General features: G+C 42.1%; 1 protein-coding gene across 1 annotated transcript; it reads left to right on the top strand.

Moving 5' to 3' along the window:
- Window positions 1–8,689: 8,689 nt before the first annotated feature.
- CALY (calcyon neuron specific vesicular protein) lies at window positions 8,690–52,481 on the top strand. Its single transcript, XM_075217183.1, has 5 exons — window positions 8,690–8,798; window positions 28,052–28,188; window positions 49,781–49,900; window positions 50,604–50,717; window positions 52,071–52,481. Exons 2-5 carry the CDS (start codon window positions 28,066–28,068, stop codon window positions 52,263–52,265), a joined length of 552 nt encoding a protein of 183 aa, XP_075073284.1. The 5' UTR covers window positions 8,690–8,798; window positions 28,052–28,065; the 3' UTR covers window positions 52,266–52,481.
- The last annotated feature ends 19,608 nt before the right edge of the window (window positions 52,482–72,089 follow it).

Below are 72,089 nucleotides of genomic sequence, written 5' to 3' on the forward strand. Positions count from 1 at the left end.
CGCAGCACAGGAATTCTGAGTAGCAGTAAGCTGCACCATCTATGATGTCAGAAACAACAGAAGTCAGAGGGAATGCTTCCTATCAGGTATAGAGGTCTGATGATCTGACACCCATCAAAGGGAGGAGGGCCCTTATAAAAGGAACTGTCTGCAGATGATCCAATCACTGCGGAGCAGAGGTTTTGAAGGTTGAAAGGGAAAAGCACGCGCAGACCACTAGGCAAGATGGCGTCCGATGATAGAGGAACGCCAGGCTGAACAGCAGATAGCGGTAACCAAGGGAAACCAAAGCACACAGTGAAACTGGTGAGATGCGTGATAGTAACCTGTTTACCAAAACATAGATTTACAAGCATTGCAAAGCTAACAATATTTACACTTGTCTCTGATATCTTACAAATTCAGTGATGTCCTGCATCTTGTTTTTAGACACAGGAAATCTAGTAGCAAAGTCTTAATTAACCCTTCCTGTGTTCAATAGGCCTCACCCATGAAAAGGCCTGATTAACATATGGGCCTTTCTTCAGACAGTTCAGAATACACATTCACACAAAACGTCACAAGCCCCAAACAAGCCATTTTCCCCACATCACAATACACAAAAGGTTTCCATCCACAAAAGCTTATTGTATCAGATATATACCGTAAGAAGTAATACATGTGCATGTGCAATTATATAGATAAGCGCCCTGCGCTATTTCCTTTAAATAAATTTATACCATAAGTTATTTATACGTGATTCAGTCACACTCCTCCCCTTCCCCCTTGTCCATGCGGCAACCAGCGTGCCATGTCCGACGATTTGGCTCCTGGTCTGCAGTCTACTACGGTTACCGAAGGTGACCCAGAGGATCCGGCTCCTCCTACTGAGCCAGTCCATCTGCATTGCTGTGAGCCTTTCCTTGCTTGTGAATTATGTCAGTCATAAATTTGAAGTGCAAGGTTCCAGCGCAACAAATGGCCATTTTCCCCTGAGGTGTATCGTAGCCACTTTAAAGGATTATGATCAGTCACCACAATAAAATGTCGTCAATACAAATAAGGTTGAAGTTTTTTCACTGCCCACACAATGGGCAAATATTTCTTCTCAATCAGTTTTCTGCTCAAATAGGCCACATGTTGCTTCTGCCCATCTGGCTCCACTTGGCTAAGTACTGCTCCCAGTCCATACTGTGACGCGTCAGTTTGCGCAATAAAGTCCTTGTCATAATTAGGCGCCAACAGTACTGGAGCACAAACCAGGGCTTCCTTTAACGACTAAAATGGTAGCTCACAAGCGGGTGTCCAATTAACTACTTTGGGGAGTTTATTCTTAGTGAGATCTGTCAGGGGCTTTGCTAGAGTACTAAAGTCTGGGATAGAACGTCTGTAGTCCCCTGCAGTCGTTAAGAATACCAATACATGTAACTGGGTCGTGAGCTGGGGCCAGGCTCGATTGTTTCTACCTTAGCTGGTTCTGACCTAACCCTTCCTCCCCCCACATGACAACCCAGGTACTGTACCTCTGACATCCACATCTGGCACTTCTCTGCCCTAACAGTCATACATGCCCACCCAATCTTCCCTAACACCAGCCCTATTTGATCCAGATTATCTTCCCAAATCTTACTAAAATTGAAAATGTCCTCTAGGTAACCCTGAACTCTGTCCAACTCATCTACAAAAGTGTTAATACAGGGCACAGGCACGGGACCTACTATATCCACAGGCACTCGCTGGAAAGGTTCCCCAATTATTAGCAAGGACCCGAGGGGAGCACGAACACTGTGCCCGAGACGCTGACATACATCACAGGACTTACAGTAGGCCCGGACGTCATCAGACATTCCAGGCTAGAAAAAGTTCTGTGTCAGACGCTTCAGTGTTTGGTCTCTGTCCTGGTGTCCCGCCATAGGGATTTCATGGGCAACTGACATTAGTTGTGCGCAAAAGCCCCATGGTACCACCAGTTGAACTTGTTCCCAGACTGGTCTATCCCCATCTACCTTCCTAGCTACATGGTACAACAACCCTTTATGCCAGGTCACACTCCCTACCTCGATCGCTGAAAAGCTGCTGCCTGCCTGGCACTTCATGCCTTCCAGTGGGGTATCAGAGACCTGCGCTTCCCTGAACTCTTCCCTGCGGCCCTCACTATTGTCTAAGTCAGGATACACTGCAGGGGGGTCTATGTTGGGATGACTAGGGTCAGTCAAAGTGGGGTTAGTCAAAGGGAGGTCACTGTGGTCAGCTGTACTCACCGCTGGAGCTGGCATACTGCTAGGGACAGGAGCATTACCAGACACCCCCACAAGATCAGCTTGACAAGAGACAACATCCTCTGCGTCGCTAGGGGATGTAGTCTTTCCAGAGGCTGGCTGTTTCCTAAAGAAATAGCAGAGGTGGTCTTCCCTCTGTGCTGGCTGAAGCCGTGTTGCTGGTGATGGCTGTTTTCTAGCAGCTGTGGTCTTTTCCTCTGGGCTGGGCTGTGCAGGTGTAGATCCTGAAGACTGTAGCTTAGCAGCTTGGCTCCAGGTAATAGAGTTGAGAAATGCAGACACAATTCCAGCCCCAACATCATTGCGCAAAATCACATCAGTTGGGAGGCCATCCATAACGGCAACATCTCGCAACTTCTGGCCATCTCCCCAGTCCAGATACACTCTTGCGACAGGCACTTCCTTCTCTAGTCCATCTGCCGCAGTAACTTTGGCAGTGCGATCCTGCAATACTGCAGCAGGATCAATAAGATGGGGACTCACTACAGTGATTGAGGCCCCTGAGTCTCTCAGTTCTACAACCTGCAGGGGTCCCACTCGGATCGGCTGCTGGTTTCTCCACATGTTTTTGGGGGGTCTTTTGGACACACAGGTTACTCTCTCTGCTGAGTCACCTTCAGACACGCCACACTTTGTTGGGCTGGTAGGGGTGGAAACAGTCTCTAATGGCTTTTCTTCGCCAGTTAAGCAAGTCAGCCGGGCCCCAGCACTCGGATTAGTGGCACAAGTCTGGGGTGCTGGGGCTGTGGGACAGTCCATCCTTAAATGACTGGTTTTCCCACAGCTGTAGCACTTCCTCTTCATCCTGGGCTCTGATGTCCGATGGTCTCTGATAATTTATAGGGAAAGGGCGGGGCGGTGGCTGGCGAGTGGTATCCGAAGGATCAAGTACTTGCTTTTGGGGGTTAGTAGAACAGGGTGTCCCCCTTTTTGTACAGTCCTTTGGGGTTGGCTTTTAGCCTCGCACTTCTGCAAGTGTGGCCTCACTGCCAAATACTGATCCGCCAGCTAGGCGGTCACTTGCAGGGTGCCAGGTTTCCGGTCCAGCACCCATTCTGTCACCTACGGTGTGCACCGGCGATGAAACTGTTCTTGGCACATCAAGTCTATTACCTCATCCACGGTCTGGGCACCTGGTCCGCGCACCCACTTCCTGGCAGACTCCCGAAGCAGGTTGGCAAACTCCTCATGGGTGGCGAGGAGGTCCTTTGTAAAGTCCTGGAATTTCAGACGATAGGTCTCTGGAGTAATAGTGTACCGTTTAAGGAGTGCCCTTTTCACTATATCATAGTCCGCACAGTCCTCTGTCGGCACCCCACGGTAGGCCTCCACTGCACGTCCTTGCAGTGTGGGCACCAGATGCTTAACCCATTCCTCTCTTAATACAGTGTGTAGCCTGTTGGTCCTTTCAAATACCTGCAGGTGCTCATCAATATTCCCAACACAGTCCTCAAATTTAGGGCAAGGTAGAGATGACAGTTCTGATCCCCTAGGGGCCACCTCCCCCCTAGGCTGCATGTCTGGTGCCCTGCCCTCTTGGCGCCATATCTCGATGACCTGTACCCGCTCGGCTGCAGATGCGTTTTCCCCTAAGGCTGCCAGCTGGATCTTTAGCCCGGCAGCCCTGCGCTCATCATAGGACAGTGGGGCTGGTTGTGCGGGTGCAGTTTGCTGGGTAGAGGTCGCTGCAGGCTGTTGAGCTGGGATCTCCGGTGTCTGGGGTATCATGCTTTCGGTGTCATTCCCTCAGCGCCTCTCTCATCTCTGCCCTGTTTGGCAAATGGCTGATGTCAATGCCCTTGGCACTGCACAGAGTCTCGAGGTCTGCCCTGGACACGTTGGTGTAATCAGACATCCTATGCGTTATCCTGGCTGCAGTTATTCCTCTCCTGAATAACTTGGCTCTCCTGATTGGTTCATGAAAAGCCGCCTGTGGTTATCACACCTGAAATCTGTGACAGGATGGACAGCCTATGCCAACCTGTCTGTTGTTGCTGGGAACCGGCTGGGCTTACTTTGCCACCGCCCCCTTATGTTATTCCGAATACGCCCCTCCTGTCGCAGTAGGAAGAGCCTGCTGCCACCACTGAGCTCCTTTATGGTGCCCTGAACCACGTTCCTTCTGGGTAACTGTCGCTACTAGTGTACTCCCGTGCTGGTACACTTGGGCTGGTACCCCTGACTGCTTACTATGGATCAGGGTGCTTTGGATGGATCCCCCTTGCCTATCAAAATGACCAGTTGCTGGGTAGCGGCAGAGCGGTGGTACTGGAGAGCTGGGTCAAAATCTCAGAAACAGCCGGAGGACGGATTAGATTTAAGGTCTAATCTCAAGGTCACAGTATTACAGCAATATTGAAGAAGTTGTCAAGCAGGGTCTTGTTTATTGGTCAGGTGCCCTGACAAGAACAGTTCCACTGATTAAAGGTATCAGTGGTCAGGTCAGATGGAACATCAGAATGCTACATTTTAGTGTACAAGACAGTGCTTTTTATACAGATTTGGACACAGGCTATTTTTAGAATCAGGATGCAATGTGTTTACCTAAACATAGATTTACATGCAATGCAAAGTTAATAATATTTACACTAATCTGTGATAGCCTAAAAACTTTGTGATGTCCTGCATCTTGTTTTTAGACACATGAAATCTAGTAGCAAGGTCTTAATTAAACCTTCCTGTCTTCAAGTGGACCCTCACACATCAAAAGGCCTGATTAACATGAGATTAGCATGAGTCCTTTATTCCAACAGTTGCAGAATACACATTCCCAAAGAAAGGTACAACCCCCAAACAAGTCATTTCCCCACATCGCTATACACAAAAGACTTTCTAAACAAAGGTTAATTGTATCAGATATATACATCAGAAACAAGGCATTTCCTTTAGCAAGGTTAAAACAGAAAAAATGAATTTTCTACCCTGGATTCAGAAATAACGGTTTCCTATATCAAAATATATATAATATCAAAAATAAGTGCATTGGCAATTATATAAATAAGCACCCTGCGCTATTTCATTTAAATAAATTTATACCAGAAGGATCTTGCTTACAGAGCTTATCAGCCCCGTTAAATTCATGTTTTCCATTTTTTCCCGTTAAGACACTTGGGGCTAGATTTACTAAACTGTGGGATTGAAAAAGTGGGGATGTTGCCTATAGCAACCAATCAGATGCTAGCTTTCATTAATTTAGTACCTCCTACAAAATGATAGCTAGAATCTGATTGGTTGCTATAGGCAACATCCCCACTTTTTCAAACCCGCAGCTTAGTAAATCTAGCCCTTGGTATTCTGGCTTATTCCTCACTGTATTCTGCATTTACTAGATCAGTGTTGGCAAACCTGTGACACTCCAGGTGTTGTGAAACTACAAGTCCCAACATACCCTTCCAGCAATAAGCTGTTATATATTGGCAAAGCATGCTGGGGCTTGTAGTTTCACAACACCTGGAGTGTCACAGGTTAGCAAACACTGTACTAGATTGTATTGGATGGGTTGCTAATTAGTGATGACGAGAATTCAGACAAGAGGGAGGTAGAAAGGAAAACTATATGATGGCTATTATAGCGACAATGTAGACTTGCACAAAAAGTGGCTGGAAAGATTTCCAAGAGGAGTTAATGCCGGCAGTCTCATTCTCCACACAGCTAACTTCCCAACAGTCAGTTTGCTGCTCATAAGGGGGCGATGCGAGGACCCGACTGCAGGATAAAGTACATCTGTTACTACAAAAGGTAAAATAAAAAGTGTAGGGCTGGTTTTTATAAACACTGTTAACTTTGGCAGCGCTAAAATTAATACTGTTTATAAAACAGACCCCTCCACTTTTTTTTTTTCCTTTTGTATTAACAGTTGTACTTTCTCCTTGCATCGCCCCCTCGCGTCCGTCCGTCTGGCCACATCTATTGGACATACGCATCCCGATGCCAGGCAAAGGGATGCTATTCATAGACCCCTGGTCCTTCCCTTCTATAAATAGAGGTCTCTGGCACAAAGTATTAGTTCTATGCTCCAGTGTTCCTGCATCCTGCATTTGGTCTGATCTCCTGGTTATCGATTTGGCTACTTCTGACTCTGATTTTGGCTGCTTCCTTGGGCTTAGTTCTCTACTCCTGGTATTTGATCCTTGGCTTCCTGACTACTCTTCTGGATTAACCCTTTGTACTTTGTATCCCGCATGGCTAGAACTTGGATCATCTGACTACTCTTATTCATCTGTTATTTCACTGGTAGCTGGTTTGGAAAACTGCAACCTGCGCGTCTCTCGCAGCAAAACCCATACCTCCTTGCAGGGATGCCTGACGAAGACCAGAGGCACGTTACAATCTTTGCCTTCAAGTTCAGCTGTGTCAATACCAGAAAGTAACCATCTTTTATTACCAAGTTCGTGACACAAAGTATTCTAGGTACAGGCTTAAAGACCAATTATAACCCAACCTAAACAAAAACGTGTATATATTATTTTATTCTCTTACAGACATGTACACATATGTATATGTATAGAGCGGAAATGGAACAACAGTGTAAAACAATCAGTGCACAACATAATTAAGTTTTTAGCTTATTTTGATAGGTCACAACAGACCTCAGCAACAGATGTTATGTATGTCCCAGTAATATGAGAACAAAAAATCCCCAGGCTTATTTTTAGTATTACCCATTGAAGATGGTAGAAGTCCTCCTCTGGTGCTCGTGTGAGGACTTGTACCAACTTCAGTGGATAATACTCCACATAAGCTGATTATATTGGACATCAACTGTTCTAAATCATTGGTGCACAAAATGTGGCCTGTAGTGCCACATCCATTGAAATGGTAAAACTGTGCTATTTAAGCTAAAATAAAGCAAGAGAAACATATAAGCCACTGAGTGACACATTCTAGTCAATTTATTTTCATCTACAGCATGCTGTATGATGGGAATTTTATGAAGGCGTACATAAGGTGCAGTGATTAGTCAATTTTGTAGCTACATGGACAAGATGGAAATATCTATTTTGTGGAGTTCTTTCCCTAAACAAGTCTTAGTAGACCTAAATGCCTAACTTAATCTCTCAATATAGGAGGGGTTGCACATACCTTGGACTGTATAATCCAATGTAATCCACTTTGATGAAGGTACTCCAAGAAAAAAACTTCTGCATATAGCAGCTAATTTACAGTAAAAAAAAAAATCTGTTCATAAATTCAAAAATAATCAACTTTTTGGTGGGATTGATATAACCCCTTCTTTAATAGACTGTACAGCCAGGAAAACAGAATATGTAATCCCCAGCCCCCCGAACAACAATGTTTGGGGGTCAGGACTTTGCATTTCCACCCTCTGAGTAGGCCACCACTTTGCTCTTCTGAGAAATGGCAGTGAAGCCCAAACAGGCATCAACGGATCACTGTGTACATCAACTATAGTATAATTAAAGTATAAATAGTACAAAACAATTATATTAATTCAAATCAACTGTGTATGGATCAGTGTTCTGTGATTGTCTTACATGCTGCATTGTCCACTGAGGAAGGGAGTATTTTAATTTCCCAAACCTTTTTATTTATCTTTTGCTATGAACATCTATTTATGTTTGTTAAATAACCACTAGCTGAGTGTACCAAGTGGTACCTGGATCTCAACAGTTTTCCATTCAGTGGTGGGACTGTTTGGGGATTTGCATACAGTCCTTGCACATAGCTATTTGTGCCAGTGTTTTAAAAACCATCAGTGAGATGGTGGTGGGGGACTGTATATTTGCATTGAGAGAAGAGAAGAGTCTCTTAGAACCAGGTACCATTCAATACACTCTGCTGGTGTGTGTATCTAACTAACAAAATAAGTTATTCAGGGACTTGTATTGATGAAATTGAACATCTGGATCCATTATATCTAATTTAGGAGAAAAAACAAATATGGACAGTTCCTTTAAACATGGGCACTCTGACCATAATGATAGCATTTTCTTTCATTACATGCCCAAAGTCATCAATCTGACTAATTCATGTCAAGAGTAAAGGATATTGTCTCAAGGACACATATATAGTAATCAAGTGAAGCATATTGCTGACTAATGTACTTGTACTCATATAAGGAAATCCTAAATAGAACATTTTTAAAAACCATTGCAATGTTCCCTACAGATTGTGAGTCTTGTTCAGTTGTGCTCTCATCACAATTATTATTTTGTACCTGCCATTCTTTGTAATGATCATTCCTCAACTGGGAATCTATTGATTGCTTTATATATCATTGATATAATCCTGCATTTTATTACATAATTAAATAGTAGTATGTTATGTGACTCTGCATATTTGTAGCATAACTAAGACTGCACAACATTAAGTCTCAGAGATGCTTTTACAGGCTTTGCTGTCTTTGTCAGGTTTATAGAAAACATTTTCTCTAAGCCCACCCTTTGGGAGACAGCCTGAGAAAACGTCACCATGGCAACCAGGCTCCGTCAGATTCTGCACAGACACACGCACACACATACATACTGACTGGAGCACCCGATCCTCCACAGCGGCTCTCTCACCATACCGGAGCGAGAGGTAATCATGGGGTCAGGGTGGTATATATTAACCCATTCTCTGCACTTATGTTATGTAATATATTATGTATTTATTTGTTTCCCATAGAAAGAGTATGCATCTATAAATTAAGAAATTCATGGATTGTCTCCTGTGAGTGTGACTTGGCAATTGACCTTTCCTTAGCCCCTTTTTTGCTGGCAGCACTGCAAAACAATATACACATCAATATGTCTGATAACCTATGTGGTAACACAAGAGTTAAGCTATGTCAAATACACTGTTCATTTTTGAACATCTTTATGCTCCCTGTTTCCTTTGTGGAAAGATAATAGTTGCCAGTTAATGAGATTATGCAAAAAAATTACATACATGTCAAATTGACATTACTATTTCACTATATATCATGTACCTAGCATTTAAAAAAAATTTAAACAAAGCTTTTTGAATGGCATCCACCCTCTTTTAGATCTATAGAGTAAAAACTGAGTAAGCTGTGTGTTATATAATGTGATCACATTGCTGTTTGTGTTATGACACTGGATAATTCATAGGAGCACCCATATGTAGTTAGCCAGCTAGCCAGACACAGGGTGATTTTGCATCTTATTTCAATATGTGGGGGTATTGTTCTACATCTGCAGCATTTACATAGGTGCATGTAACATGATGTCATCCCAAATCCTGTGAGCCTTTCCCTGGTACCAGAACAACCATACTGCATTTGTTCATTCCCTGCTGGTCTAAATGCTAAACGTTAACTGATTTTGTAGTAGTGTGATTAGCTGATACACATAAAACAAATATTGTCAACATTATCTGGGAATGAAGATTTAAATGTGTTTTAATGACATGGATAGTAATGTTTATTTTTTTTTACATGTTGAATGAATTTGCCTTGTTGGACCAAAGCTGTCTGATTTCCATCAGCGCCATGGTTACTGTATCTCACCACAAATTCCTCTGTAAGACTGCATCTGTTAAGAGGCAGGCCCCTGATTATCAGCAATGGGTCTCAAACTTGTCCACACACCACACCAACATGGCTTGGCGATTTTACAACATTTGTAAAATCTGTTATATAATGACCTGTGCTTCTGTGAGGAAATCAACAAAACAGGCTAATACCATTGCTGTAAAGCAAAGCTTGCATTTGTGCTATTGCTTAATTAATGAAATACTGCAGGTGTTCTATTACAGCACTAAGGGGCTTATTTATCAAGATGTCGTCATTTCTGGTGATAAAGCTGAGTATTGACTGGATTGGAGAAGTAAGGGTTTACTTACATCTTCACCAGGCTAGTCTCTATGCCTGTGAGCTGGCTTTTAGTTCCACATGTCAAAAACAAAATATTACAGAAAGTGTAAAATAAATCGAGTTTTTTATTTTTCTAAACAAAAATTCACATAAAAAATGTTTTATTGAAATAATAAAGCATCAAATGGTTTTCATCTGCTATCACACTCTTGAGATGACAATGACAGAATAAGTATTGTAATACTTGTTAAACATGCTTAGCAAAAGCAGAAGATAGCCTTTTGTTGTTCATTGCAAAACAGAAAAAATCCTTGTTGCAGGTGAAAATACCTGTTTTCACCGACTTTTTACTCTTTTATTAATCTGCCTCTAAATTGCATACCTCCCAATATGTCTGTCCCCTGCAGCGGAACAGGGTATGTGGCCACTTTGCAAAGGGGGCATGGCCACGCCACAGGCACTCTGTGGCCTTGCCCCGTTTGCCAGATTAAGGCCATTTGGGCCTGGAGCTGAGAGTTATGAAGGGCCTATTGTGAGTCATGTGCTTCTGGAGGGGCAGTGACCAGTGTCATGAGGGTGTGGCCAGCACCATGGAGGGCACACCTAGCGCCTCCGTCCAGCCACTTCCATCTCCCTCCCCAATATCAGTGGGTCCGCAGGTGGGCAAATAAACCAAACAGATTAAACAGAAGAGGTAGCTTTTGCATCTGCTATAAGGGGAGGTGTAAATACGACGATGATGATAATTGTTATAAATGTGGACACATCTATATGTACCTATTCTGTGTATAACAAAGCAGATGTTGGAAGAAACACTAGCATAGAAGAAGAGTGGTGCATGCACAGTGAAGCCACTTCTGCACCTGCGGCATAAAGTGCGTCGGGTTCCAGGAGTTTACTTTTTAAAAGCACAGCCCCAAAAATGACTTTACGTACTTTGTAACACAGCATTCCTCCTCGGAGACCAGCTAAAATCAGTGGTTTGGAAATTTTCACAGGAAGTTTTTATAATTTATAAAGTTGACCAGCTGTTCTGCTATACAAGCTATACAATGTGTTTCTTCTGATTAACTTAGTGTACTGTCTATATAATTAATATTTGTCTAACTTTGTACCTGATCACTTATCTGTTTTTATGTACCTTGTTGCCCTGTTGCTGCAGATCTTGGTTTGTTTAAGCTATGAGTTGTCTGTTTTGCTTATTTTTCTGGATCCGATTTCAATGATTGAATGAATCTAATGTTAAACTGGATTTTAACTTATGGTATACAAAAAAGTATTTTTTGTTTTGGGTTTTGGATCTGGATCTAATTAAAAATTGTGAAAATAGCTAAAACAATGTAATTTTGAGCTGCTTTTGCTCAAATATTACTATTTATAGCATTAACAATCATTTACAGTCTATTTTATAATGATCTCTTCACTGTCCAATTTTTCACAAATTTTGGCCAAAGTATTGCTGCTGACCATCTCCAATGTGTCACATATGCAGCCTAACAGTTACCGACTTGTTGTGTCTTCTTTTTTTAAAATAGAAATGTAATTTATGTAGACAATTTTGATGAGGGTAATGTTAACATTGTCATTTGTCACCTTTAAGGAAGATCACCAGTGACCATGATTCACTTGTTAACATCCTTATTTATTCTTTTGTGGGGGCCCAAACAAATCAAGCACTTCAGCCACAAAAGTGTCAGTCCCTGTAACTGAAGTACTTGTTTTTTTAAACTATATGCAAGTCCTTTTCAACATATGGGTGGGTGGGTGAACCCAAGGACTATTCCATCTTGACTTGCACCATTTAACATTTTGCCTTCTTATGATCTTTTAAATGTCCTCTAATGCCGCTGTTCGTAGTTGAGATATTGTGTCCACTCTCATCTTAATGAAGGATTTTGTAAATCTGCCATCATTGCATAAATTACAATTCTCTAACTCTATCATTTTTCCATCTATACCTGTATTTTTTGTCAGTGCCAAATTCTGTTCTCTTAAGATTTCAGAATGTGGATTTTCAATTGCATTGTCTTGTCAAGACATATGTCTTTGGCAACCAAATCTGCTACAATGTCAGTTATACACTCTTATTTGTATCTGAACTGTCTATTTTATATATTTCTTACACTTCACAAATATAATATATATATATATATTATTTATGCATTCCATATTTATATACATGGGTCTCTGCCGCACGTCTCGGGCAGTCCCCCGGGATTGTGCAAGGTAAGGGTTACAATCTCACCTCCACTGTATTTTCAGGTCACCTACGGGCCCTGTCCCCCTTGAGGCATAGGCACCTTGTGCGCCAAACACCACCAGCCTTCCGGCATCAAACCAAGGAGACCCACCCATTCAGGGTGTCCCGAACCAATCGTACTAGGTCCACTTGAGCTTAGCCAAAATGATGAATTGAGATTGACATTTTAGTTTCAAATTGGACATTGTAACTGGATGTAGATGTACATGGTAACTGGGATATACAGTATATCAGAGTTCCCTTGTTTGATTCACAAGGGCAGCATTGCGGCACAGATCTACCTTACTCGTAGCATATAAGTAAAACAAGGTATTTGAAAGCTCTGCTCTTGGCTACCGATAAATGCTCTGCCCATCGAGAAGTACATAGTAATAGTCTTTGATGCTTTTAGTATGGGTGCAGGCAACCTTTGTCTATTTACTTTTATAAATGTCTAATTCTATTTATTCATAACACTGTCCATCCAATGACCTCTGCCTGTTAATGTAGCTTCTCTGCCTATGATGGATGCCATGTAACGTTCAAAATGTATTGTGTGCATAGTCTTTGAAGTTTTGTAGTATGGGTGGAGGCCACTTACATCTATCATCATCAACATTTATTTGTATATGACAGCAAATTACGTAGCATTTTAAAATTTGTTATCTACTTGTCTAAATATCTGCTGATGCCTCTGTCCATCTAATGACATCTGATTGTTATTGCCTCTTCACTCTCCGTGTTGAATTCTGTTTAACCTTTCAAATTTAGTGTGATGTGTAGCGTGTCAACATTTTTATCTCTTGCACCTTACACTACATACACTAAATTGTTTTTTCTGTTTAATTTGGCTAATTAAATAATTTCTTATCCTTACCCCATACACTGCACCCACCCTACAAGTCCTATTATATGATTCACAAGGGCAGCATTACAGCCCCATCTAACCTAATCATACCATTAACAACCACTTAAGTTAAACAAGGTATTTCAAAGCTCTGCTTTTGGCTAATGATCAATGCTCTGCCCATCGAGAAGTGATATTACTAGTCTGACGTTTTTAGTACGAGTGTAGGCCACCTTTGTCTATCATCATCAACATTTATTTATATAAAGGGCTCACCGTGTATGTTTCGTAAACCTTACATCAACCTTATAATTCTAAACATTTGCATGCAAATAAACACACGGAGACTTGTATAAGTTATTAAAAATTGGCAGAACTTTTATTATGATTTTAATTTTAACTAGACCTATGGTGGCGGAGAAAGGGCACTGCGAAACAACTCTCAAGCTGATAACACTATCACGAGTGTACTGGCGCAAACCGCCGTACATCCACAACCACGGGGAACAAATCCCAACATAACTTTGCACTGAGTTGGCGTCAGAGTGACTGCCCCTTTTAAAACTCACGCTGCCCTCCCTCACCGAGCCGGACAAGGACCCTCCTCACCGAAGGGCCAAAAAGGGAGTTACTGGTGCCTCAACGGGGGGCAGTGACCTACGACAATTACCTGTGCGCCCACAAATCAGCCGCTGAACGCAGTGCCTTCCTACCGCAACATAACCGTAAATACCAGACCAAGGAATGGGTGGGTGGGATCTCGTGCTGTGGAATGAGGCAGAACAGGAAGTACAGCCTACTATATCAATCAAGGTCCCTACCACTGGAGTACACATTGGTCGGGCCAACCCATGTTAACCCCTTCAGGTAAGTGTTCAGCTTACTACAAACCCTGTCGCCCTTTAAGTGCATTCGTCCTATTCAGCCTCATTTGTCATAGTGACAGCAATTTACATAGCACTTTACAATTGGGTGTCTACTTGTCTAAATATCTACTTATGCCTCTGTCCATCTAATGACATCTGATTGTTACTGACTCTTCACTCTCCATGATGCATGCTGTCTAACGATCCAAATTTAGTGTGTGCGTAGCATGTCAACATTTTTTTTTGCTGTTTCATTTTTTTAATGGGCTTACTTCAGTTGGTGGCATGGCAGATGACCCTTTTCTTGCAGCCACTGCAACAAAAAATGTACTCCTTTTTTTTGCCTTGCTTTCCTTAATAACTCAAGCCCATAGTTTTTTTTTGGGTTGTGCAGCTGAGTTGACACTTACACACAACACCCTTTTTTTTTTTCTTGATGTCACTGAATGACCCTTTAAAAATTGACACGCATTGAACAATAGAAAAATTACAATATATAGTGTTGTTTGTGAGGTGTGCAGCTGTGTTGACACTCTCACTGAAAGACCCTTACAAATTGACAAATAATTGACAAAAACCTCAACCTTCTGGCAATAACAGAAACATGGCTCATGCAATCAGACACTGCCTCACCTGCAGCACTTTCACATGGTGGCCTCCATCTCACCCACACCTCCAGACCTGAAGGCAGACAAGGAGGTGGGGTTGGACTACTTCTCTCCCCACAGTGCACATACACAGTTCTACCAAATGTCCCATCACTCACGTTCACATCTTTTGAAGTACATGCTATTCGCATTTTTAATCCATTCTCCCTACGTGTTGCGGTGATCTATCGTCCCCCTGGAGCACACCAACAATTTATTGAGGATTTCTCTGCATGGCTCCCTCACTTCTTATCTTCAGACATCCCCACCATCATCATGGGTGACTTCAACATCCCCATTGATAACCCACCTTCCAAAGCTGCTTCCAAACTACTCTCTCTAACATCCTTACTTGACCTCTCCCAGTGGATTGAATCATCTACTCATAAGGATGGCCACTGCCTTGATCTTGTTTTCTCTAGACTATGCTCAGTTTCTAACTTTATTAATACACCCTTCCCCCTCTCGGATCATCACCTTATCAGCTACACTCTCACCCCCACTGCTCTAACCTCTCTACTGTCTAACTCAACCAAGCCTCCTCATACTCGTAGAAATCTGAATTCTATTAATCTTCAACAATTTTCCACCTCTCTCCAACACCTTCTCTCCCCTATCTCTACATTCTCATCCCCTGAGATGGCAGTACCTCATTTTCACCTAACCTTAGCAACGGCCCTTGATCAAGTGGCTCCAGCGACACTTCATACTACACGTCGACTTCGATGTCAACCGTGGCACACCAAAGCAACACGAAATCTTCAAAAACTGTCCCGTAAAGCAGAACGTCACTGGCGTAAATCTCGAAGCTCTAATGACTTCTTCACATATACTTCTGTCTACCACTCCTATCGAAATGCTCTGGACACTGCAAAACAAACATACTTTCAATCTCTTATCTATGCTCAGGCTTCTAACCCCAAACGCCTTTTCAATACATTTAATCATCTTCTCAATCCTCCCACCCCGAACCCTCCATCTACTATCAGTGCTCAGGATCTTGCTACCTACTTCAAGGACAAGATTGATAAGATCAGACTAGAAATGATATCCTCTTCCTCAACAAGCCATCAGCTCATTTCCTTCCCACTACCCTCTGACACCCTCTCTTCATTTGACCCCACAAATGAAGAGGAAATTTCTACGCTCTTCTTATCTTCCTACTCTACCTCCTGTCCTCTTGATCCTATTCCCTCGCAAATTGGTAGATCCCTGTCTTCTGTGCTCATTTCACCTCTAACTCAAATCTGTAATCTCTCACTCTCTACTGGCATCTTTCCATCACTATACAAGCATGCAGTGATTACTCCTATTCTAAAAAAACAAAACTCCGACCCAAACTCTCTCTCAAATTACCGTCCCATCTCTCAGCTCCCTTGCCCCTCCAAGCTTCTAGAGAGACTTGCCTACACTCGCCTCACACGCTTTCTTTCCGCAAACAACCTGTTGGATCCTCTTCAGTCAGGCTTTCGTTCTCAACACTCCACAGAGACTGCGCTGACCAAGGTTGTTAATGATCTGATCACTGCTAAGACTGAACGCCATTACTCTCTCCTAATTCTCCTTGATCTCTCGGCTGCATTTGACACAGTTGACCACTCTCTTCTCATACAAACGCTGCAATCCCTAGGTCTTCAAGACACAGTTCTATCCTGGTTCTCATCTTACCTCTCTAATCGCTCTTTCACTGTTAATTTCTCTGAAGCCACATCTGCTCCGCTTCCCCTATCAGTTGGAGTACCACAAGGCTCGGTGCTAGGTCCTCTGCTGTTCTCTATCTATACCGCTTCTCTTGGAAATCTAATAAGTTCCTTTGGCTTTCAGTATCATCTCTATGCGGATGATACCCAAATCTATCTATCCTCTCCTGATATCTCGACATCTGTGTTGTCCCGTGTAACTGACTGTCTTTCTGCCATTTCATCTTGGATGTCCTCTCGTCAACTCAAACTTAATCTTTCTAAAACAGAGTTAATAATATTCCCACCCGCCAACAAGAGCATACCTGACATTTCTATCTCTGTTGATAACATGACCATAAATCCCACCCCACAAGCTCGCTGCCTAGGTGTAATCCTTGATTCACGCCTATCCTTTGTTCCCCACATTGACTCTATATCTAAATCATGTTACATACATCTAAAGAACATTTCCAGAATCCGCACATATCTCACACAAGACACTGCTAAAACCTTAATTCATGCACTAATCATCTCCCGCATTGACTATTGCAATTCCCTCCTTACTGGTCTTCCCAAAAACAGACTCAAACCCCTAAAATCTATTTTGCATGCTTCGGCAAGACTGATTTTCCTTGCAAATAGCTATTCCTCTGTTGAATCACTCTGTATGTCTCTACACTGGCTGCCTGTCTTCTACCGAATCCAATATAAAATACTTTTACTAACCTACAAGGCCATCAACAAAGCTGCACCAACATACATCTCCTCTCTTGTCTCAAAATATCTCCCAACTCGGCAACTCCGTTCTGCAAAAGATCTGCGTCTCTCATCCACCCTCATTACATCCTCCCATTCCCGGTTACAGGACTTTTTTCGGGCTGCACCCACTCTATGGAACTCTCTCCCTCGCACAATAAGACTCTCCTCTGTTCTACAAACTTTCAAGCGTTCTCTGAAAACCTACCTATTCAGACAAGCGTATAATATTCCTCAACCACCATCTTAACCTCACTACCTTTAGCCTGTTACACAATTTCACACAAGACAACTACCCCCGGACCAACATTATTGTGTGACAGGATCATTTAGCTTATGAGTCACCCTACCTTTGCAGTCTGGCTGGGCCAAGATGCAAAATGTATACTTAACCTCATGTGTCAATCTCCCATTGTCCCATAGATTGTAAGCTTGCGAGCAGGGCCTTCTCACCTCTTTGTCTGTTTTACCCAGTTTGTTTATTAGTTTATTACATTTGTCCCCAATTGTAAAGCGCTACGGAATATGTTGGCGCTATATAAATAACTGATGATGATGATGATGATGATGATAAGTATTAAAAAATAAAATTTTTTTTTAGAATAGAGAGTTTTTTAGAGGGGTTCTACTGCAGTGACACTCACAGGCAAACAAACTTAATTCAGATGACACTGCCCCACACAAGATTACTTTTACTAGAAATACTTAAAATTTGGAAAGAAATCTATTTCTTTTTTGGATTCTGCTGCTAATTGTCATGTAGCAAAAGCACACTGTTTTTCTCCACTAAATATACAGCTTAGTTCACAATGATATCTAACTCAGTCTATATACTAGTACTATTATATAAGCATAAATGACAACTAGTAGCCACTGCTCCATCTAAACTATCTGACAGATTGAAATTAAAACCAATTGATCAGCAAACTATTCTAGCTGACTGATCTCTATAAAACTGCTTTACAATAATCACAGCTATTATATTGTTTTCTTTGTCCTTCTTTCACCCTGAACGCTATTTTCAGAGCAGAACACTGCAGCTTATATTCTCCCTACACTCTGCCCATGGGCTGGCATGGCGGGGAGCAGGAGGCCTTTATCCCCCGGGCCGGACCCAAAAACACTATTTTGGGCCGGCCCTAACTTCACTTACTCGGTGGCTGGCCCCTTCTCCGGGACAAGCCACCTTCTCATTGGCTGCTTTTGAAAGGCCATCCTCCCTCCCAATAGGCCGGCTTCTGTTGTGACATGGGATGCGCACCACGTGATAGGTGCCGTCCCATGTGAAAGAAGACTGCAGAGCAGAGCACGCGGCGCGCATAGAACAAGGTAAGTGCGGCGGGGGTGTGTGTGTGTGTCGGCAGCATCTTGTATGTATGTGTGTCAGTGTCAGCAGCATCGTGTATGTATGTGTGTCAGTGTCAGCAGCATCGTGTATGTGTGGCAGCAGCATATTGTATGTGTGTGTGTGGCAGCATAATGTATATATATATATGAGTATGGGGCCAGTATATTGTATGTGTGTGGCAGTATATTGTATATATATATATATATATATATATATATATATAAATATATGAGTATGGGGCCAGTATATTGTGTGTGTGTGAGTGAAGGGCCAGTAAATGAATGCAAAGTGTGTGGGGGGGGGGCAGTAAATGAATGTAGTGTGTGGGGGGGGGCAGTAAATGAATGTAGTGGGGAAGGGAGGGAGGGGTCTTAATATAATGTGGGAGGTAGGCTATTAATTTAATTGTGAAGTGCAGGTGGGGGCTAATTATTGGGTGCTATTTTATTTGTGGAGTGATGGTGGGGCAATTTCATTTAATAGTGGGGCCTATGAATTTATAATGGGGTAATTAGACCTTTAATTTAATGCTGGGGTGGTTTGGGAGCTATTTATTAATTGTGGGCTGGTTGTGGAAAATGAGGTCTATTTATTAAATGTGATTATGAATTATTTAATGCCTGTGATTGTTGTGGGAAATGGTAATATTTGTTAAATGTAAATGCTATTTAAATTATTGTTGGGGCTGTTTGGAGGGAGGAAAATAGGTTAATATATTAAATGTGTTTGCTATCTAATGGCAGAGTTGATTGGAGAGAAAGAGATATATTTAGAAAATGTGAATATTATTTTAATGTTGTGGCTGGAGGGAGGCCTAATTATAAAACGTGTGTGCTATTGATTTAACATCGGGACTGGTTGGAGTTTTCTAAATTTCATGTACCCATTTTTTTTCCATATAGGGCCTCCAACATTCTAGGATCCAGACAACCAGCAAATGAGCAAATGTAACCAGCAGCCACAAGTGGTGACAGTGACAAGAACAGGTAGGAGAGAGCAGGACAGTCTGCCAACTGTCCTGAATCTGGCGAGACAGCCCCGAACTTGGGTGACTGTTTCGCTTAGGACAGTTGGGAGGAATGTCCCGCTTCACCGTGTACTGCTCGTGAAGGCAGAACTGTGTGCACCTAACAGTAGTGCACACAGTATTGCCTGTGTATTTGTCTAAAATGATAACCATGTGACATCATACCCAGTCTAAAGTGCCCAGGCCCCCCAGAGTCTTAATTTAGCTCTGGGCCTGGGCATAAAAATATATATGGATTAAGCAACAGCCTCTTTTTATGTAGATAAATATATATTGTACCCAAAACCACCCTCTAAAGGTGGGCCGCTGCTGCGTGCTTGCCCCCCCGGGCTGGAATCTGCCAGCCCTCCCCTGACTCTGCCTGTTCTAAAATGGCACCTGAGAAAACAAGGAAGGGCTATATATTTACAGAAGATATAAACTCTCGCAAGTTTTGCATTAATATTTTCCCGGAAATTAGGTTTTGCCTCGTTTTGAGATCCGAAATTAGAGCGTGAAACCGAGTCATGACTGTGTCACTCGGAACTCCAAATCTTGGATCTGTCGGATCTCTCCGAATCGAAATGCTTATCTCTAGTATTGCCATCTATTGTAATTGTTACTTTTAATTTCATTGTTTGGTATGTTATGTGAAATACTAAGAGTGACAAAGCTGACAACTAAGAAGATCTGTAGGAAAAGGAATTAAGAATTTGATCGATTGCATGCCTAGATAAAAACCAAGCTGGAGTTAGTTACACTTTCATTGAAAGGGGGGAATTCAATTTGACGCGTTACTTGAAAAAGTAACGAGTCCTGCTTACTATTACCGTTATTACGATAATAGTGCGCGTAAATACCAAAGCCGGGTTAATATTACCGTAGTAACGGTAATGCGTTTAACGCGACGGTACTTCGGGGGGAATTGAATTCCCCCCATAAAGTCTCACCCAGGAGAGGAGTATCAGAGATCTTGACTGTGAGACCTGTTACATTGTATTAGCATCTGAAGGCCTGGCAGTGGAGACCTGTTTCAAGAGACTAACTGGGGTTGCATTGATCAGAGGCAAATGCATGAAATCACACAGCTCATGCTCAGAAAACAAGCTAATTCAAATGTGCCTATGTAGACCAGCGTGTCTAACACTTATAACTCGCTATGCCTGGAGAAGCAGAACGGGGAGGGAAGGGGCATTCTAATGCAGGCCAAGTACAGTAAGGGTGTGTTCTCGCAAAAGCAGTTGATGCAGACCAGCAGGTTCATGCATATGCTTCTTTTAGGAGGTGTAACATTTACACTTTCCACAGGACTGTTGCAAATACATACTGATAATTATGATGAACTCCACCATGTACCTTATTGCTTCTGATTGGATGATTGCTGAAGCAGCTTCACAGCTGATAGCACAGCATTCATTGAGTTTAGCTATATTAGATTAATCAGTGCACGCTTGTTTGTGGCAGCTTTTGTATACAGACGGGATTACTTCTGTGGAGTTATGTAAACATTGTTTATTCGGTGTACAAAGATTTGGGAATGCTTGTCTATTGCTAGCAAAGTCAATGTCCGCTATTGTGTTTGCCTTGTAAATTACATGGCAACTGTGTTGCACTAGGCTTGTGCAATTGTGTATGGCCACTCTACAGCGGACACCTCAAAAATTACTTTTAAAGGCCTTTTTTGTTAGTTAATTTTTTTTGTTCCCCCCTCAGATTTTTATGTTTTTCTTCATAACATGTGGCAGCACTACCTGCAGTAGGGATATTGCTTTAAATTATCTTTATTTTTTTGATATTGCTATTATTATTAGTTTTCACAACATTATGCTAATGTTTTTTACTAAATTTTTTTTATTTTAACAGTAGTACTGTTTAACATTTTTACCCTGTCTTATTTTTATGATAAAAAGAACATAGTGGGCAGAATGGCCCAAAGATGTTTTTGCCTCCAACGCAAGCAATTGCAACAACATTATCAGCCCAAAAGCATGTCTACAGATCATGTGGGATGCCAGGTGCATAAAGCCAGGGCCGCCTCCACCCAGGCCCCCCCCCCCCCATGAGCGGGCCCCCCCTCATGAGCGCCCCCCCCCCCCATGAGCAACACATACTTACCTGTGACAGATCACATGATCGCAGGGGGAATGAATCCTCCACCCCTGCGATCGGATCCTGGTGCCTGGCTGTCACGGTGACAGCCAGGCTGAAGACAGAATAGCGGAGACCAGCGGCGGGCCCCAGGTAAGTCTTTGCTGAGCTGTTTTACCGGGCCCCCTGGTGAGCCCGGGCCCGGTACAACAGTACCCCCCGTACCCAGAGCTGTATTAAGGCTTCGGGGGGCCCGGGGCACTTAAGACAGGGGGGCCCCTAAAATCTAAAATTAAGGGCATAGGGACACATCCTGCATTACATCACCTACAGCCCACAGTATGACACTTACAGCTCTCCCAGAGGGCTCGCTTAGGTTGTCTGCATAAGAAAAATCATTGCTTCCACAAACTAAAATACTGTACATTAAAACAATCACCAAAACACCACATTAAAATGGGTATTGACACCACACATTAAAACTAGCAATGATATCACACAATAAAAATACCATTGATAACGTACACTAAAACTAGCTATGATACCGCACGCTAAAACTAGCAATGATACCGCACTTTTAAAATAAAATTTATAATGCACATTAAAACTAGCAATGATACCGCACTTTAAAAATAAAATTTATAATGCACATTAAAACTAGCAATGATACCGCAAATTAAAATACCATTGATAATGCATCATTGGGCATGGCCAGGCCACCCTCCTACAGACAAAAAAAACCTGCATTGTTGTGTACACCATTGAACGGTCACCAAAAATTGGGATTGTCCCACTAGAATCACAACATTTCACAGACGTTGCTGCTCTCTCCTACCTGTTCTTCTCACTTTCACCACCTGTACTGCAGGTTTCTTTAGTGGCTTATCTAGATCCTGGAATGTTAGGGGCCCTATTTGGAAAAAAAATGAGTACATTTAGAAAATGACAGCCACCCCGGCGTTAAATCAGTACCACCCATGATTAATAATTAGGCCTTCCTCCAGCCCCAACATTAAAATAATAGCATTCACATTTAATAAATAAACCTATTTCCCTCCCTACAAACAGCCCCAGCAATAAATTAATAGTATTTACATTTCAGAAATATACCTATTTCCCCCAACCGTCACTGCCATTAAATAATTCATAGGCCCATTTAATAAAGGGACCTCATTCTCCCCAAACTCACCCCCACATTCAGTAGCGCCCAAGCCACCCCATCTTAAATTAATTAATTGTCCCCACTATTGTGCCTCTCTCCCCCCCCTTTTTCCTCATGTTGTGTCTCTCACCCTTTTTTCTTATACCGTGCCTTTCTCTCCCCTTTTTTCTCATGCTGTGCCTCTCACCCTTTTTTCTTACTGTGCCTCTCTTCTCCCCCTTTTTTCCTTACTGTGCCTCTTCTCCCCCTTTTTTCCTTACTGTGCCTCTTCTCCCCCTTTTTCCTTACTGTGCCTCTCTTCTCCCCCTTTTTCCTTACTGTGCCTCTCTTCTCCCCCTTTTTCCTACATGGTGTGCTTTTCTTCTCCCCCTTTTTCCTCCATAGTGTGCCTCTCTTCTCCCCCTTTTTCCTTACTGTGCCTCTCTTCTCCCCCTTTTTCCTCCATACTGTGCCTTTCTGCGTTATTCCCTTTTCTTTTTTTTACTTACCTTTCTTTTAGCTTCTTTCTTCTCTTCTGTCTTCTTGGTCCTCTGCGCGCTGCTCCTCACTGAATGACAGGCGTGCCTTGATGACATCACGCCTGTCATTCAGTGTTAACAGTGCAAAGAGGAGGGAGGAGGAGGGACGCCGGCGCAGCGATCAGGTGAGTATATCTTTTTTTTTTTTTCTGCTTCCCTGCTCCCCCCACCAATGAAGGGAGCCCTGAACCTAAAATAAAATAAATAGTTTTTTATTAAAAAAAGAATGTGACCTTTCCCCGTCAAAAAAGCTAAACTAGCCCTAGTGCTGTCAGCCTAGGCTGGTATTGGCAAAATCATCGATGGCACCCTACATTATTGCCTCCTGAAGAGCCCATGCAGCTCAGAAGTTCTCAACTATTTCCTGAGGAATGGGAGACAAGGCTTAAGAATTGCTGTGCATGTATTGTGCCACACCAGATCATTTGATTGTATCTCTTCCTAACCTAGCTGATATCGGAGAGGCATGCTGGGTTCATCTAATTACTCTCCTTCTACCAACATCAACTCGAAATCCATCACTCCAGTTCTTCTATTGGATTGTGGTGATCCTGTTCAGGCCTGTATGTTCATGAATTCTGGGGGGAGGGGAGGGGCAGAAATTTTATTGCCCCGTCTTTGATTTCTAAATGTGGCATTCCAACTAACAATCTGCATCAACCAGTTTGCATCATGGCCATTAATGGCGGTCAAATTTCTGGTCGCTCTATATTCTGGACAACCATCACTCTCACTTTATAAATTGGAACTCTACACAAAGAATCTATTTAAATTTTTAGGATCCCCAAGGCAATTAATGCTATTGTTTTAGGGCTGTGTCTTCAATACATGTCTCAAGTGACATTCTGTCAGGTTATATCCTAGGGATCCAGGTTGGAACATGACCTTATCTGTGTGGAGTTTGTATGTTCTCCCCATATTTGCGTGGGTTTCCTCCGGGTGCTTCGGTTTCCTCCCACTTTCCAAAAACATACTAGTAGGTTAATTGGCTGCTATCAGAATTGACCCTAGTCTCTCTGTCTGTGGTGTATGTTAGGGAATTTAGACTTTAAGCTCCAATGGGGCAGGGACTGATCTGAATGAGTTCTCTGTACAGCGCTGCGGAATCAGTGGCGCTATATAAATAAATGGTGATGATGATGATGATGATAATGATGGTACCATCAATTTTCCAAAAAGTTAATCATTGTACACCTCTACCCCATTTCAATGAAATTAGATTGTTTTTTTTTACCTCATCAGTATGCTGCCTATTCTGATGTCTTCAATAAAAAAAAACAGGAGTTACTTCCACATAAAGTAAGGGATTGTTTGATTGAACTTTTGAACTTCAGCCTGGAAGGATTCCACACAGTTTGGCTCAAGGTTTTAATCTAAAAACTTTTTCCTTGACAGGTGTCAGTGTCTTTTTCGTTAAAAAGAAAAACGTAAGTCGGCACCCCTGTATGATTACTGGGGCTTGAATAAATTTGCAATTGAGAACACTTATCTTAAACCCTCAATCTCAGAACTCTAACCATAAAACCACCATATTTTCCAAACTAAACTCAGGGCCGTTTACTATCACACTCTGGACCTAGCCTCCCCGGCTATCACTAACTGGACCTGGTGTCTGGCATTCTCTCCCCTGTATTTATGCACAGCCCTCACTCTCACTAGTAGTAATCAGGTACGCCTTAAACTGGACTCACTTTTCTCACTTTTACCCAGTGCCTATGTATTTAGTCTCCTAGATCCAGCACTTGTTACTTCTTTCCTGCTTCCCAGTGATTTCTCAGTGTTTCAGATCTTGCTTTTTGTACTCATCTCTAGTCTTTTGATTCTGTACTTCGCTTACGTTCCAGTGTTCCAGATATCAGCTTCCATGAACCATTTCCTGCTTACGGATTCGGTACCACAGTCCTCTTGGCTACCAGTTTATTACATTGAGGGACAGTACCAAAGTGGAAGTTGCTCAATCAACACTGAGTCCCACACTGAGGGACAGATCAAAGGGCAGCAACCTGCAGATGTTCTTGCAGTGAAACCCAAACCCCATTGCGGGGTCCCTTGTGAATACCGGGGGATTTTTAGACTTAGCGCCTCTGTTCTGCCAGCTCTAACCTCTGTTGGCAACTGGGAATCTGCTGAGCCCAGATCCTACTTCATGACAGCAAACTCTGGCCATGTATTCCGCAAGTCCACCATCTCCAAAGGATCTGCTGCAGAATTTTGTGGATGGGACCAAGAAGCAAGAGGCGAACAAGGATCAGTTGATTCAGTGCTTGCAGGGTCTTTCTCACAGCCTTCAGCATACTTTGGGCAAGCAAGTGCAAATGACTGCACCTTCTCAGCTCCATATCCTTCCAAATATGCTTGGATTCCCAGAACTCACAGAGGCTTTTTAAACCAATGCACCATGCATTTTGATCTAATAACCATGAATTTCTCCTCTGAAAAAGCAAAAGTGGCGGTTATTATCATTTATTTTCCAGTCAAGCCAACTTGACAACTTTCATACCCTAGTTTCTGAGCTACAGTGGAACAATGACGCTTCTGTTGCCACCTGTCACATTCCAGCAGTCACCCGATCCTGGGTGAAATGTGTGAGACAAAGGATTTATCATAAACAATCACCATATCCATTTAAAAATAATTAAAACTCTACCGGTCTATCTCACACTCTACATTTTGCTTTATTAATCATGATATCACAAAGATTTTGGTTTATGAGCTGACACTCTTAGGAAGCCTTCACTTCTTCCTGCTTTATCTAAACTAATCTCTCACAACTTACTTTAATTAGTTATCATAAACTAAATGATCTGTCTTGACCCAAAGTTTTCATAAACCAAGCTAACACCAAGCTAAGTCTGACATGTGAATGTGTAAGAACACAGAGACATGAGTTTACTTTATTATGGAAAATGAATCCACAATGCGTAAGATACAGAACAATTAACAAAAGTGACATACAAAGATATACAATAGTTTCTTATAAAATAACAAGGATTAAATAACAGAAATCTGATCATTCGTACACTCACAAATTAACTCATGGAAATTTGCTGGACTGGCATGTGGACTGAGGCAGGGAAGGAGCAAGTGAGGTCAGAGTTGAGACTCACACTGCACTACTGAAATAATGGAGCACAGAGGTGCTTTCCTGATGAGCAATGTTGTCATATGGGGCTCGGCGCATACCTGCGAGATCCGGCAAGTGCAGACGTGCCATTGCCAGATTATTGAGTCGTCTCTAACCAATGTACACTTGTATTATCCATATATCTAACCTTAGATTCTACATTGTTTGTCTACTACCTGCATCTTTGACCTGGATCCTCATTTCACCAGCGTTCTTGATCACTGCCTGCCGTTTCTACTTGCACACACTGTGACCTTACTGTGTACCAGACCAGGCTATATCTTTGTTTATGGAAACATGCATTTACCTTCATTCTACAGAAGCAGATATGTTTGCCTTACAACTTATAAGCAATTGTGCTCACTACTATATGAACATGGCTATCCTTTTAAAAATTCCAATGCACTATTTGTATATTCTAGTCTTTATTATACATTCTAAGTATACCATTCAACTGTACACAAATAATTAATATTGGCTGTCAGTGCTCACCAGCCATTGGAGTTTATTGCCTCTGCAAAATATTAATTTGTGAGACAGAGATGGGCTCCTGCTGTATTCCAAAGTTTTGGCAACAATATATTTTGTGACTTATTTGCTTTGTGGTAGTATGCTTGGATGAAATTGTGATATTTTCCCTGGACATCTTAGAGTGCATGTACTATCTCAAATCAGAAGACTCCACCTTTACCTCAAGCTGGAGAATTGTTTCTTTGAACAATTTTGCTTGTCCTTTATTCGTTACATAATTTCTGCTTCTGGTTTCCAAATGTACTCTGATGTCCAAGCCATTTATTATAGCAGCACAACATATAAACACAAACAATACTTAAAGTTGCTGTAAGTCATTACTAATTTATATATTTTTACATCAATAGTGATTCATTCTGTTTATCTTATAATTGGCTTATACATTCTACATTGTTGACTGTTTAAAACATGCTATTTAATGTTTATTAAGCCTAAATAGAAAAAAAGAAATGTTTTGCTTTATTGAACCTAGTACAGAGGAATGTTTTTATATTATTGCTCTGTACCAGCTGAGAGCAAACAGAAGGGGCTGTGTCTGCTAGGTTTTTACTCTTAATTCATATTTCCGGTTCTTTCTGGGCCTGGCTATACCCCTGATGATGTCACACATATCCCTTCCCAGGCAACAACGCCCACAAACTATTGTATTGTGAGAGGATTACAAAGACAGTGTCGGGGTGAGTATTACGGTGGAGAGAAGACAAAAAGTGGCAACTTTACTGAGTGGCAAGCTCTGCAAGGGGATTATAGAAACTAAGTAGATTTCTTTAGCAAAACTGATTTATTCATTCATCCCTTAATATTCACATCGGATAACAGAACATAAAAAAATAATGGGTTAGAATCCTGCTAATGATTCTGTTGGACCATGGATTCATGGAAAAAGATTATTCACATACATAAGTAATATATTCACAGTCTGGTAGAGTGCATAATTCATATGACTTGACATATTTTAGTATGGCATATATTTAGACGGAACTTACAGTATTGCTGAATTTTGGTAATTTTGTCATATACAGAAATAATGACCATGGATAAAGATTTGTTTCTTTGTGAAAGAAGCCTTTTCTTAATACTGCATTTTAAATTTTAAACTAAACTCTTTAAAGAATTTTCATACAAAATTTATATTTTTTTCATACAAAATGTTAGTGTATGTCTAAGGGATTTTATCATTACTGTTCTTTTCCTGTCTTTAGCTGTGTCTGGGACCATGGTACAGTTGGGGACTAGCCTGACAGAGAAAGGAGATAATGAGCAAGGACTGGATGAAGACGAGGTACCCTTAATAGCACCTCTGGATGTCAACCAATTGGAGCAACCTTTTCCTGACAAGGTTAGATATACAATGACAGTTGTATATTGTCCTCTCTTATATTTCTAGCCAAATTATTCATTTCCCCTACCAGCTGGTTATTGTCTTCTCCAAGCTCTATTTTAGGTGTGTTTTTTACTGTTTCAGTTCATATCCATTTATAGTTAAAATAAAAGTCCTGCCCACTTGTCTCATTTTCAGTGTTCCAAGAAGAATTACATAGCACTTAATGAAGACAAGGCCATCACGATATTGGGAGCAAACTGCTAGATACAAATCTTCCATAATATGTTCCAGAATAACTTGTTTCTGCCCAGTCTCTGTACATATAAGTCAGCTTGGAGGGTATTTAGTTCTAAAAAGATATATGCTGAATGACCACCGTCAGAGTTACACCATTCCCTTTTAATTGACTGCTCAGTTAATAAGGTAATTATATATCAAACAGCAAGACAAACAAATTGTATGTGCAGGTCATAGGACAAATGTGAGATGCTAAATAAACTTTTGGGGGATCAAGACAAAAATTAAAATGGTACTTACTTTGGATGCACGGTTCATCAGATCCACCAGGGTCCCCGCTGACGATAACAGTCCCGTTTGAAGTCCCTTGAAGTCCAGCCAAAAGGAATGTTTCTGTTTTACAGTTCAATAAGTAGTAATTAGTTGGATGTTTGAAGGTTGTTTCATGCAGGAGTTTATTTAATATCACGATCTTCACACATCATTTTGGCAGGATTCTCATATCATTACTCTGTGCTGTTGCTGTTGAGAGATCCTTTTCCTTCCACTACTGATCCCTTCTCCCTTTACGACACTGCAGTTGTCACATCCAGACCTGCTCTTAATTACACAATCACGCTGCCTCCCAGAACATCAGCACAATAACCTCCTTAAATGTCTGCAGCAAGAATTCCAATGGGCTGGAAGACTCCAGGTTCCTTTACTCTCACCCACTTAAAAACTGGGGACAAAACAGACAAGCAAAATATAATGATGAAAATAATGTGCTCTGACCATTGTTAATTGCACACAGGAGTTATTTTCAAGTATTCAATAAGTGTTCTTGTCAGGATTCCCAATATAAGACCACTGAGAAAGAGCAGTGAACAAAGTGGTTTTTATTAAACATCGGTCAACAGGTTACAGGATTCAATCCAGTAGCGTAAGGCAATTATAGCAAGAGAACTCAGTAACAACAGATGTAGATAATGGCAATATTATAGTTCAAGATTAGGTACTGAGAGGCCGGAGAGACAGGTGAAACCACGGTTATCAGGATACCTGGATAACTCTAGAGGCAAGAAACATCGGAGGAGTCATGGGTGTCAGGACTCAGGAGACACGAGGCACCGGAGGAGTCACGGGTGTCAGGACTTAAAAGACACGAGGCACCGGAGGAGTCACGGGTGTAAGGAGACACGAGGCACCTGAGGAGTCACGGGTGTCGGGACTCAGGAGACACAAGGCATCGGAGGAGTCACAGGTTTCAGGACTAAGGAGACGCGCAAAAACCGTTAATACGGTAGTTTACTTGCTGAATTTCATCTCGCAGCTCAGGGAGCTGCGAGATGAAAATCAGTGAGTAATTACCGTATAAACGGTAATAGTTTTAACGCGCTCGTTTTTCCCGGCGGCCGGAGGAACAATTGAATACGCCCCTTTATTGCAATATTTAATTCCAAAAACAAAGTGGCACCATACAGGGGCAGATTCAATTGGCCGCAATGTTCCTTACTTTTTACTGGTAGTGCGGTAAAAATTAATACTCACTACCATAGTTGCGAGTTGCGATCAAAAATGAATGAACTTTCTGTAAAAAAAAAATCAGCGCGAGGTCTCTCATGGCCATTCCGGAGACACCTTGGGCCTGACTCATTAAGAAAGTTAAGCAACAAATTGAGCAAGCTTTCTTACCTAAGTTTTCTCCTGGACAAAACCATGTTGCAATGCAAGGGCTGCAAATTAGTTATTTTATTTTGCACATAAGAAAAAAAAGCCAGTATTTAACTTACGTGCAAAATAAAATAACTAAATTGCAACCCTTGCATTGCAACATGGTTATGTCCAGGAGAGAACTTAAGTAAAAACAATTATTACTTTCCTTGATGAATAAGGTCCCTTGTGTGGATTTTTTTCTCAATTGAATCTGCCCCAGGGAAAAATGTAACTGTGCACCCTGAAAAAATATCAAATACGTTAATCTGAACAACAGGTCATCAACATCAGGTTGTCTTAAATAGGTGGATGTCACAGTTCAAACCAATGACGATCCCTTAGAGAAAATAAAACGTAGAAAAAGATAAACAAAATTTAAGCCTAAATGCTGTCCATAGATTGTAAGCTTGCGAGCAGGGACTTCTCACCTCTTTGTCTGTTTTACCCAGTTTGTTTATTCGTTTATTGTGTTTGTCCCCAATTGTAAAGCGCTATGGAATTTGTTGGCGCTTGTCACAAACACGCTCCCAGCTACCGTTACTTTGGGGTGTTCGCTGTATGAGGTCACACACGATTTCAGCTCGCAGTCTCTCTCTACCTATTACACAGGTTATAGACCTACGGAATCGCCCCCAACATAGCGCTCTCACACCCCCAGACACTTCAGAGTTGCCATCACCTATTGAAAATGGGCAATAGGACCTCAATACACTGTGCCACCCTGGCACGCAGGCTTCTAGTTATTCACAGACTAGCAGGACCCACACCAGCACACAAAGGGCTACCTCTTCACACCTCCAGACTGTTACACAAATGTAAATGCAAGCACACACAGCTTGTTAATCAAATATATCAACAAATCACAAACTGGCTTTCCAAGGGTTAACTTGGTCAGCTCTCTTCTAATAGGCTAATGGATTTGTTAGAGTATCAAGGATGCAACTCATTAAATTATAAATTTAATATGGAAAAATACAGGGCATACAGATAAAAAAATAATGAATAACAATCAATAGATTTGACATAACAAGCAAACAGTTTAAAATAAACAGGGGTTACATTCAGAATAGCACTTACGTGAGTTGCATAATCTGTGCCATGGTGAATTGGCTAGGAAGATGGACAGCTTATCAATGTGGCTTAATTTCCCCAAAAAGTCTGACCGTTTGTCCTTTCAACACACAGGTTTTTAAGCAAAACGAAATTGGATGGTCTTCACAGGGGCAGCGTTTAATGCTAATTGGGGTAGGGATGTCCCCTGGGTGTCACTATACTTTGCTCACAAAGATTCCCAAAGTCTTGACCTGTGGGTAATTCTTCACAGATATTTAAAGGCATTTTCCTTCATATTTCTATATACCTGTATAAGCATGCACAACAAGCAGCACGGTGGCTAAGTGGTTAGCACTTCTGCCTCACAGCGCTGGGGTCTTGAGTTCAATTCCCGACCATGGCCTTATCTGTGTGGAGTTTGTATGTTCTCCCCGTGTTTGCGTGGGTTTCCTCCAGGTGCTCCGGTTTCCTCCCACACTCCAAAAACATACTGGTAGGTTAATTGGCTGCTATTAAAATTGACCCTAGTCTGTGTGTGTGTGTGTATGTTAGGGAATTTAGACTGTGAGCTCCAATGGGGCAGGGACAGATGTGAGCGAGTTCTCTGTACAGCGTTGCGGAATCAGTGGCGCTATATAAATAAATGGTGATGATGATGAATGCTGCCTTGGGCTGCAAGAATATCCAGCTGTGACCGGCCTCACAGGCTATTCAGGAGTCTAAGAGCTCTTTGAAGCCAGGACAGGTGACATGGTTATCTTCTCACACTGGGATGTGCAAAGCCATTAATTACATTTGCATCAGACTCAATGTCTTCAAACTTTACACTTTAACAGCTCAATTTATCCATGGATTAATATGAGATAACCTATTTACACTGTAGTTATGATTTATCCCTTATAAATAACTGCAAGCTCTCTATGTTCACGACAGCGCTATATAAATAAATGATGATGAGAATGATGAGTTGGATGCATTTCAAGTAGCATATGTTGCAGTTTTACGCCAGGCAGATACACTTGCATTAAACCCGGTCATAAGTATTTTTAACATTTGTTTTGATAGCGAAAAATGCATTCGCTATTAAGTTTGATTTAAATATAAATCTCTCTATAATATAGGAGGTATAATATTCCTTCTTATTTATGAATGAAAGTAGCAAAAAAATCATTCTAAAATATATCTACAGAAATCATATAAAATGAGAATGATAAATGAAGAAAGCACTATCAGCTTCAGAGGTCAATCCGCAGTCAGCAAATCATAAGCAACTAGCTAATGCTGACAACTATCATCATCATCATCAGTGTGTATTTAAACCAGCTCTCAGGAACCTACAAGTGATATGGTTACTTACAGACGCAACTGCATCTCCATGCGGGTCTGCCTCAGTCACAAGTAAGCAAACATGCCCTTACTCAGACTAAATCTGACTATTCCTTCCCTCCACCATTCTGCATCTCCAAGCTCAAGGAGGTGCAAATTGGAGATCTACATATGAAGTAGACATGCACTTTTTTTGTCAATATGCATGTAACGAACACGCTTCCAGCTGCCGTGACTTTGGGTGTTTGCTGAATGAGGTTGCACACGATTCCAGCCCGCAGTCTCTCTCTACCTATCACACAGGTTTTAACTTCAATAGTATTTTTATTAATTTTTTCAGAAATTATGGGGTACAGAAAGTAGAAAGGGATGGGGGGGTAAGGAAAGGACACAAAAATAAAAAGGGGAAGGATTGAAGGGGTACATAGTGGGGAGGAACACCTTAAACAATTCTGCTGTTAAACCACATTGAACACATGAGGGGGGAACCCAATAGGTTCACTTCCAATTCGTAAAAGTTACACTAGTCGAATGGTCACCAGGGGACTACTAATAGTAACATTGGGGAACTTCGCTAAGTGTAGGAGATGCAGGTAGTAAATCAGAGTCTATTCGATTTGGACGCGCTCTCTCTCCGTCCGTAACATACACATGCCAGCTGAACCACTACATTATCGGGGACGAGGTGGCAGTGGAGTAGGGCATCCCCTCTGTATCCATTTCAAAGCTGAATTGCACCTTGGCCACTACTTTCGATATCAAGGGTATCTGTGGTGACTTCCAACCTTGAGCTAAGTAGGCTCTTGCGGCAATCAGAATATGACTAAAGACATATTTAGCATATGATGGAAACTGGGGGGGTAATGTTGCAGTAACGCCACCTCCGGGGTAGGAGAGAGATTTTGTCTAGTAACCTTATTGGCTAACTGGAAGATTTGTACCCAGAATGACTGTATATGGGGACAGTTCCAGAATATATGTATCAAATCCCCCGGAATATTGCATTGCCGCCAGCAAAGTTTCGACTGGGAAGGCCACATTTTATGAAGTCTAGTTGGAGTAAGACACAATCTATTAATTAATTTTATCATCATTTCTGTGTGATTTATACATTTGGACATTCGGAACGAGTTTGTGAAAATGGCTTCCCATTCTTCACTTTCCAACTCTAGTTGAAGGTCAGATTCCCACTGCAATTGTATTTTGGTTTTATTTTCTGATGTAGAGGGGAGGGTATAGCGGTACCAGAAGGTAATGCTGGCTCTATTATCTCCTTTTGTTAATTTAGTGAACAACAAGGGCGGTGGTGTTGTAATGGGTAGACCTAGTCTGGGGAGGGAGTTAAACCAGTGTCTGAGCTGCAGGTATTTATAAAATTCCTGGGAAGGGAGATGAAATCTTTCCTTTATTTGTGTAAAACATAGTAAACTCTGATCGTCTAGTAATTCAGAGAATGAGGTTATTCCGTTTGATACCCATATGCTGAGATTTAAATTGGGAATTAATTTAGCCACTGCAGTTAAAGAGATATTTTTTGTCGGGACCATAGTCATAGAGTTAGCCTTTAACACTTTGTCCCACACCACCAGGGAGTCCCTTTGGTAGTTGGGCTTTTTCAGGGCGCCAATTTTTTGGAATCCAGATCAAATATGCCAATGGGAAATGCGGGTTAAGAGCTTTCTCCAGGTCTACCCATGGTTTTTGGTGCATCGGAAGGGACCAGTCACGAAGCTGAGAAAGTAAGCAGGCCGCATAATATCTGTTCAAGTCTGGTAATGCCAAACCTCCCTGTTGTTTAGGCAAATACATCTGAGAACTGGCTATTCGTGGGGGTTTGTGTTTCCAAACGTATAGTATCATAACCGAATGCAATTTATCTAATAAAGATTTGGGGATACAAACATGAATAGTACGGAATAAATACATCATTTTTGGAAGCAGCATCATCTTAAAGGATGCGATCCTTCCCAACCAAGAGACCTCGCTGCAGACCCAGGATTTACTTAAAGTTGAAAGTTGGAGGGTTAAAGATGTAAAATTAAGATTAATCGTATTTTCCAGTGAAGAAGTGATCTGAATTCCCAAATATTTCAGTGCTGACATCTTCCATGAGTAATGAAAAGATGTTTTAAGGAGTTGCACCTTCTCGTGGGGAATATTTATTGGGAGAGCTTCGGATTAAGTAGCGTTAAGCTTATAGTATGAAGCTCGGCTATATGTATCTAAAATATTATGAAGGGTCGGCAACGAAGTCCCCGGGTCAGTTACAAAAAGCAAAACGTCATCGGCAAATAGACGTTTTATGCAAGGTATTTTTAACAGCGGCACCAGGAAACAAATGCGAGGATCTAATGGCTATGGCAAGAGGTTCTATTGCCAAGACAAATATCAACGGGGATAAGGGACAGCGCTGTCGAGTTCCATTTGTGATTGTGACAGGAATCTGAATCTGACAGGAATCCGTTGCTAAACACTCTAGCCGATGGGTGGGAATATAAAGCCGTAATAGCCCTCAAGAAGTCACCATGGAATCCAAACCGGAGAAGGACCCCCTCCATGTAGCCCCAATGTAGTCTATCAAATGCCTTCTCGGCATCAAGGGAGAGGACTAACAGCTCCGACTGGGTCTCTGAGAACCATTCTATAATATTAAGCACTCTTCTTGTGTTATCCGAGGCCTGCCGCCCCTGGACAAATCCCACCTGGTCTGGATGGATCAAATTCGGGAGAAGTCCATTAAGCCTGTTTGCTATCAGTTTAGCATATATTTTAATGTCAGAATTCAGAAGGGCTATTGGCCTATAGTTGAGACATGATGCTGGATCCTTCCCCGGCTTGGGTATAGCGACGATTCGAGATTCTAACATTTCAGAGGGAAATGACCCATGTGTTGTCCCTGCGTTAAATAGTTGCTCTAATATTGGGAGGAGATCTTCCTGGAACATAACATAAAAGCCATTGATATAACCGTCAGGGCCAGGGGCTTTGTCTCTTGGAAGGTTTTTAATAACTGATTGTATTTCAGCTTGGGACCAGGGGGCAGATAGGGATTTTGCAGTCTCCGGGTCTACTTTTGGGATATGCAAGCTACTTAAAAAACCATCTATGTCTGCCGGAGACGGTTGATGCAATAAGCTATCCTCTTTCAAATTATATAGTTTAGCATAGTACTGAGCAAACATATTGGCTATACTTTTAGGGTTAGATATTTTTTGTCTACTTTCGTCCACTAGATGTTTAATTCTATGTTTGGCTCTTTGACCCCTACACTTTCTCGCCAAAAGCTTCCCCGCTCTGTTCCCTGCAACATAGAATTTTTGCCTAAGATTAGTCAAAGCTTGTTGTGTTTTAGCCAGCAACAGTTTCTGAAGTTGACCTCGGATCAGTGTCAGTTCATTCTTTAGTTCAGTAGAAGGGTGCTGTTTATTTTGGGATTCTAAGGTTTGTAATTTTAATTCTAGCTCAGTTTGGCGATATGCATTAGCTCTTTTTAACCGGGCACCTGTCTGTATCGCGACTCCCCTCAATACTGCTTTCAGAGCACACCAGTAATTAAAAATATTAGTGTCCTCCAGGGCATTATTTTGACAGTATTGCTGGAGAGCATTCTTGAGATCTAATTTAGCTTCCAGCAGTGTCAATAAATATGTTGGCATGCGCCAGGGCCTAGGAGGGTCGTACGGTCGTTCTCTATGCCACGTCCACAACACTGGAGCATGGTCAGACCAAGATAATGGTAGAATTTTAATTTGTTTAGTGGCCTGTAATATCCACTTATCAGTTAAGATAAGGTCTATACGGGAGTATGAATTGTGGACTGAGGAAAAATATGTGTAGTCCCTGCCACTCGGTTCCGAAGTTCTCCAGACATCGTATAGGTCGAACTCTGCTAACAACTTAGAAAAGGCTAATGAAGGTCCTGGTACAGTGGGAAGAGTAGAATTATAAGGAGAAGATGGAAATGGGGATGACCTATCTAGCCTAGGGTCTGCTACAATATTAAAGTCCCCCATAACTATCAATTTACCCTCTTTGTGTTTCTCTATTTCCCGGAACACTCTTCTTAAAAAAGGAATCTGACGTGAGTTTGGAGCGTAAAGTGAAACCAGGGTCACTGGTTTGTTTTCTAATAGACCAACTAGAATCAAGTATCTACCCGCTTTATCTGCTACGGTAGTCTTATTCACATAAGTAACTCTACTGCTAAATAGCAAGGCTACTCCATTACGTTTTAATGGGCCATTTGCCGTGAAACAAGTCGGATAATGGTTATCTCGAAGAGTGGGGGGAGCTGCAGCCCTAAAATGTGTTTCCTGCAGAGATACTATGTAGGCATACAGCTTGTGAAATGAAGTTAGGGCTAGTCTCCTTTTATTTGGAGAATTCAAACCCCTAACATTTTGCGTAAGAAATTTAACCATTTAGAAAATGACTTGTGTCTATTAAGTTATTCTGTAAGTAATCTATTGCCCTGTGGTCATTCTTAAAGCGGGGTACCCTGTAGCATTGTATATTGGAGTAGGGAGAATGGGCCTCATGTGAGACATCGGTACCCAAAACAAGAGTATTAGAAGTGGCGACTTTAGTATGTAATGGAGTGTTCCTAATTAAGGGGGAAATAATAAAGGGAACAGGAAACATAGGGAAAAAAAAGGGAAAAAAACCTGAAATAACCCAAAACATCGGGTTAGAGTATTTGCTGGTAGGGAAAGGAAAAAACCAGCAAAATAAGTAACTTGGGGCGGGTCAGGCCAATTATGGCACTCCTCATCCCTGTCAACCCGACAAACCCCTGCAATTTTAAAGGAACTGAAATTCAACCGTATCAGATGGAATAAAGCCAGGGCGTAAAGATATATATCGATCAAAACAACATACCGGCAAAACATTAACACAGTACAAAAATAGTACCTTAACCGTTAAACGTAACCTATATATGAATAAGTATCCGACTCTTTTGCATCCAGGGGCAGAACACGGTGTCCTCCAGCGACATCCAGCACCTGCAGTAAGTAACGTAACCAGATAAAAAGACACATAACACATACCTTAATGAAAACAACAAGATACTTTTTAAGCATGAGTGCTTAGATGACTCCTGATGGCCCCTGGCGAGTCGTCCCCCGGAAACTGTAGGTCATACTTGAGTAGCCATACAATCTGTGTCTCGGAGATCATGTTGATATAGGGCCTCCCGAATATTTTACTCAAATGTAGAAAGATCAGGACCATTAAGGCCCATTAGAATACTCATTTCGACCAGTCCTGTCTCACACGGGAACTAGGAACTGAAGCAGGCTCCTGAACAGGGACATTCCAGGTTTTTAATAACTCTACCTTCTTCAACCGAAGAGATAATGTGAGTGGAATTATTCCTCCTAATGATTAATTTGACAGGGAATCCCCATCTATATATGATGTCTTGGTCTCTTAGAGCTTTAGTGATTGCTTGAAAGGATCTCCGTTTAGAAATCGTAGCCATAGAGAAGTCTTGAAATATCTGAAGATTCTGAAGGAATTCAGCTTTATCTTCCGATCTGGCCGCTCTCAAGATACGTTCTTTAGTTTGAAAGAAGTGGATTCTCATAAGTGTATCTTTAGGTAGGTCATCCGAAACGGATCTTGGTCTGGGAAGCCTATGTATGTGGTCAACCATCAAATCCTGTTCAGTCGCATCAGGCAATAGTTTACGGAAAAGATCCAATACATAGGGGAGTAGTTCAGCTGAGGTAATGGAATCTGGAATACCCCGAATCTTAATGTTATTCCGTCTGGATCTATCCTCCATATCCGCAAATTTGTCCCGAAATTCTGCTTTCAAGGTTTCATGTTCCGTTATGAGATTATTGTGTGAGGCCGCCAGTTCCTCCATTTTGTCTTCAATGTGGCCAGTACGACCACCCAACTCAGCAACTTCCCTCTTTATCTCCCTGATCGACGATCTCATTTCTGATAATATTTCAGATTTAAACGTGGAGAACAGGTTCTGTATAGCCTTGATCGTGATAGGACCATCAGAATCCGGGTTGTCAGTAGGGACCACACCGTGAGCCGCCTGTCACTCACCGGACTGTGAGTGCTTCTTCCCGGACATTTAGGAACCGTGGTCGTCCTCCATCCTGAGGGACTGCGCATGCGCAGCCCTTTCTATACCTCCAGTGTATGTTCCTTTAACTTAATTGGCAGATCAGGCAACCTCCCTATATTAAGCACCTGTGGTCATCACCACATTGCCTGATCTTGGAGTCTCATTCCCCATGAGTCTCTGAAGGTGTTCCTGTGTTTCCTTGTTTATTCAGCCCTGCTGATTCCTGTGGTTTCCAAACCACTTCTACCTCTGTGGTTTCCAAACCACTTCTGCTACTGTGGTTCCCATACCACTTCTACCATCTACTGTATCATTGTGACTGTGAGCTGATTCCTATCCGCTGCCTCCGTGCACTACAGTCTTCTAATCACTTCAACTCTACCATGTATCATTGGGACTGTTAGCTGATGCCTATCCGCTGCCTCCGTGCACTACAGGCTTCAACCACATCCACTCACCTGTTCATGATTGTGACTGCCAGCTGATTCCTATCCGCTGCCTCCGTGCACTACAGTCTTCAACCTGCAACCCGTCTGTGTTTCATCGTGACTGTTTAGCTGATTCCTATCCGCTGCCTCCGTGCACTACAGTCTTCAACCTGCAACTCGTCTGTGTTTCATCATCGTGACTGCTAGCTGATTCCTATCCGCTGCCTCCGTGCACTACAGTCTTCAACCTGCACCCGTCTGTGTTTCATCGTGACTGTTTGGCTGATTCCTATCCGCTGCCTCTGTGCGCTTCAGTCTTCAGTCCTTGTCAACGCTCCCGTGTTTCCTTGAGTCTGCCTCCACTATTGCTACCCGCTATTCTCCGTGATCAACAGTGCCTGTTCAACTCTGCTCTCCCGTGTCCCATCGTTACTGCACCTGCTGGTTGCTATTGGCTACCTCCGTGTTCCCGCAGAGACCCGCTGCTGCTACTCCTCAGCACTACTCATCCATCTACTGCTGATCCGCTCTCCACGCTTTCCTGTGTTCCCTGCTGGTCTACCTACCCGTGCGCTGCACCTACTAGACCACCGCTTCACCCATCCAGGGACTTCGCATCCTGCCGGCCTCCTGCCGTTCAGGTATCTCTGCACTCCTGTCTGACTGCCTCCTGAACCACGGTATGCATACTTCTCATTGACTGTGCTGTGTATTGCATACCTTGCTGGACTGTGTTGGTTCTCCTCTGGAGTGTGCTATCCGCTGAGTCTATTGCCATCATTGACTGTGTTATCTTATGCTGGACTACTTCAAGAGACTTTCTATATTGGCAGTATTGTTCAGTCATCTATACATTTATATTGTGCATATCACTGTGGTTCAAAGTCAAGGTGCCCGTGTATATCTTGTGTTGCAGTCTCTCCCCGTGCACCTCCTCACATATATATTCAGTGGTACAACTTGCTGAAGGCAGACCACTGATCCCTGTTTCCTGTATCACCTGTTCCAGTATCCTCTCACATAGCAGTGGTACAACTTGCTATCGCAGACCACTGACTACCCGGATACCTCCACTTGGATTCCACTCCTTCACTCAGACAGCGGTACAACTTGCTATCCGCAGACCGCTGACTCTCATCACCTCCTCGTTTCTGTTGGACATTCCTCCTCACTATAGCAGTGGTACAACTTGCTACCGCAGACCACTGACTACCTTCACGTGTCCTTTGTCCATACAGTTCCTCGTGTATTACTACCTCCATATTGCCAGTGCTGCTAGTCATAGACTTTCCTGAGCATCTCATCATCTGCTATTTCCTGTTCCGTGATCACCCTGCTACCAGAGTACCATATTACCACCTATACTGCTCTGGTAAGCCTATCACCTGGTGATCCCTGGGTAAAGACTCCTAGTGCCCGTGACAGTAAGATCAGGCCATGACAGACCCAGATACGGAACCTACTGCTAAAGAGATGCTGCAGCATCTGGTCAGTCGTGTGGAGCAACAGGATGCTCGCCAACAGCTGTTACTTCAATGTTACCAATCGTTAACCTCCCAAGGAACATCTGGACAGACTGTTACAGCTAGTATTGAAGCTCCTGTGCTTTCCTCCGTTTCCCCAGTGCCATCCCAGGTGTCTACAGCTCCTACGCTTCACCTGCCTACTCCGTCAAAATATGACGGGGACCCCAAAACTTGTAGAGGTTTCCTTAACCAATGTTCAGTCCATTTTGAACTCCAACCTCAAAATTTTTCTACCCATCGTTCCAGAGTGGCCTATCTTATCTCATTGTTTTCTGGACAAGCCCTGGCTTGGGCCTCCCCTCTGTGGGAAAGAAACGATCCAATTCTACAAGATAGTGCCAAATTCATTTCCACGTTCCGAAGTGTGTTCGATGAACCAGGTCGTGTGACCTCCGCTGCTTCCAGCATTCTTCGTTTGCGACAAGGCTCCCATACAGTAGGACAGTATGTCATTCAATTTAGGATCTTAGCCTCTGAACTTCAGTGGAACACTGAAGCATTAGTTGCCGCCTTCTGGCAGGGGCTCTCCGATAAAATTAAAGATGCACTGACTACCCAAGAGCTTCCTTCGTCACTAGAAGATTTGATCTCTCTTTGCCATCGTGTAGACATGAGATTTCGTGAAAGAGAATCTGAGAAAACAACTTCTGCTAAAGCACCTCTTCGTTTAAACCCTCAATTTCGTCCAGTTTCACCTTCTGTGATTCCCATGGAGATAGGACGTTCCAAATTATCTTTAGAAGAGAGGAAACGAAGAGTAAAGAATAGACTCTGTATCTATTGTGCTGATTCCACACATATGCTCAGTTCTTGCCCTAAGAGATCGGGAAATGCCAGGCCCTAACTAGTTCTGGAGAGGTGAAGTTAGGGTCCCTGGAGTCCTCTCCATTGTCTATGAAATCTAAAGTCTGCGCTTTCGATGTTACGATTTCCTTTGCTACTAAATCCTTTGAGTCACAGGCATTGATTGATTCCGGAGCAGCAGGAAATTTCATTTCTAAATCACTAGTGAATCAATGGTCCCTACCAGTGATCACTTTAAAAACACCCATTACTGTGACGGCTATAGATGGATCACGTCTCATCAATGGTCTCATCACCCAGAGTACGTCTCCAGTAACCCTTCAGATTGGTGTACTACACCATGAAGAAATTTCGTTTTTAATTCTTCCTGTTACGACAAGTCCGATTGTCTTAGGCCTTCCATGGCTTCAATGTCACTCTCCCCAGATTGACTGGCGCACCCCTCAAGTTACGTCTTGGGGGCCTGAATGTCACCATCGTTGTCTCTCTCAAGTTATTCCTCTTAAAGTACAGCAATCTTCCATCTCATCTTCCTCCCCGGGACTCCCTCCTCAGTATGCTTCATTTGCCGATGTGTTTGATAAAGCTCAGTCTGAACGTCTTCCTCCTCATCGTTCTTGGGATTGTCCGATCGACCTTCTACCTGGCAAGACTCCTCCCAGGGGTCGGGTCTATCCTCTCTCGTTACCTGAAACTCAAGCCACATCTGAGTACATACGGGAGAATCTCCAGCGTGGGTTCATTCGACCTTCCACCTCTCCCGCTGGAGCTGGGTTCTTCTTCGTCAAAAAGAAGGATGGATCATTACGCCCTTGTATAGATTTTCGTGGACTCAACGCCATTACTATCAAGAATCGGTATCCCATTCCGCTGATCACTGAGCTATTTGATCGCATCAAGGGAGCTCGGATATTTACTAAGTTGGATCTTCGTGGTGCCTACAATTTAATTAGAATCCGTTCCGGTGACGAATGGAAGACCGCGTTTAACACCAGAGATGGGCATTACGAATATTTAGTAATGCCCTTCGGGCTGTGTAATGCCCCCGCGGTTTTCCAGGGTTTCATCAATGAGATCTTTCGGGACTTATTATATGTATGTGTCGTTGTCTACCTGGACGACATATTGATCTTCTCACAGGACCTGCCTTCTCATCACCAACATGTGGCAGAGGTCCTCTCCAGACTACGGAAAAACTCATTGTTCTGTAAATTGGAAAAATGTTCATTCGAGTTACCCCAGATTCCATTCTTGGGGTATATAGTTTCCGGAGTTGGCCTGAAGATGGATCCAGACAAAGTAAATGCTGTACTACATTGGCCTCAGCCAACTACTCTTCGTGCCATCCAGCGTTTTTTAGGTTTTGCCAATTACTATAGACGCTTCATTCAAGACTTCTCATCCATTGCATCTCCCATTGTGGCCTTAACTCGGAAAGGGGCTAATACTAAGCAATGGTCATCTGAGGCTCTCCAAGCCTTTCAAATCCTCAAAGAGTCCTTCTCGTCTGCTCCCATTCTGCGACAACCTGATGTGACACTCCCCTTCTTCCTAGAAGTAGATGCCTCTAATGTGGGCTTAGGAGCTATTCTCTCCCAACGCTCGGAGCAACAAAAATTACATCCTTGTGCCTTCTACTCTCGGGGTCTTCTGCCCGCAGAGAAAAACTATACTATCGGGGACAAGGAGTTGCTGGCCATCAAAGCTGCATTAGAGGAATGGAGATACTTGTTGGAAGGAGCTCGCCATCCGGTGACGATCTTCACGGATCATAAGAACTTGTCATATTTGCAATCCGCTCAATGCTTGAACCCTCGTCAAGCAAGATGGTCTCTTTTCTTTTCCCGTTTTGAATTAATTATAACCTTCAAACCAGCTGCTAAGAACAAGAAAGCTGACGCTCTATCTCGAGCTTTTGTGACGTCCTCTGATGTAGAAGAGGTTCCCAACCATGCTATTCTAGACCCCAAATGTATTTCTCTGGCTGCTTCATCCACCAAAATGCTACCATTGGGGAAGACCCTCGTGCCTCCTACTCTGAGGAGGAAAATCCTTTCGTGGTTCCATGCCTCTCGTTTTTCTGGACACGCCGGTGAACATAAGACCTTTGAGATTCTCTCTCGTAGTTACTGGTGGCCTTCAATGAGGAGAGACGTCAAAGAGTTTATTGCTTCCTGTGATTTATGTTCTCAGTTCAAATCCTCCCGCAGAACTCCAGCAGGGTTGCTGCGACCACTACCCATTCCGTCCAAGCCTTGGACCCATATTAGTATGGATTTCGTTACTGATTTGCCACCAAGTAAGAATCACAATACTATTTGGGTAGTGGTAGACAGATTTTCGAAGATGGCTCATTTCGTCCCTCTGTCCGGTTTACCTTCCTCGTCTACTCTGGCTGAACATTTCATTAAAGAAATCTTCCGCATCCATGGATGTCCGTCTGAGATTGTGTCAGATAGAGGAGTACAATTCGTTTCCAGATTCTGGCGGGCCCTTTGTAAAACCTTGGGCATACGATTAGCACTCTCATCGTCTTACCATCCGCAATCTAACGGACAAACGGAACGAGTCAATCAAGATCTTGAGACTTTTATTAGGATGTTCTCTTCAGCCAACCAAGACAACTGGGTAGAATTGCTCCCTTGGGCTGAATTCGCCCATAACAACATGTACCATGAGTCATCATCCAAAACTCCATTCTTTGTGGTCTACGGTCACCATCCGTCTTTTCCGGAATTTCCTGCCCTCCCGCCCACCCAAGTTCCTGCTGTGGAGACTGCTTGTCAGACCTTCAAAAATATCTGGTCTCAGGTCAAAACCTGTTTAAAGAAGACATCTAACAAATATAAGTCTTTCGCAGATAAGAAGAGGCGGGCTATTCCACCACTAAAAATTGGAGATCGTGTCTGGTTATCTACCAAAAATATTCGTTTGAAGGTTCCATCTATGAAATTCGCCCCTCGTTTTATTGGTCCATATAGGATCATTCAAGTTATCAATCCAGTATGTGTTAAACTTCTTCTTCCTAAGAATCTTCGGATCTCCAATGCCTTCCATGTGTCCTTGCTCAAACCTCTCATCATCAACCGTTTCTCGACTCCTTCCTCAGCACCGCAGCCAGTTCAAGTTCATCAGGAGGAGGATTTCGAGATTACTGAGGTATTGGATGCAAAAATTTCGCGAGGAGTCCTCCGTTTCCTCGTTCATTGGAGGGGCTTTGGTCCTGAGGAGCGTTCATGGATCAAAGCTGAAGATCTTAATGCTCCTGCCCTTCTGAAGAAGTTTTATTCCAAAAATCCGGACAAGCCCGGTTCCAGGCGTTCTGTGCCCACCTTTAAAAGGGGGGGTACTGTCACTCACCGGACTGTGAGTGCTTCTTCCCGGACATTTAGGAACCGTGGTCGTCCTCCATCCTGAGGGACTGCGCATGCGCAGCCCTTTCTATACCTCCAGTGTATGTTCCTTTAACTTAATTGGCAGATCAGGCAACCTCCCTATATTAAGCACCTGTGGTCATCACCACATTGCCTGATCTTGGAGTCTCATTCCCCATGAGTCTCTGAAGGTGTTCCTGTGTTTCCTTGTTTATTCAGCCCTGCTGATTCCTGTGGTTTCCAAACCACTTCTACCTCTGTGGTTTCCAAACCACTTCTGCTACTGTGGTTCCCATACCACTTCTACCATCTACTGTATCATTGTGACTGTGAGCTGATTCCTATCCGCTGCCTCCGTGCACTACAGTCTTCTAATCACTTCAACTCTACCATGTATCATTGGGACTGTTAGCTGATGCCTATCCGCTGCCTCCGTGCACTACAGGCTTCAACCACATCCACTCACCTGTTCATGATTGTGACTGCCAGCTGATTCCTATCCGCTGCCTCCGTGCACTACAGTCTTCAACCTGCAACCCGTCTGTGTTTCATCGTGACTGTTTAGCTGATTCCTATCCGCTGCCTCCGTGCACTACAGTCTTCAACCTGCAACTCGTCTGTGTTTCATCATCGTGACTGCTAGCTGATTCCTATCCGCTGCCTCCGTGCACTACAGTCTTCAACCTGCACCCGTCTGTGTTTCATCGTGACTGTTTGGCTGATTCCTATCCGCTGCCTCTGTGCGCTTCAGTCTTCAGTCCTTGTCAACGCTCCCGTGTTTCCTTGAGTCTGCCTCCACTATTGCTACCCGCTATTCTCCGTGATCAACAGTGCCTGTTCAACTCTGCTCTCCCGTGTCCCATCGTTACTGCACCTGCTGGTTGCTATTGGCTACCTCCGTGTTCCCGCAGAGACCCGCTGCTGCTACTCCTCAGCACTACTCATCCATCTACTGCTGATCCGCTCTCCACGCTTTCCTGTGTTCCCTGCTGGTCTACCTACCCGTGCGCTGCACCTACTAGACCACCGCTTCACCCATCCAGGGACTTCGCATCCTGCCGGCCTCCTGCCGTTCAGGTATCTCTGCACTCCTGTCTGACTGCCTCCTGAACCACGGTATGCATACTTCTCATTGACTGTGCTGTGTATTGCATACCTTGCTGGACTGTGTTGGTTCTCCTCTGGAGTGTGCTATCCGCTGAGTCTATTGCCATCATTGACTGTGTTATCTTATGCTGGACTACTTCAAGAGACTTTCTATATTGGCAGTATTGTTCAGTCATCTATACATTTATATTGTGCATATCACTGTGGTTCAAAGTCAAGGTGCCCGTGTATATCTTGTGTTGCAGTCTCTCCCCGTGCACCTCCTCACATATATATTCAGTGGTACAACTTGCTGAAGGCAGACCACTGATCCCTGTTTCCTGTATCACCTGTTCCAGTATCCTCTCACATAGCAGTGGTACAACTTGCTATCGCAGACCACTGACTACCCGGATACCTCCACTTGGATTCCACTCCTTCACTCAGACAGCGGTACAACTTGCTATCCGCAGACCGCTGACTCTCATCACCTCCTCGTTTCTGTTGGACATTCCTCCTCACTATAGCAGTGGTACAACTTGCTACCGCAGACCACTGACTACCTTCACGTGTCCTTTGTCCATACAGTTCCTCGTGTATTACTACCTCCATATTGCCAGTGCTGCTAGTCATAGACTTTCCTGAGCATCTCATCATCTGCTATTTCCTGTTCCGTGATCACCCTGCTACCAGAGTACCATATTACCACCTATACTGCTCTGGTAAGCCTATCACCTGGTGATCCCTGGGTAAAGACTCCTAGTGCCCGTGACACCGCCACCTGAGTAGCTGGTGTAGCATCGGAGGTCTTGGTCCTGGATGTCTCCAGCCTCTTCCAGGGTAAAAACCTGTGGTTTGAAGAATTGAACTGGTGAAGCAGATGAGATGCTTTTCACATTTTTTTTCGGAGCCATTCCGGCGTCGCTAAGGAAGAGCAGCAATAAGATAGAAAACTTTCAGAGACACTGGTTGCGCGGGAGCCCATAGTATGAAATGTGATATGTTGATAAAGCAACCTTAGCTCTGGTTGGTTGACATTGAAGATAATTAGTTCAGAGATATTTAGGTTGACATGGGTAGAGGGACCCCCTGTAATCACGGCATGTGTATAATTGACTTAGGCATATTTCAAAGGTGTAAAAGGCTCTAGAATATTACAGATAAAAGCTATATTTTTAAGCAGCCGCCAGGTGGCAGTGTTGCCTTATTTTGCCTCCGTCTAGAGAGAAACTGGAAAGGAGTGCAGAGAGCCCTGCAGTGTTACAGCACTACCAATGCCTGTAATTTGTGGGGGGACACGGGCACAATACCTTAGCCGGTCAGCCAGCAGCTCTGGTGGTAGTGGAGCAGATACAACTCTGTTCGCTGCCATGCACAGCAACTCCTCTCCCTCTTCTTCAGTTCTGTATACACAGTGCCTGCTGAATCGGTCCCCACAATTCTCTCCGGTCCACAGCTACCGCTGAACACTCTGCCGGGATGTAGCTGACTTCTGCTGGTTAGTGCCGCTCCCTAATATCGCGGCCGGATTGGACCGCGGCCGGTTGCCATGTACTGAGGTAGGTGGAATGCACAGCAGTAGGCCCCACACCTCTCTCCGTTGATTGCAGGCTTTCCTGTCACTCTCTGTGTGTGCCGTTGGCACACCTAACTAGCGGTCCGCAGCGGGGGTCATCAGGGGTGGTTTTGGGTCCCAGAAGTCCCGATGTTAGTGGACTAGTGCACCGTTTCCCCGGAGCTTGCCAGTCAGGCGTCTATCTCCGATGGCGTCCAAACTACGCCCCCTCACACAGGTTTTAGACCTACTGAATCGCCCGCCAAACAGCGCTCACACCCCGACACACTTCAGGTTTGCCACCACCTATTGAATACGGGCAATAGGTCCCCAATATACTGTCCCACACTGGCATACAAGGCTTCTAGCTACCCACAGGCTAACAAGGCCCATACCAGCAAACATAGGGTCAACTCTTCACACCTCCAGACTGTTACACAAATGTAAATGCAAGCACACACTAAGCTTGTTAATCAAATGTATCAACAAATCACACACCAGCATTCAAAAGGTTAACCTGGTCAGGCTATATTCTTCTTAACAGGCTAATGGATTCGTTAGAGTATCAAGGATGTCACATATTAAATTATAGATTTAATATACAAAAGTACAGGGCATTCAGATATAAAGAAAAACAATTAATAAGCAACTGATATAACATACACAACAAAGCAGTTTAAAATAAAAGGGGTTACATTCAGAGTATAACTTCCATGAATTGGATAATCTGTGCATGGAAAATTGGCTAGGAAGATGGTCAGCTTATCAATGTGGATTGATTTTCCCAAAAGACTGACAATTTGTTGTAGCTGGTTTTAGCTTTTTAAAGACACCTTTACACTTTCCCACCTCCTGGGGGCTTGTGGTCTGTGATACCCTTTTCAATCACCATTTGCATGTTGTCTAATTTACTGCCCAATTCTACTATGTAACCTAACTTGTCTGTGGAGCGCCACACAGACCCAATTTTATTATTTATAAATCCCCTATGAATTTGTACATCTTTTGATACCAAACACGCCTAAATACAGTGTATTTGTAGAGCTTACACTCATTTCCTTAACTTGTCTGTGGGGAAGAATTCTTAATTTGACATATGAGCTGCCCTTCATCATGCTATTGAGGAATATGTGGTTGATCAATACTATTATTAATTTTAAGTGGAATATTTTAAAACTGAAATATTTTTGTCTATATCACATATAGCCAAGTAAGCACATGGGCTCTTTGAGCCAGACACCATGCTAAGTGGTTCCTAAAAGTCTATTCAGGTGTCAAAACTCACAGCAGGGGCTCTTTGAAGCTGCCACAGGTGACACTCCTATCTTCTAACACTGGAATGTGCAGAGCCTTCAAATACAAGTACAACAGACTTTCTGTCTTCACAATTTACACTGCAGTAGTTAAACTTATCAATAGATTCAATTAATATTACATATTTACACTGCAGTTATGATTTAGGCTTATCCCCCACAATTATGTGATGGGTTAACCCTTATAAATAATTTTAAGTTCTCTATGTTCATGACAAGGCACAATAGAAATTTGCATATTTTACGTTGAACAGTTATACTCCCACTCAGCATGAGCCCCATAGTGTAGTATGGTGGAGAATATATGAACAAACATGTTAAAAATAAATATTCTAAATGAGTACCTGGAGGAAATATAATTAAATTAATAATATAGGAATAAATAAATACAAATAAATATTTGCATATTATTCAGGTGCAAATTTAAACTCAGCCTTAGCAAAGACTCAGTAAATTAATATTGAGCACCTTAAATTGTTACATAGCATTTACTAACACAGCTCATATTAACACAGCAGTTATACAATAATCCTGATGGAATACTCATTGTAATAAAATTATATATATATATATATATATATATGTATATGTGTATATATATATATATATATATATATATATATATATATATATATATATATATATATATATATATAATATGTATATTATATCTGTATACATACACATACTAAATTGAATCAATAGTGACCAGCAGCCTCTCATTTGCAGATGTTATAGTTCTTATGTTTGGTTGGTTTTTTATGAGGTTTGGTTGTAAGTGGCAATGGTAATGTGGGTAAAATCATGTAAGTTATAGGGTTACTTCTGCAATTCCATGAAGAGGAGAGAGAAGTGAAGTGTGAGACACCAGTTGGTGACCCTAGTCTGTCTGTTGTCTTTTTGTCTATGCATTAACTAATGTTTGTTTTTTTTTCAATTACCATGTACAAATCCTAAAAATTTCTAGTATGGCTCCATAGGCATAACCAGTAAAATGTGTGCTTTCAAAAAGTTGAAATAAAGAATACTTGTCCTATGTGCAACAATAAAAAATTGTTTTCTTGGTTTCAAAATGCTTTTGTAAATTCCTAGAAATTTACCCTTTGGTCTTTCTCCCACTAGCTGATTGTAAAGACACGGACAGAGTATCAACTGCAGCAAAAGAAGAAGAGGAAGATTCATGTGCCAGGGATTAAACGGCTGAACATCAACCTATATGATGAGGTCTCTGAAAAAGTCAAGGTACCATGAACCCTCCTACTTCAGTCTTATGTTTCCAGTAAAACAGGAAGTAAAGGTCTTCTTGAGTTTCTGTATTTAATTTTAACAGCACAGTATCCAGCAATCGAAACTGCTATTCCTACAAACATTGTTCACATCCTACATCTTGAGATGGCGATAACAGAATAAGTATTGCGTCAATACCTGTACGACAGCAATGTTTGTTTTTTAAGAGTGTTAATTTCCTTTTGAGAGGAGTCCTCTGGTTCTCGATGTCCAGAGGTCTTACAATATTAAGTCTCTTGAACACTGTAAGGGCTTGCACAATTGTGAAGCAGGGCCCCTTCCTAGGCTTAAGCACTACACCCAATGGAAGGAAACAAAATATAAAAACATCCCACTAAGAAAGGATTCAGGAGATTAAAAAAAAAATCAAAAAATAGAGCGTGTGGGACCGTGTTAAAAATTTTATGTTGAGGAGTAATTCTATAGCATCAATACTTTCTATATGCAGGATTCCCCAGTATGAAAAAAAAATTAAAGTATCTCAATTGTGATCAAGTGTTTCTTTAAAAAGTCTGTGGAATTGTCACCATGCTATGTTGCTCTAAAGAACCCTCTTTTCCACTCTATATATCAAATAAATCTACATCTCCTCTATGCTTATACTGTCTTTGACCATGTCCAGAAATCCTTATGAATTGTTTTTCTCCGACTCACACAGCTGACTGGTCTGATCCTAATCACCATGGTGTTCCTGGCTTGCCTTCTGATGCTGGTGATGTACAAGGCTCTATGGTATGAACAGCTCACCTGTCCTGAGGGATTCATCTTCAAGGTATTGTAATGGGATGTCTCTTTATGGAATGTACATTTCATATTCCACCATTTTAAAAACCTGCAGGATGTAAGATGAATTTAGATGATGATAAGCCAATATATTAGTCTTTTTTCCATCACATTAAAGATGTGACTGGTTGTAGGAATTTGGGAGCTCACTGTGACATTTTTATTCACACCCCACCGACAGGTTAAGGCCCCCCAACCCTGCCCAACTTCCTGAAATTAAAACACACTATTAGGACACACCCGCAATGCACTGATCACACTCTTTACACCGCTTCCGTTTTGAACATGCCAATTGTTGTCTCTTGTTTTAAGAAAATAGAAAAAGAACACAATGCCATGTAGGGTTTAAAGGTCAGTTATTTAAAGCTTTACTCATATGAAATGCCAAGGCTGCATGGTTCCATTGCAGTTAGCTCAGGTATATCCTGCACATTTGCACACAATCTATTATAGGTATGTAGTATACTTGCTGAACTAATTGTAATTCAAGTATGCAGTTTTTATATTGCTTTGTGGCTTAAAAGGTAAATATATCATAAATAAATATATATATATATATATATATATATATATATATATATATATATTATCAAAAGTAAAATATGAATAAATAAATCTATTGGCCACCATACTGACCTGAGTATGTTGCATCAGCTGTTTACTTGATTACAATGTGTCTTTCTACATGCGTGTTTACATATTTGCCTCTTATACCAGTAGTATACACACAATATATTTTATGCCACCACTCAAAACTGTATTAGTCCTCATGGTGGCAGTATACACATTATGCATTAAAAATATATAAATCTGCAGATTGAAGCACAAAAAATATTACATTACGTAAATGTAATAGGCATTCAAAAACATTCTCCTCTATGTTGTACATCCCCCTATGTAGCATATATGGTAGATTCCAGGAGTAGAGGCAGGATAGGTCAGCAGATATTACACTACTATTGCTTTCAAAAGTGTGAATCAACTGCTCTTAAATGGAGTATTTAAAGAATTTTGTGTCTTTTATTAAAATATTGCTTTATCTTTCTGATTTATTTTTGTGATTTTCACGAAGACCTTATAATCAGCTAAGTAGAGTTGCTTATTTTTGTTGCTATTAGATGTGACATAGAACTAACATGTGGATAGGATACAGTTGCATCCAATGCACAGAGCAGATGGGATCTGTGTCATATTCATGGACAATGAAAATAAACAACTGTGTCTGGATGATATAAAGGTCTTGGTGAAAACATTCCATTGTAACCCAATGCCTTTGCTTGGCCCATTGATTCTATAATCTTTATCAAAGTTAAATTTTGTGACAGAGCCTTTCCTTTTACAGCACAAGCACTGCTCTCCAACAGATCTGGAAATGTATTACTCCCAGCAAGAAACAGGACCACGAGGTGCCCTCTACACGGCCATCACACAGGCAAAGAAGACCCTCCCAGAACTGCCTTCTCCCTGGCTGCCTGTGATTAACGCCCTAAAGGAGGCAGAAAAGGCCAAAAGAGAAATGGGGGCAGCACAGCAGTGAGCTTATGTAGGGAAGGCATGGATGAAAGGGTCAGTGAGCTGAGGCTTTTTGGGCAGGTTGATTTTTGGGATGGCGGGAAGGGTGTTCACTACCACAATGCACTAATTCTAATTTTCCTGAAACATATTCATGTTAAAAAAAAAACCACCAAAACATCATTCTCACTTAGCAAGATATATTGGAGTTACAATAAAGTAAAAACACTCACCCATTTAACATTTTGTGTAGCATTTTTTGTAATTATTAAAAGGACAATGCAGAGCATGTTTAAATAAATAAATCAAGCTTAAATGACTGCACAATTATATCAAACAAGTTCTGATGCATAACAGAGAGAGAGAATTTCATTCCTTGGAGTTCAAAAATGCTCCAGGTAATGAACCAATTATTTTTTTGTTATATGTCTTATATATGTGCTGTATTCCTTTCTCATTACATCCAAGTATTATTTTGCTAAATAGAAACAACTTTCCTTGGAGTTACTGTTACAGAGAGCCTCAGACTAGATGTTGAAATTAGCATAGAAATCTCTGATGGGCTCCACTTTAAAGTGGGCTCCTACAGGGTATTAAAATGAAAAATTGTAAAAGTGACTTTATATACACCTCTGATGTTACATAAAGTCCATTTCATACTTTGGGTGGTGTCACATGAGCATTTCAAACACCAGTGCTATCCAGCTACAATATAACAGCAGTATTATGTGCTGAATCAATCCCATAGTGACAGGTCAAAGTGAGGAAGGAACAGTCCTCCCTGTCCCATGAGGGTGATTAAGCTTTGAAAAGCTGCATGAAATGTTTTCTGAGCTTAATCACTCTTGTGTAACAATTAAGGATCGTTTCCCCTTCACTTCAGCCTGTCATCACCAGGGTGATTGAGCATTAATGACTGCACTTTTCTAGCTGGAAAAGTATTGTGTGTTTAGGGTGCAATATGTGTAGGCTACATAAAATATGTATTTTAACTTTAAAGTGGGCATTTGTAATTAGATCTACTGACGAGCCCTACCCCTGACCCACACTGTATACTTGTTTACATTTACACCTTGTAAACCACAACAGTGTTAAGCATCTAGTTAATCAATATATCTATTGATGTATGGTACAGCTAAAAGACAGAACCCTAAAATTAGCAAAAAATCTCACTTTCTTGAGTCAAAATGAATATACAGTTCATGTTGCAATACTGGTATTGTGAATTACGTGTTGCCCTTTTTCCTGGTCATATGTGCTCTGAGTGCCTGCATGGAAAACAGATACCTCCGCCAACGGTACCACTTGCCTGCATATGAACTCTCTGGTGTCTTTATTCATCTGCTCTTGGTGTATTATTGGTAAGGCATTTCAAGTGTTCGGTTTGATTCCATTATTATTATTATTATAATTTAAAAGGCGGCACATAGTTCTGCCGTGCTGTACAAAGGGGAGTAGAACAAAACAACAATGGGCAACATTTTATCTGGAGAACATTTGGAGATCTTCCATGATCCTCAACAAAACAACAACAGTACGGTGACAGGGACAAGTTGGAAGCAGGCCAATGTGAGATAAGCCTTTGCGTAGAAACACAGACACCACATGCAGAGCATAAAATGAAGTAAGCGGAAACATGGAGATTAGGCAGGAAGTGATTGACAGGGATGGTGGAGCTGTGGTTGGAGTTGTAGGGGGCAGTGGAGTGGTTGAGGGCATTACTGGTATGGGTGAGGAGTTTGAACTGGATTCTGTTGAAGACAGGGAGCCAGTGTAGTGACTAGCAGAGAGGGGAGGCAGAAGTAGAGCCATGATAGAGGAAAATGTGTCAAGCAGCGGCATTGAGGATGGATTGAAACGGGGAAAGGCGGGTGAGTGGAAGGCCAGAGAGAATGAGGTTGTTGAGGTGAGAGGCAGGAGAGGAAAAGAGAGCTGCTGATGCACAATTCCACAGTCATGGCACAATTTTTTTCCTAGTGCGGTTATAAGATTTGAAGTCAATAGAAGTTTCATACTATAAATTGTCAAAGTTCAAACACAAGTTATCCTAGAGTCAAGTCTGCATGATGACACCAAAGCCCTAAATAATGTATCTTTCATTGACATATAAACAAACTTTACACAGGGAGACCTGATACCTCTTATTTATTATCTGTCTATAACTACATAATACTTAAAAAAGTAAGAAACTGATGTTTAACAAATATATAAACCACATCACTGCAATGTCTTTTCCTAATATGTAAAAAGTGGCTAAATAATAGCAGTAATTTCACAATTTAATGGATAAAATAAATGTGCTGGACTAGCATCAAGTCCATCCATTTAGTGCGATGATAACTCAGTGCTAGTTAAGAAAAAGGGTGTGAAACTAATGAATAGTACTAGTTACAATTATGTGGTAATAGAACTTGTAAAGAGAATGTAATTACAAATTACAAATAGTGATAATATGGTAAATCTGATAGGTGGAACAAATGCATATATCATATACATTGTAAAGGACTCACCGGATATGTCCCCCTCACCTTCACAACACCTTTATGACTTAACCATGTTTATAAAATAAACACACGGAGTCATGTATAAGTTGCAAAAAAATGAAGGAAATATTTATTAATTAGTTACTTTTAACTAACTTATGGTGGCGGAGAAAGGGCACTGCGAGACAGCTCCCAAGCTGATAACCAGATAACGTGGGAACTGGCAAAACTGCCATACATCCACAAACAAGGGGATCTCATCCCAAAACTACCATGCACTGAATTGGCGTCAGAGTGACTGCCCCTTCCAAACTCACGCTGCCCTCCCTCACCGAGGCGGACAGGGGACCCTCCTCACCGAAGGACCAAGGAGTTACTGGTGCCACTAAAGGGACAGTGACCTGCGGCCAACTACCATTAGAGCCCACTAATCCGCCGATGAACGCAGTAACTTCCTACCGCAAAAAATGTTTAACGTAACCATAACTCAGGAGTGGGTGGGTGGGATTACGTGCTGAAGAGTGAAGAAAACCAGGAAATGCAGTCACCTATATCAAACCAGGACCCTCCCACCAGAGTTACCATTGGTCGGGCCCCACCCTGATGTTTACCCTTAAGTGTAAGTGTTCGTTCTGTTACCAACCCTGTCACCCTTTAAGTGCGTTCGACCTAACAGCCTCACTTGTCATAAACGGCTCACCGGATATGTCCCCCTCACATTCACAACACCACGACTTAACCACGTTTATAAAATAAACACACGAGTGATTTGTGCGTAATTAAGATAGATGACTAACCCACGGGAGCTGGATTCCCTGCACCGGAAGCCGTGTCCTCGTTTGTCCCCACCGCTGAAGCAGCCACGACTGTCACGGTGACAGCCAGGCTGAAGACAGAATAGCGGAGACCAGCGGCGGGCCCCAGGTAAGTCTTTGCTGAGCTGTTGTACCGGGCCCCCTGGTGAGCCCGGGCCCGGTACAACAGTACCCCCCGTACCCCCCTGATGGCGGCCCTGGGACTAGTCATGAGTGTCGTAGCTGTTAAAATGAAGTAGTCAGAGGATCTGATATTTGTATACAGTCCATTTTATTAATGTACATGATCATAGACCAGAATGGTAACAATAATTTGTCCATATGTTTTAAGCAATACTCTAGGCACCCTTACACAAAGGGGCGTTTAGCTTGGCATTTACACTGATTGGATAAGTATTAATTACGTGCACCTCTACTCAAAGAATGTGCCTCCTTAACCACAATGTGTTAAAATATGAGGCATTGCCTTGGAGGTTTGGAAACACTAATTCTTTACGGTAGTAGTCATTTCTGCAGCACTGACAATGCTGCCAGAAATGACAGCGACCAAAAGAGAACGATTATTGTAAAAATGATAATGTAAAAAAAGCGACTTAGCATGTAACAGACATGCAGGTTTTCCGGCTGCTTTAATGAACTTCACATGCAAAGATCGACTTATCCAAATGTGTGCAGTCAAAAATGATGTCACTGCTCATGGACCCATCATCATCATCATCATCATTTATTTATATAGCGCCACTAATTCCACAGCGCTGTACAAAGAACTCATTCACATCAGTCCCTGCCCCATTGGAGCTTACAGTCTAAATTCCCTAGTATAGACACTTACACAGACAGAGAGGGAGAGACTAGGGTCAATTTTGATAGCAGACAATTAACCTACCAGTATGTTTTTGGAGTGTGGGAGGAAACCAGATCACCCGGAGGAAACCCACGCAAACACGGGGAGAACATACAAACTCCACACAGATAAGGCTATGGTCGGGAATTGAACTCATGACCCCAGTGCTGTGAGGCAGAAGTGCTAACCACTAGTCCACTGTGCTGCCCAAAGCATCAATGTTGGGATCTACCTCCTGAATTACATTATAGAGGCGATGGATCCCAACATAGCCACTTTAAAAGAGCCATTTTCACTGTGTCCATGACCACTGATGTCATTTCTGACAGTACACATTTGGATAAGTCGCTCATTGCATGTGAAGTTCAGGTCCTGTGAACATCCCAGATCTCAGCATATCTCACTTCGAAAGCCCTGTGACATTCTGGAAATCACCTCCAAAGGTGGGGGTGAGAGGTAGGTGTGTGGAAAAGGGTTTAAAATCTTCTGCTTTAGACATCACATTGTGCATTTTTATGAGGGGGTCTATCAAGACTGAAATGTCCCATATTTTTAATTGTGTTCCCTCACACACCAAGTCTTAACTTGCACACACAAAGTCACTATTTACTAAAGTAGTGACTTTCTGAAACTTGTGCAACTCATTCCATGTTGTTATTAACATTTTTGTAACTAAGCATTGGAAACATTTTTCAGATTAAATAAATTTAATCTAGTGTGTTCTCTGTGATTCTTTGTGAAGTTATAAACCTGTGTACCTGGGGTTGTAAAAAAAAAAAAATGTCTGCGAGGATGACTTGTTTTTCCAGCAGTGTAGGAGAAGAGGTTACCTTCTTGCAGTGTGTGGCGTATGTCCACGTTCTTAGGTCACTGTGCACGTTGACCTCTCTCTCACCTTGACAAAAGTTCAAGATGTCAGGAGAACTTGGTAAGAACCTTCCCACCGATCAGACAGTTTTCTTTTCCTTACGAACACCTTTATCATCACACGGTCACCTGGATTTAGATCATGACATTTATCAATATTAGACGGATGAGTAGAAAGCAGTGCATCATGGATCTGCCTTATTTTTCCACTCATTTGAGCCAAGTTTTTAACAGTCAAGTCATTTCATGTAGGTCAGTCTAGTAAAGGCCCAATGGAACCTTGGGAAGTTTCCCAAAAAGTGTTTCATAAGGTGAAATATGCAAGTATCCTCAGTGCGATCCTCATGCTGTGTAACTGTTGCTTTATACCCATCAAATCACACATTACTTTAAACACTTTACTTGTGAAATCTGTACCTTGGTCTGAAGGTATCACTTGTGGTAACCCATGCCTGTATACAAATTCCTGAAGTATCCTTTTTTCAGTTATGTTCCATTTCTGCTTCTCTCTTCAAAAACATACGTTCTATGACATACAGAAAAACCTCCTAGTTCCTACATTTACTATGCAAATAGCCCATAAAGTCTCTTTTTCAAAACACAGTAGTCATTTTTTCAGCAGAGTTTATGTGACTTAAATCCTTCACTAATGTCTAATGTTCGCTGTGGTTGTGGCCATGGACCATGTCTTCACCCACCCAGAAAATAAATTAATGCAAACTAAAATATGTTGCAACCTTCTCCTCATTGGGAGTTGAATAAAATCAGTCTGGATTTCCTTGAAGAGTTCCTCTGTAGCTGGGAGGTGTGCTGGTTCTGTGGGAACAGTGTGTCTAGGATTTACCTGTAAACAGGTTAAACAGCTAGCACAGAATTTTGTAGCTAGTGTAAAGAATCCTGGAGAAAACCAATAAGCCTTAATCAATTGAGCCATATCAATCTTTGATAAGTGTGTTAAACCATGGCTAAGCTGTCTCAAAGCAGGGTACAAGCTTTTTGGTTCAACAGGCTTACCATCATTACTGCGCCACAAACATGTGTTGTCTGGTTCACATCCTCCCTGCTGGCAGCTAACGACCTCCTATGGAGAACAAACTTTTTGCATAAATATTAACATTTACTCATTAGGAATTACAGTAACTGTCATTATTTCACATTTATGTTAGTTTATCCCGTTCTCCGCTGCTGACTTTGCTACTTTGTCATCTCTGTTAATACCTTCGGACACCACATCCATGTTTGTGGTATTTGCTTGGCATTTCATGATGCCTATTGCTTTTGGTAGCATTAATGCATTAAACAGTTCTTGTAACACCTTAACATGTGCAAAGGGTGTGCCATTTGTTGTGAGGAGGTTTCTCATTTTCCATAACAACCTGAAATCATGGGGTACACCAAATGCATTGTGCCTGCTAGATAGAGGTTGTGGGATAGTGTTAGAGGATAAGAAGTCAATTTGCAGACGGGACACACAACTGAGTGTGGTGGTGGTAATGCCTTATCTTCCATTACCTCATTGTCAGTGACTACTGCATATCCTGACTATAAAACACCTTCTCAGATCTGTGTAACTCCCATCCACATATAGAATAGGATCAGAGTTATCAACGGGCTGTCAACATAATCTGGCTTTGGATAAAATTTTTGTTCAAGAATTTCTATTCAATCATGATGTATACTCCCCACCTACAACCCCTGAGAGTGAAAACTCTCATCGTCCTCAGGTAATGGCAGGAGTGTGGCAGTATTGAGGACTATACATGTTTGCAAAATAATATTTGAAGGAACCAACAAGCTAAATTTACACAATGTACGCTTGGCAGTAGAAATGATTTGTGTCTGTTTACAAGTTAGCAAAGCTTTTACTACATGTGGAACATGTAAAAATAATTGTTGCCTAACAACAATATCTGCAGATTTTTCAAATAGCAGTATAGCTGGTGTTATAGTTCTGAGAAATACTGGTAGACCCCCAGCAACAGGATCTAGGGGGGCTCTTTAGTATGCTACAGACTTTTGTCACCATGTCTCTGTGTAAGGACCCTTGAAGCATGTCCTAACTGATTATGTGTAATAAGAGAAAATGATTTGTCATATGTTGGGATACCCACTGTAGGTGAACTGCATAGAGCTTGTTTTTCTGTAGTGTATTTGGCTGGATCTGGGGCTGTGCTCTTTCTGACCCTTTCTGTAATTTTTCAAGTGAGCCATTTTGCACGTGGTTTCTGCAGCCTTAATTTAATAAGCACCCCTTGCTCTAACAATCTTTGAATTACTGGAAAATGCCCATTTTAGCTTCAGACTTCAAAGGGTATTGAGGGAACTTAGGTGGGCATCCATGGTTTTTTAGTGAAATTTGTACATGAGAGTCTGTTGCAATCAATCCTACACCATCTGGGCCCTCTGTCCACAGGTTGGGAGGAACTGATGATAGGAGAGTTTCATCAATCTGCTTTTGCAACATACACAATTTAGCTTCATGTATCTGTAACAAATCCTGTACAAATGTCTGATGTTTTTCAGGAATATCAAGAGAAACACCTTATTCAGAACAATGAATGATACATCCTAGTTTACACAATAAATTACTTCCTAATAAACTGACAGGAGCATGAGCAGAAAAAAATGTGACAGTCACTGGTTCAGATTCATTCAATTGCACAACTCTTTCAAATACACTAACAGCATTCACAGTTTCAGAGAAAAACAGGAATAGTTGGAACATTAGAAATGAGAGATAATGAAGCCCTCGTGTAAACTTCAAGACTTACAATTGGTTCAGCAACCTGATTATTGTCACATGTAATTATCATAAGGGCTCTTTGTGAGGTCATACAGTGACCAATGTATGTAACTTTTTTCCTCGAGCATAAGTGCATTTTGTCTTTGTATGACCTTGTGACTAGACACTTTAGTGCCCTGGGCGAGACAGGGCACCGGCGCCCCCCATCTAAGTGGGAGTGGCATTTGACAAGTGGGTGTGGCCAACCAAATGTGTGGGTGTGGCTACCACTTTACTGAAATAATTCATTATATATATATATATATATATATATATATATATATATGTATACACACACACACACACACACACACACATATACACACACTGTGGTGGGATTCCAATAAATTAACAACTGGCTCTCTGCCCTGATGACCATTTAAGGTATGCAAAAAATATATAGTGATAGGTACTGTTATATTTTATGCACTTAATACTCAAATAAGAACAGCAAAACTGTCTGTGTCTGTGTGTTAAGGAATTTAGACTGTAAGCCCCAATGGGGCAGGCAGTGATGTAAATGAGTTCTCTGTACAGCAGTGCGGAAGAAATTCATAAGTTTAGTTGTTTTATGTAGAGGACAAAGTATATATTTATTTTACATAAACTGTAGTAGGCATGAATTTAAGGGGGGGTTCACATATACTTAATTCGGCCCTGATCTTGAAATCAAACATCTTTTCACATTAAGTCATTACCAGATTCTCAAAAGGCCAGGGATATTGACCTACCAAAAAATTAAAGACATTTGTAAATACTTCCACTATATGTGCACACACACATCATAGAGAGTGTAAGTTTGACAGATAAACTATTGTCCTTTTAATAATTATAGTGTGAAATTCATTGTGATGTATAGTATCCTGTCCAACTACACAGGTACAGTTCAGATTTTTTTATGCCCACTCCAATTCAAAGCCAAATTTAAGACTAAACATTTTTATTTTTTGTGGCAGAAAAGTGAACCCTCAAGAACGGTTTTAGCCTAGGCAGAAGGATGAACTGACATGGTTAAGGCAAAGGGCAGTTTCTGCTATGAATAGGTTAGAGATCTGGTTTGACTTTGAAAGGAAATATTTTTTTATATAAATAACCACAGTGCTGTGTTGTATTTATGTTGCTCTATTACTTTCAGAATTAAGAGCAGTATGGGAAAAGATACAGAAAGACAGAAGATGGCTGCTGCTAATAATAACAACTGTACATATTTGCCAACTATACTTAATTTCCGGGGACATTGGCAGATTGTAATTTGTCAGTTTTTCAATATTGACCAACTGCACAATTAAATAATTATATTTATGTCTCTTAGATGCAAATGAAATTAAATTAAAAAATGCTATTCATTGAAGATGAGGTAGATGCCTGAGATTATGCTCCTACATCACCCACTGGGAGCTACAACACCTCAGTCAAGCTGACAACAATTGGAGATCAAAGTTTTACATCTGTGCTCAACTTTAGAAATTATTTTCCACTCATTTGTGGTGGGACACTGGCTGGCCTCTGGTCTATTACTGCTTCAGTATCATGTACATTGCAAATGGCTGTACTCTGTTAGTTGTCTTATTTGTTTTTCAAGAGAGGGAAAATAACAGAAAGATAGGATGTTGATCTTAAACAGCTTTTTACTCTGACCACCATTCCTTGCCAACTGAACTGATCTGCCAGGCTCCTTTGCAACGAGAGAGAGTGATTTTTTTTTACATCAACTTACAAGAGTCTGATGCTTCTGGGCAGTGGAAGGCATGTGTGTTCCACAGACAGCAAGTTCGGCATTTGGAAAGCAAACCTGCGTTCCAAATGCCGAACTTCCTGTCAGTGGAACTGCGGAACTTATGGCTAGAAGCATCAGACTCTTGTAAGTTGATATATCTCTCTATGGAGGCAGGTAGCGGGCGGCTGCTGCACCCCCTTGGCCTTGCGCCCTGGGCGACAGCAGCACCCGCACCACCCTCGTTATGGCCCTGGCAGTTCTTGAGTATCTGTAAAAGAAGATTCAGAATTAGGTGACATGCACTAGCATGATAAAATAAGAAGGTTATCAACATACAGAACCAGATTGAACCACCTTTGGGAGACTGAGAAACAGTTATCAGTTATGTTTTGATTAAAATGCTGAACTATCAATGAATCCTTGAAAGAGTTTGCAAACTGCACACGCCTATAAAGGAAAACATATAAGTCTGGACTCCCTTTTTCTATGGGAATAGGAAAGAAATGCATACATTAACAGCAAACAATTTTGCGCTATCAAGTGCAACATATATCGGCTTGAAACTACAGTATACCGTGATTGCGATACACTTAAATTTAAATTTGATATTTGTGTACTACATGAAAAAACAGCCAGTATTTAACTTATGTGCAAAATAATAAACTAATTTACACCCCTTGCATTGCAACATGGTTTTGTCCAGAAAACGTACTCAAATTCTTGCCCAAGTTCCTTAATGAATCAGGCCCGTAATCTTTATTTTATACAGCCATACAAATCACTTCAGATTGATATTCAGAAATGTATTAAATTATACTCATACAAGTTTTAAAAGGAAAACAATTACATCTTTCTGCTTATAGATATAAAAAATGGGAAAGCAGAAAACAAAGGTTATTCTACTAGTAATCTAGGTGTGTAAGGGGCGCAAAACTCTTTAGATCTTAAATGAAACACCACTTTGATATCAAGTGGATTTAATATAAACATGAATTATACATATATATATATATATATATATATATATATATATATATATATATATATGTTAGGAACCCCTCCAGCCGCCACAACACAACCCGGAATCTACTCTGCCAATCAGGTGTTCACTGGAGCCCCTGATGGTGGGGACAGACTGGGCCGCAGACTGACAGAGGGTCGTGAAGTGTGTACCGCCTGGGGAGAACCCAGGCAAGCGGAGTGGAATCCAAGCAGAGGTCAAGGGCCGGCAGCAGATAGCAGATCCGATAACAAGCCGGGGTCAGGGGTCACGAGCAGACAGGATGGTCGGTATACAAGCCAGAGGTCAAGGTCACGAGATACACAGGCAGGGTCCAAATTCAGGCAAGGGGTCATACACAGGTAGTCAAATAGGATATCCAAGAGACAGGAACAAGACACAGAGCAGGTCAGCAGACTGGAACAGAAACTATAACCGGCAATGAGGTAGCAGACCCCATTGCCTTAAGTAGTAAGCCCAGCCAATCAGAGCCTAGCTTTGATTATCCTCAGCCTTGCCCCTAGATTACTTAGGCAATAGGTGTTTGTCCTTTAGTTGAGCGCATGCGCCCGGCTTCTCATCGTCGGGACGCAGCGCTGAAGCGTCTATGCGTTGCCCCGGCAACGGCCGGGACATGGGCAGAAGTGACGTCCCGGTCGCCATAGCGACGGCCGGGACGCAGGTAAGAGAGTCGCGGCGTCTGGGCACCTCCGCGGCTCGTAACAGTACCCCCCCTTGAGGAGGGGTCGAGGGACCCCGACATCCAGGCTACTTTGGAAATTTTTTAAAGAAAACCTTTAACTGTTTAGGCGCACATAGTCGTCTTCGCGGGACCCAGGATCGTTCCTCTAATCCACGATTTTTCCATTGTACCAGGAAATGTACCTGCCCCTGCACTTTTTTGGAGTCAAGAACTTTCTGAACCAAAAATTTTTGTGGCGTGTTCCTATTTCCTACAGAAAGTCCTGTAGACTGGGATGGATTTGGGTATAATACTGGTTTGAGTAATGAACAATGAAACGTGTTGGGGATCTTTAGTGATCCAGGAATCTTCAATCTAAAAGCAACCGGATTGATCTGTTTGGTGATCATGAACGGACCAATAAATTTAGGCCCCATTTTTTTTACAAGGCTGTCTGAGCCTGAGGTTTTGAGTTGACAGCCACACTTTTTGGCCCACTTTGAATGAGCAGGTGGCACGGTGGCGATCCGAAATTTTTTTGGCCGACAATGAGGACTTTTTCAAAGAGGAGTGAACCTCCTTCCAAATTCTTTTCAGATCTGCAGCTGGGGAGCGAATCCCCGGAATACCAGCAGATTTGAGAGAATAGAGAGAATTAGATCTGGGATGGAAACCGAAGTTACAGTAGAACGGGGAAGTTTCAGTGGATGAGTGAGATGAATTATTGTAGGCAAACTCTGCCCAGGGCAGCAACGAGGACCAATTATCATGGAATTCGGAGGTATAACATCGGAGGAACTGTTCAAGTGACTGATTAACCCTTTCAGTTTGCCCGTTAGACTGAAGGTGGTATGCAGATGATAGAATGATCCTGATTCCGAGAAGGGTACAGAAGGATCTCCAGAACTGCGCTATGAATTGTGACCCACGATCAGAGACAATATCGGAAGGAAGTCCATGGAGCCGGAGAATATGCTGTATGAAGAGAAGGGCCAGATCTCGAGCTGTAGGAAGCCTGGCTAATGGAATGAAATGTGCCATCTTACTGAAACGGTCTACCATAACCCAAATAGTATTGTGTCCTGTAGAAGGTGGCAAATCAACAATAAAGTCCATGGACAAATGTGTCCACGGTTTTGCAGGAATGGTCAATGGAAGCAATTGACCTACTGGGCGAGTCCTGGGGACTTTGTTTCTGGCACAAACCTCACATGAGAGGACATGACTTTTGACGTCAGCGGACAAGGATGGCCACCAGACCGTACGGGAAAGAATTTCCAGCGTCTTATAAATTCCAGGGTGTCCAGCCGACCTACTTTTATGCGCCTCTGCAAGAACCGCCCTCCTTAGATGGACTGGAATGAAAAGACGTTGCTCCAGAGTGGTATCAGGGGCTAACTTCTGGAACCTCTGAAGTGTGATACTTAAATCCTGGGTTAATCCAGCATGGATTACGGAAGGAGGAATAATAGTCTCTGGTTTTGAAACTGGAACGTGGTGTGCCAAGAAACTTCTGGACAGAGCATCTGCCCGGTCATTTTTGGAACCCGGTCGATAGGTGATCAGGAAATTGAACCGGGTAAAGAATAACGACCAACGGGCCTGTCTGGGATTTAGACGTTTGGCCGATTGAATATATTGCAAGTTCTTGTGGTCGGTAATGACGGAGATCTGATGTGAAGCACCTTCCAGCCAATGTCGCCACTCCTCGAAGGCCCATTTGATTGCCAATAATTCTCTATTCCCGACATCATAGTTGGCTTCTGCTGAGGAGAACTGACGGGAGAAATAGGCACATGGGTGTAGACGATTAGTATGAGGATCCTTCTGTGATAATATGGCACCAGCACCGACGTCAGAGGCGTCGACCTCAAGAACAAATGTTTTAGCTGGATCCGGATGTCTAAGGACCTGAGCGGAGACAAAGGCTTTTTTCAGGTTTTCAAATGAGGCTACTGCTTGGGGGGACCAATAAGTTGGATCCATTCCTTTACGGGTTAGGGCGACAATGGGAGCCACGATGTCCGCAAAGCCATGAATGAACCTTCTATAATAGTTGGAGAAGCCCAGAAACCTCTGCACCGCCTTAAGGTTGTTTGGTTGCACCCAATCTAAAATAGCCTGAACCTTAGTTGGATCCATGGAGAATCCCTCAGAAGAGATTATGTAACCTAAAAAGGATACTTTCTGCACCTCGAACTCACACTTTTCCAGCTTGGCATAAAGGTGGTTCTCCCGCAATCTTCGTAGAACTTGTTTGACGTGATTCTGATGTATGGACAAAGATCTGGAATAGATGAGGATATCATCTAAATAGACGACCACGAAACAACCAAGGAAGTCCCGAAGAACCTCATTGATTAGGTCCTGAAATACTGCAGGTGCATTGCTAAGACCAAATGGCATGACCAAATACACGTAATGGCCAGAGTGCGTATTGAATGCCGTCTTCCACTCATTTCCTTCTCTGAGCCGGATGAGGTTATATGCACCTCGAAGATCGACTTTGGTGAAAACAGTGGCACATCTTAATTGGTCGAACAATACGGAGATGAGAGGAAGTGGATAGGTGTTTTTGACTGTGATGAGGTTCAATCCTCTGTAGTCAATACAGGGTTTTAGTCCTCTGTCTTTTTTAGACACAAAAAAACATCCAGCCCTTACTGGAGATTTGGATGGCCTGATGAAGCCCTTTTCCAAATTCTCCTCAATATAATCTTGCATGGACTTGGTCTCGGGTCCCGAGAGAGAATACAGGCGTCCCTTGGGTAACTTGGAACCGGGTATGAGCTCGATGTCGCAGTCGAAGTCACGGTGAGGTGGTAACGTATCCGCAGCTTTCTTGGAAAACACATCCCAGAAGTCGTGGTATTGTGAGGGAAGTTGCTCCGGAATAGCCTGTACCATACGCAGAGGCAGCGTCAAGCAAGACTGTGAAAAATACGAGCTCCACTGGACAATTTCTCCTTTCTCCCAATCCACAACAGGGTTGTGACGAGAAAGCCAAGGATGGCCCAGAACCAATGGAACCGATGGGCAGTCAATAAGGAGGAACGTTATAGACTCTGAATGAAGCGCTCCGATGTTCAAATGTAATAGCGGAGTCTCCCATTCAATCTTGCCTCCAGGCAATGGATTCCCATCTAAGCCACAGACTGTAATTGCAGATTTGAGCCTTACAGGCGGAATCCCAGTGGAGCGGGCGAACCCGATATCAAGGAAATTGCCTGCAGCTCCACTATCAATGAAGGCCGACAGGGCCACGGAACTGAAACCAACAGTGATTTGTGCGGGGATCAGAACAGCATTCTTTTGGGAAACAACTTGCAGGCCTAAGTGGATCTTTCCCCAACATGCTTCTTACTCAGGTTTATAAGGGCAAGAGCAGGAGAAATGGCATTTCTTACCACAATAAAGGCATAGGCCTTGTGACCGTCTTCTGTCTCTTTCATCAGGAGAGAGGCGAAGCACCGCTGACTGGGTAGGCTTCTCAACAGAAGAATCTGGAATAAATGCAGACAAACAAGAAGACGCCTCTTTCTCTGTCCTCCTCTCCTCGATCCTCCTGTCAATTTTAATGGCGAGTTGCATAAGGCTCTCCAGCGAAGTGGGTGAAGGATACTGCACAAGTGAATCCTTAATCTCCTTTGACAGTCCTAAGCGAAACTGGCTGCGTAACGCTGGATCATTCCATTCGCTGTCAGGCGACCATCTGCGGAATTCAGCGCAGTATTCTTCTGCCAAATGCCGGCCTTGCTTTAAGGCCCGTAGATGAGCCTCAGCCGAGGCAACTCGATCTGGATCATCGTAAAGAAGGCCCAGTGCATTAAAGAAAGCTTCCATCAATTGCACAATAGGACTCGACTGTGGTAGGGTGAAAGCCCAGGACTGGGGGTCACCCTGCAGGAGGAAGATGACAATTCCAACTCTCTGCTGTTCTGAACCTGAAGACCGAGGCTTCAGCCGAAAGTAGAGTTTGCAGCTTTCTTTAAAATTCTGGAACAGGGCTCTATTTCCGGAGAACCGGTCCGGCAAATTTAACTTGGGTTCATCAACTGAACCAGAAATGGGCAGTGTAATCCGGGGGACCTCGACTGAGGAGGACAAACGCTGGGACAGTTCCCGGATCATTTGGTAGAGGGTCTCAACATGACCCGCCAGGGCTTGAAGAGGAGACGATTTGGTTCCGCTTTCTTCCATACCACTTCGTCTCCGGAACGTGAGGGCCGGTTATAATGTTAGGAACCCCTCCAGCTGGCACAACACAACCCGGAATCTACTCTGCCAATCAGGTGTTCACTGGAGCCCCTGATGGTGGAGACAGACTGGGCCGCAGACTGACAGAGGGTCGTGAAGTGTGTACCGGCTGGGGAGAACCCAGGCAAGCGGAGTGGAATCCAAGCAGAGGTCAAGGGCCGGCAGCAGATAGTAGATCCGATAAGAAGCCGGGGTCAGGGGTCACGAGCAGACAGGATGGTCGGTAAACAAGCCAGAGCTCAAGGTCACGAGATACACAGGCAGGGTCCAAATCCAGGCAAGGGGTCATACACAGGTAGTCAAATAGGATATCCAAGAGACAGGAACAAGACACAGAGCAGGTCAGCAGACTGGAACAGAAACTATAACCGGCAATGAGGTAGCAGACCCCATTGCCTTAAGTAGTAAGCCCAGCCAATCAGAGCCTGGCTCTGATTATCCTCAGCCTTGCCCCTAGATTACTTAAGCAATAGGTGTTTGTCGTATAATTGAGCGCATGCGCCCGGCTTCTCACCGTCGGGATGCAGCGCTGAAGCGTCTATGCGTTACCCCGGCAACGGCTGGGACATGGGCGTAAGTGATGTCCCGGTCGCCATAGCGACGGACGGGACGCAGGTAAGAGAGTCGCGGCGGCTGGGCACCGCCGCGGCTCGTAACAATATATATATATATATATATATATAGATAGATATATTTAGATATATAGATATATATATATAGATATATAGATAAGAAAACAGGTATACTCTGCACTCTCCAAACACATAATTAATGCTATACCAAGTACTGTTCTATATTAATTTTAATATAGAACAGTACTTGGTATAGCATTAATTATGTGTTTGGAGAGTGCAGAGTATCCCTGTTTTCTTGTCTATAAAATGTGGGCAACCCCCTCTTGCACTCAAGTTTGTACATGGTGAGTGCAGAGGATCTATGTCTGTTTTTGTTTATATAATGTAAGTCCCATAACTCTTGCATCCCATTTTCTACATTCTTTACATTTATTAATTCCAACTTGAGTCAGGTGAGTCCCAGGTGTCCCATGGCTGCTAGTGGTTGTGAAAGCCCTGCCTTTAAAAGCTGTGTGCAGGTAAGCCTTAAGCCCAGATAAAATAGCATAGCATTTGATCATGTTAGGACTGGCCAGAATGGGAAGACTTTGGCGTCAGTTGGTCAGCTTAACATATATTGCAATATGTGAAACTAACATTCCCTGTTTTTAATATAGAACAGTACATGGTATAGCATTAATTATGTGTTTGGAGAGTGCAGAGTATCCATGTTTTCTTGTCTATAAAATGTGGGCAACCCCCTCTTGCACCCCAGTTTGTACATGGTGAGTGCAGAGGATCTATGTCTGTTTTTTGTTTAGATATATAGCTTTATATATATATATATATATATATATATATATATATAGATATATATATATATATATAGATATATATTAAAGTAATGGGGGATCTGCGCTTTCGATACAAGGATGCAGGAAAAATGCTGCAAGACTCACCCCTGGGACCAAACAAATAATAGAATAAAGTAATGGGGGATCTGCGATTTGATTGCCACAAACACCATCCTTGAGGAAGCCCCTAATGGGGTGAAACGCGTAGGGTATCATATTTAACACTTGTCCTATTTTCTCTCACTGAAGCGGGACCATCGATGGACTGTATGCGCATGCGCAAACTTTCGTTTTGCCTCAGCGTGTCTCAAAGAGGAGACAGCGTCCCAGTGAGGATACGAGCGACTGTGAGTGTCAGTTAGCAGGACTCATACCGGCCAAGCTGACCCTGGAACAGAGCATCCAGAGGGAGGACCTTGGAAGTAAGCGTGGCTTGACGAGAAGTCACCGGCAGAGAGAGGCTGAGAACTGCGGAGGTGCCTGTAGCCGCACACCCGCACACCCGATCCTGGAACAGGAGTATAAAGATGGACGAACTGGGGAGGAAGGTAAGTGCACTACCTTCCCTTCCCAGGCTTGAAAACTGACGTTTTTCTTGTGTTTTAAGTTTGATATAAACTTATCTATCTACTTTGAATAAGGTACATGCTTACCAGGAATCCAGATACTATCTGGTATTGAGACTTATTCGTTTATACATCAGGATAATTATCCACTTTATCATCCCTCACATTTTACCTGCATCATAGTTCAATTGCTATGTACCAGTGTGTTTTGCTATATATTGTTTGCAATTAGTTATCAATACAAATATTGTATATTAATTATCTTTGGCTCTCATCATATTCCTTTTCATTTCACTCTTCTTCTTGTCTTTGCGCTGGGGATATAAACAACATATAGATATATGGATACAGGGACTTTTTTAAAGAGTATAGCTTATTGTTCAGGAAAGCCTACTTAAAGCTTATGTTCCTTCAGTTTTTAAATCGCTTAAAAACAATTCTTGTGAGTGCATAAAATAACAAAATCTGATTATGATGATGAAAAATATTGTAAAATATTTTAAAAAATATGAAAAAATATATAGAAAATATACATTAAAAGGTTATTTAAAAAAATGTATGTTAAAACATTAATCATTGTGCATACTATTTCCTTTATTCAAAGTTCCCAACAAATAAGAAAAATATCCTATTATGATTTTTAATTAAAATTAGCTGTATAGCCTACATATGGAATTTACCACTAATTAAAAGTGCTAAAAGTTTAAAAATTATTAAGATGTAGAAATTTATATTTTCAAGAAAGGACCCAAGTCAAAATCTATGTTGAGGCCATCAGGCATCAAGGTCTTCAAATTAAAGATCCATCTTCAGATTTTCTGTATAATCACCCCAACTCCAGAATTTTGGGACCTGCTCAATTCCCCAAAACTTTAGGTTTCTCAAATCACTATTGTGAACTTGAAAGTAGTGCTCTGACAGACTATGCGTTTTAAGGAGTTTTTTAATATTGTAAATGTGCTCAGATATCCTAATTTTCATTTGTCGTTTAGTCATCCCTACATATTGTAGGCCACATGGACATTCTATCGCATAGATTACACCTATTCTCTGTTTAATTTGGAAACTGTTTCCATTTGCATTTGATATAAAATTGGTAAGTGGTTTGGTATATTTCTCTTCGTTATCCTTACATGCTTTACAGTTCAAACATTTATAAAAGCCTTTATTTGTCCTAACATTTTGATCTGGGGATATAGGAATATAACTCTTAGCATGTTCTTTAAATTTCGTGCTTTCCTAAATACTATCCTGGGGCTCTTTGGTAGAATCTTCTTGCAGTCTTCATCCATCTGGAGAACATGCCAGTGTTTATGGATTATGTTTTCTAATTATTTTATGTTTTTATTGAATTGGGTAATAAGAGTTATATCAGATACTGCTTGACTTGTTTTCTCTTTATTTTTTAGCAGAGAGGCTCTTTCCAATTCTTTCACTTCCTTGAGTGCATGATTTACATTTTTTTTCAATGTAATTTCTCTCCACAAATTGTTTCTTTAAATTGTTACCTTGTATTTTAAGTCTCAAGGTCTGAGCAATTCCTTCTCAGTTTTCTAAATTGATTGCCAGGTATATTCTGAATCCATTTTCTTTGATGATTACTGGTTGGAGGCAAAAATTATTACAGTCTACTTCTTTAGTGAAGCACTGTGTTTTCAAAATGTTCTCTTCAATGTAAATGGTCAAATCCAAGAAGAATAAACTTTGTTGGCTTGTCTCTGCAGTAAATTTCATGTTTAGCTGATTGTTATTCATGTATTTGATGAAGTTTCACCTTCTCAAATAAAGAAAATGTCATCAATAAACTGTTTCCAGCATCTTATATTGTTAAAATATGGATTATTGTGCCAAATGCTGTCCTTTAGAACTTCCAAAATGGCAGTTGTATCTTTAAGATAACTGGTCTGTGGCTTTTCTAGATCTTGCAAAATATAGTCAATATATCCAGAAAGATTGGCTGTTATGGAATTAATCCCTGATACAATAGGACGGCCGGCTGGATTTTGTTTGTTTTTAGGAATCCTCTGTAAATGGTAGAATACTGGAATTCTTAGGTGTGTTATATGTAGAAAACTATACTCTCTCTGGTTATGAATTCCTAATTGGAGACCTTCTTTCAATAATTCCCTTAGTTCTTGTTGGTACTTTTTCTCCATCCAATTGTTTGTGTGTTGACCCATCTGCTAAGAGTCTTGCTGATTCTGCTTTGTACTTTTCCTTGTCCATAATTATAATTCACCCCCCCCTTTATCAGCCAATTTAATGATGGATTTCTTTATTTCTTTTCAATTCCTCTAGAGCTCTTCTCTCATCAAAAGATATATTATGTTGTATTTTCACTTTATCTGGTAGTTTTTCCAAATCTTTATCTACTAGTAATCCGCCATAAAATAAAACAAGGACACTCGCTTCCTTCCTGAAAGAGGAA

The sequence above is a fragment of the Mixophyes fleayi genome, chromosome 6 (genome assembly GCF_038048845.1).
Source record: "Mixophyes fleayi isolate aMixFle1 chromosome 6, aMixFle1.hap1, whole genome shotgun sequence".
In the NCBI taxonomy this organism is placed as follows: domain Eukaryota; kingdom Metazoa; phylum Chordata; class Amphibia; order Anura; family Limnodynastidae; genus Mixophyes; species Mixophyes fleayi.

Coding starts and splice junctions, on each gene's coding strand:
- CALY (XM_075217183.1), top strand. CDS start 28,066: ATGGTACAGTTGGGGACTAGCCTGACAGAGAAAGGAGATAATGAGCAA. Junction 28,189..49,780: donor AGCAACCTTTTCCTGACAAG/GTTAGATATACA, acceptor TTCTCCCACTAG/CTGATTGTAAAGACACGGAC. Junction 49,901..50,603: donor AGGTCTCTGAAAAAGTCAAG/GTACCATGAACC, acceptor CGACTCACACAG/CTGACTGGTCTGATCCTAAT.